Genomic DNA, 72,089 nt, shown 5'->3' with positions numbered 1-72,089 from the left:
AACATCACAGTATATACCCTGTCCATGTACGAAGTACCTTTATAACATCACAGTCTATATCCTGCCATGTACTCTATACCTATATAACATCACAGTCTATATCTTGTCCATGTACTATATACCTATATAACATCACAGTCTATACCTTGTCCATGTACCTTTGTACCCTTTGGCTCCCCGTGTACACATATTTACCTTTATGATCTATGTAATGTTTAGACTTTAGTCAAGCACCCTATTCCATCTCGCCCTACAGGTGTCTACCCGCGGTCCTGCAGTAGGGTCCCGGGTCATGTTCCCGTCAGCGGTTCACCCTTATCTGTGGACCACTAGTATCTCAATAACCCCTTAAACTTACCGGACCGCCTCCGTGATCTAGAGGTAGAGCGTACGCCCGGAGAGCGGAAGGTCCGGGGTTCGATCCCCGGCCGCGTCATACAAAAAGACGTTAAAAGATTGTACTTGTTGTTACCCTGCCTTGTGCTCGGCATTAAGGGGCTAAAACAAGGCCTGGTCGGCTCGGAGTCAGTATACTGTGTCTGAGTGGGGTATTCATGTTAAACTGCGGCATGGTATCCCAGTGAGCTAGCACTATAAATCGGCATCAGTCCGGACAAGTACAAGCAGCCACACATACACGTGCATGCACGTCGCTATATAAGTGCAATAATCTTGGACGCGACGTTAAACCCAATTTCACCTCACCTCACCTTAAACTTACAAGCTCAGTAGAACCAACTTTCTGACCTGTCAATACGTACACGTGTATAACAAATATCTTTCATAACGTAGAAACGATTCCGAATCTGTCATACCTAACTGTTAACTCAGTAACACCTACATGTCCACTGACTGATACCTACATCATTATCCCTGATAGATTTATGAACGTAGTATAAATGCAATTACACTACCACATATCGCCCCCGTGACGATCCTTGTTAGAATTGGTCTTTAGCAACCCTTTCTTGTCGTAAGAGGCGACTAACGTCATCGGGTGGTTGCTGACTTAGTTGATGTTCCAATTGCGTAGATCGATGCTCATGATGTCACTCACTGGGTTTTCTTGTCTAGTAGCTTGAATATTTCTGAGTGGGACGACGTTAAACAACAAACAAGCATACATAGTTACCTCTTTATTATTCCTGTCGCCGTCTACCCATGTAAACGGCGTGCTCACATATACTATGCACCAATGCATCTATAATTGACATTCCTAACATTCGAAATACTTAATTCCTTACCTTAAAATACCTTTTGCTACTACACACACACCAAAGCCATCAACCCACGAACGACTTGGAAATATCCTACCCGATTGTATCTGTCTACCAACCATCCCACCAACCAACCAAGAAGTCACCAACGATTCAACACAGCAATGCACCAAGACACGAAAGAAGCGATTCACCAACGTAATAACGGACCATATCACCCCCACACCAACACACCAACACTAACACACCAACACACCAACACACCAACGCACCAAAAACATCAAAATATCAAAACACCAATACAATGAGTGAGTGAGTGAGTTGGGTTTAACGCCGCTTTTAACAGTATTCCAGTTATATCACAGCGTGTCAGCTTAATGTGGGAGGAAATCCCGAAGTGATGCAGGACTCAGACGTTCACCACTTCGGGGAAACCCACGAGCACGGGTATGGTGCTGACAAACTTAGAAACATAATCGGGGCGAACCCTCACCAAGCCAACCACCATCTCAATTACCAAGCCACAATCTCGCCTAGTCAACAACCATCTCATTTACCAAGCCACAATCTCAACTAGCCAACCACCATCTCACCTAGCAACCACCATCTCATTTACCAAGCCACAATATCACATAGTCAACAACCATCTCACTTACCAAGCCACAATCTCAACTAGTCAACAACCATCTCAACTAGCCAACCACCACCTCACCTTGCCAACCACCATCTCAATTACCAATCCACAATCTCGCCTAGTCAACAACCATCTCACTTACCAAGCCACAATCTCAACTAGCCAACCACCATCTCACCTAGCAACCACCATCTCACCTACCAAGCCACAATCTCATCTAGTCACCACCACCTCACCTAGCCAACCACCACCTCACCTAGTGAACCACCATCTATATTCCCAAGCCACAATCTCACCTAGCCAACCACCATCTCACCTAGCAACCACCATCTCACTTACCAAGCCACAATCTCACCAAGTCAATCACCATCTCACCTAGCCAACCACCACCTCACCTACCAAGGCACAATCTCACCTAGTCAACCACCATCTCACCCAGCCAATCACCATCTCACCTAACCAACCACCATCTCACGTAGTCACCACCACCTCACCTAGCCAACCACCACCTCACCTAGCGAACCACCATCTCAATTTCCAAGCCACAATCTCGCCTAGTCAACAACCATCTCACTTACCAAGCCACAATCTCAACTAGCCAACCAACATCTCACCTAGCAACCACCATCTCACTTACCAAGCCAAAATCTCACATAGTCAACAACCATCTCAGTTACCAAGCCACAATCTCAACCAGTCAACCACCATCTCACCTAGCCAACCGCCACCTCACCTACCAAGCCACAATCTCACCTAGTCAACCACCATTTCACCTAACCATCCACCATCTCCCCTAGCCAACCACCATCTCACTTATCAAGCTATTTCACCTACCACCTCTCACGTACCAACCCAACAATCACCCTTCTACAAGTACCAAACCCTATCCTCTACCTGCATATACCCTTTCACACACCAGGTACACGTGAATGCACCTAGACACCTTCCCATCTACCTACCCAATACCTACCTACTTCCTCCCTCCCTCTGCGCACACCCCCATCCCACACCTGCCCCCACTGTATGTTCCAGGGGCCACAGAGACCCACCACCAGCAGATAGCGGCACATACCAGCATCCCATCCCCGCCGCTATAATACATTCTGACCACGCATGGATGACTTTAACAGACAGCCTTCACCACAAATATGACGATGCAAACTAGTTCAGGGTTGGGGGCAGTTACACAATGCACCGATACGCATGTAAGTAGCAAGTAATATTGCCGTGCGCATGGTGTATGGCTGGAACTTCAAGGATTCAAATTTCACATAAATGGAAATTTGAATATAAAAACATTTGCTTAAGCTGAACTAATGCACAAAGCAATTATATTTTTTTGCGCTGAGACGTTTCCTGCTTCAAGCCAAACCTCTCCCTTTATTTTCTTCCCTTCCCCTGCTCGTCATTAAGCTTCGACATTCCATAGGTCGTGTGTCAGCCACTTTCAAGGAACCTTTTTATAACGCTTATATATCAAAGGTATGAATGAATTATTAATAACTTCATTCACACTGTACGTGGTCCTTTTTTGTTCACAGAAGGGGATCGTCGGCTGCAGAAACCGTCGGTTGACATCAGATTTTTTATGGAGCAGAGACGGTACCGTGAAGTACCAGAAAGACTTCAAACAGTAGATACACTTGACAGGGGTTATTCAGTTATAAATTGTCCTTCCATTTGTTGGTTTACAATTCTTGCAAAAATATGTGACATTAGTTTAGTGTCATTTTGAACCATCACTTCGTGGTATAATCGCGTGACAGATACATATGAGAGGAGGTGATACAGATTTTTAAGGTATACGGACAGTATCGCTTATGGTGATGAGACACCGAGGGTTCTGATCGTGGCGAATCTGGAATTCGAACCAACGACAAACAGTGCAAACCGAATTGCGCCTTAACCACACAAGCCTCTATTTTTGCCACAAGATTAAAAAAGGGATGCAGTGTGTTGAAAAGGACATACGATATGTTTGTTGTTTCTGATTATTATCTCAAAACTTCAAACGACCCTAGACATTTAACATTTCGCATCCCTCAGTTGTATGCTGATAATGCATTGAAGTTTTATCACCAAATGACAAAATCGTTCTCAAAATACTCAAATTAAAAAAATCATATAATCAAATCCGCGGCTCCTGTCTTTTAATAAAACATGGGCAAAATTTGAAAAGAATTCTTTTATGTAACTTGATGAAAAGCTCGCCAGCCTTTATCAGACGCCGCTTTGTAGTCCATGACTCGGAGACGTCCTTGACATGAGCAGAGTAAGTCATTGGTTTACCTGTTCCAGATCTGACCTGCACTAATGTGGACCGGCGTCATGGTCGACGACCGGGTACCCCTCACCCCAATTTGCCCCCATGTGAATCCTGGCCACCGACCACATGTCAAAATACATCTTTGTCATCAACTTTACCCGATTGTTTATGGTGTATGTTTAGGCCAACAAACCTATTTCACGCGCTGCTTTGGGACAAACCAATGATGGCTCGCTCGTTCATAACATCCAAGGTCTCCAACCACTCATGAAGGCACTTAAAATCTCCCTCCCCACGTCTTTGAGCAATGAAACGGCATCCCGCTGATCGGAGCCATTATATCTGATTTAATGTCGTTTTTCCACAGACCCTGGTAAAAACGTCTGATGTTCAGCCCAGGGCGATCAAGTCATTCGTAGATACGTGTTATAACGCCGCGCAATATGGCACTATATCGCCATTCCCGCGTGGTAATGTTCATATTTACATATACATTAGATCTACTTACACATCAGAGAGCGATAAATAACAATATCACTATCCGTTGATAAGTTATCACAGCACAGATAATATCATTTTAACTTGAAACAGAAATGTACTGTTATGAGAAGATAGAATGTGCTGACTGGGAGGTTTTTACAATTTTAGAATAATTTATTTAAGATTAAGTTTAATAGTTTGTATAGTCATACTTTCTTTCAATTATATTATAGTATTCAGTAAAGTTAAAACCGGTACCGCCCAATTCCATTTACATTTGCATTGTACAGTAAACTACGGTTATAACGAACTCAAAGGGACCACAACAGTTCGTGATAACCGTAGTTCGTTATAAGCATAGGTACAGCATATATACAGTAAACTACGGTTATAACGAACTCAAAGGGACCATAACAGTTCGTTATAACCGTAATTCGTTATAAGCATAGGTACAGCATATATACAGTACAATATGGTTATAACGAACTTAAAAGGATCACTAATTTCAGTTCGTTATAACCGTTGTTCGTTATAAGCATATTTGCAGAATATATACAGCACATGGTCAGGACAAAAAAATAAGTTCGTTATGTCCATCAGTTCGTTATAAGCGTGTTCATTATAAACGTAGTTTACTGTATAGCAAAACCAACTATACAATTTGATAACTTCTTTTAATTATGCTTCATCATGCACATTATTAATATTTTATTTTTATTTCTACACACTTTAATATTTAATTGTCAAAATACAACATTAGTCGTAGCACTTGACATTTGTCTGTACTTTACCACATATTTACAGGAGTTGTAGCACAATGACTATTGGGACATCTACACTGAAACATAGACTTACGATAGTCGTCGTGCCTTCTTCTACTTCAGTTTTAACTCTTACACTTTAACATATACTTAAGGTAGTCGTAGCGCACGACAGTTGTAATTTTTATACTTCAACATCGACTTAAGGTAGCCTTAGCGAAACGACAATTATTATTTCTAAGTAGACTTAAGGTAGTTTTAGCACTACGGTAGCTTTGTTGAACATGCTCTTACCCGGACATTGAATCATTAGGCCTATTTCACAAAGCTGTCTCCGCTAAAAGACTGGCCTAAGGCTATGCTCATGCATAACAATAAAGCATACGTAATGCTACGATCGATTTTTAAGCGGGTCTCTGGAAAAAAGGTTTTGTCATCATATACACTTCAAACTAGGAATAATTCCTTCAACAATAAATACAGTAATAAAACTACATATGCACAATAGGAGCGACAAACAATAACTGTTAGGCTCAACATGGCTTGGAGTTAGATAAGATCGTGACAATCCTCCAGGTAAGCAATCTGCTGTTCGGGGTGCACTAAAATTGCTTCTCTCATGAATACTGCTCTTTATGCTAAACACATGGAATATGAAGCACCAGACTGTTGTATGTAGCCATTGGCCTGATTTTCTTAGAAACCTGTCACCACAAACACCCATCCTGCTTTTGTTAATCAGCCCTCCCATTCACAGGTCCATTGTCATATTTCTGCCACAAATATGGTTCTTGCTTTATATGATCATATTATGAACTCCAGAAATATACCGTATCCCAAAGAAAATATCCATACGAATTTCCACAGTCTAGCAAATTCTTGAAATTAAATAGCATCGTCTACGGCGTTGTGACTGACAATAGAGTGTGCCTGGCGACATCGCCTCGTTCTGAAAGGACACCTTGTAATCACTGTCTTCCCAGGTTCAACTCTGAATGGCGTGTAGATTTTATTAAGCCTAACTTCTATCCAAATTGGCTAAATTGTCCGACAAAATGTTCATGTTGAATGAACGCGTAAACATTCGTCAAATATTTTGTTTAACTCAGCAGTTAATTGTGAATGATATTAAATATTAGCTTGTAGGGACATTAGAAATACTTCACATAAAAAGGTTCCCCTTTCTGACGGTGAAGCCACGAGATCTCGGTTGAATCATACCCATTGCGCGATTAGGAGTCGGCGAGGGTGGAGGGCATTGATGTGTAATGTAGCGAAACGTTTCACACAAACTAAAAACATCCACGTTTCGGCGTAACCAGAGTCTGTCTGTTTCACTCTCTGCTGGAATAGTTTCAATGTGGCAATGTAGGCTCTCAACGTATCAGAAACCGGTGGAGCATCAGAGGGGCTCTGGCTGCGGTGGCATGCCTTGGCCAGGTGTCGTGTCTACTGTTGAAATAACGAGACTCGCGATGTCTGTGGCTCTGTTCTCTAGTGGGTGAGTGAGTATGGTTTTACGCCGCTTTTAGCAATATTCCAGCAATATCACGGCGGGGGACAACTGAAATGGGCTTCACACATTGTACCCATGTCGGGAATCGAACCCAGGTCTTCGGCGTTACGAGCGAACGCTTTAACCCCTAGGCTACCCGACCGCCCCCTCTGTTCTCTCGTGAGGGATGTACCGGGTTTACTTATATGGAGAGATGCGGCGTTGGCTCACGTGACTTCGGCAAACTGCTCAGGGAATTTGGTGTGTATGTACAGGCAGACAGTTTCCGCTGTTCGCTGTGGCGTGTTTTTCATTTGTGTTGACGTATTTGGTGACGTTTGCTTTCTTCTTTCAGTAATATGCAAGCTATATGACGTCGACTTTAAAATATTGAAATCAGGATAAGACAAACCAGTGATTGATAATGTGAACAACATACCCCACTGGCGAGGTTTAACGAACACATGCAATCAACCAAGTCACCGAACCTGACCACCTGATGGAATTAGTCGATTACTGCGACAAGCAATAGTAACGGGGAACTATTCTAGTTGGAAAAGAAGGATACAAACAGGGTGTTTATCTTTAGCGAAGTTCAGTCATTATGCATCAGTGACTGAACGATTCATAAATAATGTGTTCACACGTATCGGGATTGTCACTATCGATCTGGAGATTAACATTTGATATTGCACAAGCTGACCCTTTTAATCCGAACCATGTTAATACGGAACCCAATCTTCCGTATGATTACTGTTAGAAAATTCCATATTTACCGACAAAGAGACGTTACAACATAACTGTGATTCGTAAGTCCGGAAATTCGCTAACATCAGTGGGGACGGCATCGTCCGGATAACGGGGCTTTTGTTCATAATTGTTTTAACGACTGCAACGAGAAATAAATATGGCAGTGTTCTCTGGCTCAATAGCTATCTATATACCATGACCCAGGATTTGTGTCTCCTGGTCCGATTGATATATCACCTAGCCTAATAGATGTATATTCCTTGACCCAGTATTTACATCCCATGTCCCTATAGATGTATTCCCTGGCCCAGTATATGCATTCCTTCTTCCTGTATCTGTATTCCCTGTCCCAATATCTTTATTCCTTGTCCCTAAAGCTGTATTCTCTGGCCCCAAAGCAACATTATCTGGCCCAAGGGCCTATATTCCTTGACCCAGTATTTACATCTCATGTCCCAATAGATGTATTCCATGGCCCAATATATGCATTCCTTCTTCCTGTATCTGTAATTTCTGTCCCAATATCTTTATTCCTCGTCCCTATAGATGTATTCTCTCGCCCAATAGCAACATTATCTGGCCCAAGAGCTATATTCCTTGACCCAGTATTTATATCCCATGTCCCAATAGATGTATTCCCTGGCCCAGAATATGCATTCCTTGTTCCTGTACCTGTATTCCCTGACCCAGTATCTTTATTCCTTGTCCCTATAGATGTATTCCCCGGCCCAACAGATGTATCCCCTGGCCCAATAGTTGTATTCCCTGATCAAATATCTGTATTCCCTCGTCCAACAATTGAATTCCCTCTTATTCCAATAGTTGTATTCCCTGATCCAATATCTGTATGCCCTGGTCCAACAATTGTATTCCCTTCCCCAACAATTGTATTCCCTGGCCCAACAATTGTATTCCCTGGTCCAACAATTGTATTCCCTGGCCCAACAATATGTATTCCCTGGTCAAACAATTGTTTTCCCTGGCCCAATAGGTGAATTCGCTGGTCCAATATCTGCATTCCATGGTTCATCTTTATTCTTTATGAATTAAACAATTGGATGTCACGTTTCTTTTAGCCGTGAGTATACATGTGCGGTATGACCAGCTCCCGTGCCAGGTCTTATGAATCACAAGGCGGCACATCTCTGAGTATCGTTTTCAAAAAAAGGCATCTCACACAACTGTGACACACACGGAGAAATGTCAAAATGAAAACTGAGATTTTGATTCGAAATTCTTGAAAGCGTAGACCTTTAAACTCTTCTTCAGTCATCAATGGGTTGGATATCTCCGCAACACACGGCGGTAGCACTGATGTCTGATCACCTTGTTCAGGGGGTACTTCAGACGAATAGCAGCTAAGGTTGCCTATAACCTCATTGAATACTTTACATTTTTTAGCTACGTTTGTCCAAACACACTTGTCATTATTACAGAGGCACTGCGGTAACCAGCGTGTGTCCCCAGCGTTATAACCATTGATACCCGTTGATGTATCCCGTCACAACCCAACTTTCCCCTTCCCCTATAGCTATATGGTGCTCTGTACCCATTATCGCATTAGAGCGCTGGCGGAATCAAGCATATCCATGACAGTCCTCGCCGATGTTGGCGGGGTGTGTTTGATGTGGACCTCAGTGTGTCGTCTGCTTGCACAGCCGAGGGACAAACATATGTTTGAGTGTACAAGCCATCCACTCCCCCATGCTATTCACTATCTGGACTGCATAAAGGCATAGGTTTCACAATCGCTTCAATACGCTGCCACAAAATCTCGGTAATCGGGTTTTAACCAGAAGCGGTCTAGGTGGCTGGGCATTGTGGCTTTCTTGATCCCTCCATGTGCTTCATCTGTGTTAGTGGGAACGATTATCGTCTTTACCCGTGATAACATATCTGCTTCTTAGAGCTTGTGAGAGTTTTATCACCTCCGACTCGCCATTCAACACCTCGCTGACTGAGGAGATCCCCCCAACGCGAGACCCGATCCCCCGGACGCGCGAACCGATCACCCCCGAAGCGAGAAGTGACCACTGAATTCGTCTCCCCTGCCAACTCGGAATGTGTGCTTGGAGACCTGATGCGCATATAGTTGGAAAACATAGCTATTTTATTATCGTTTTTTCGCTTTATTGACCCCTATTGGCTTACGTTGTATCATAAAGGGGGCTTAACTGGACATTTCGAGCCGCCTCATCTCAAGTGAGCCCACTTACGTACGTTTCTATCAGTCCAAAGAATTTGTATTTGCCGAATTGTGACCTTCGGGAGGTCATAGTTATCACTGGCGTATTCACAGTCAGATTTATGGTGTCTTTTCGGGGCATATTCACTAGTCTCGACGGCATCCGTAAATCTTGCGAGATTTACACCCGGTTTAAAATCGTATACATGTATAAGCGACTTTTATCGCCCCAAGTCAAAGGATATTGAATGTACGAGCACACTCCTTCTATACATTAATATATATTTCCTAGACCTGAACAATGTGCCGATTAAAGCCACTTTATTTACTGGCGTTACTTTTCACATTTACACCATCAGAATAAGCCCGAGCGGTCTATCGCTATTATGTAGCGGGATGTCAAACAGAGAAGGCGTTGGTTCTCTCCCTTTGATGTTTTGGGAGGACGTAGAATTGGGCAATGTACATCTCAGTTTTGACAGATTCTTTTCACTGATGTGATCCTATGGGGTGTGTTGTTATCATGGCGCTTAACTGCTCGGTCTATCCTAATACATTTAAGCTGTGTTTTGGTAGTCACAGAGCTTTCCTGTGTCGTCAACAAAATGGTTTACTGTTATGACGTCAATATAACACCCCAGAAGTATTGTTCAAATGAGATCACCTAAGAAGTATTTGTAAAAACTGAAACGATTGTTTATTGAAAGCTTAAATCCGCAATCAGCAATATTTAAGCAATATGAATGCAGGCTGTAGATATTCGCGTCTGGGCCAGACAAACCAGTGATTAAAATATTGAACAATGCCCCCCCCCCCCCCCCCCCCCATCAGTGTATGTAGCCACGCAAGATCAAGTTCACCGAGCGTGACCATCCCCCCGGGGGGGGGGGGGGGGGTGTATGAGCCGTAGTCCACACGGGGATGACAATGAAATGCAAATGAAGTAAGTGTTTGATGAAAAGTCACAAGTAATGTTGTGCAAACAACAAGATAGAATCATTATTGCAAACAAAACTTTAAAACATTGTGACAAACACAACAATTAAGAAGTATTGCCTTAAACATATTTTAGTGATATTAAAAGGCCAAATGGATTGGGCAAACGTTTTCGCACTTACAAGGCCCATACCATAGACATATGTACAGAAGTATTCTGACAAACAAAACAATTACAAAGCACCGTGACAAACATAACAGCCAAAAAGAACGTATCTGTACTGTGACAACGGAACTGGCAACATAGGGATTATTTTGATATAGAGTAAGCTAATACTATTATTAAAACAGTGTAACTGAACAAGTTAATAATTTGGACACCTACAGATCGGTTCAGCTGTATGATGGAAAGCTGTTCTGAATGTAACAATGATACAATAGAGAACGATAATACAGTTGTGAAAATAGACAGAGAAGGTTAATAATTTGGACGCCTACAGAACGATTTAGCATGATGGAAAGCTGTTATGAATGTAACAATGATACAATAGAGAACGATAATACTCTTGTTAAAATAGAGACAGAACAAGTTAATAATTTGGACACATACAAATCGGTTTAGCAGTATGATGGAAAGCTGTTCTGAATGTAAGAATGATACTCCAGTACTCCTCATGGAAAAAAGTGTCCGTTAAACATTATACCGTGATGTGAAGATCCTGCTCTCCGAGGAGGTCCGTCATGGCGGTCCTGGAACTCCAAGCACAATAACCGCCAACTCGGGGGCATTTGGCTGGACACATGCTCAATCGGCCAGATGGAAACATGTCATTTTTTAAAATTTGATTTAAAGTGACCTAGCGATGCGAACAGTCACTTCTCCGTTTGCTTACAGGGGACATTGAAAGCAGTGTTGAACGCGCCGTGCTTCTCAGAAATTACCAACACATATGTACGACTGTTCACAAAACTATCTTGTTTCATTCAAGGTAAAAACCTGACCTTTATTATAAGAGCGAAGGTAAGAGTGACGCCTATTCATACTGTATCGTATAGCACAGGTTGGAGAAAAAGGGGAGGGGAGGAGGGGGGGAGGGGGGTCGGGCCAGCTGCAGTGTATATTCACGAGCGCACCTGGGCTTTCCTCGACTCTCGTGAGTTACACCTAAGTTTACCTGTATAACACTTACCTGTAGCGTTGGCCTTGCCTTTGCCTGACAGACTACAGCGTGACGGCGCGCTTGACAGATGCTAATTTATGTTACTCTTTCGCTTATTGTACAACGTGTAATTAATTCATGGTGATAATACACTACCTTAGAGCGACACAATGCATACGACGTTTTCGTTGTGATACTCTACATGCACATGCATATGTAAGTTTTCTGTGAGGCAGAATTGTTTTCTTATCATTCTTTCTGACGGGGGATTAGCTGTACTTGTCTTAGACATACCTTGCATTTAACGAAACAGGTTAATGTTGTGATGTCACTGAACAATTCCAAACATCTTTTAGGGTATTTTTAGCGATAACTTGTCCAATCTTGAGGCACGCATTATGATCTTTACAAGGGGTGATCGTTAATTACTGTCATCAGATAACAACGAAGAGTGAGTGAGTGAGTATGGTTTTACGCCGCTTGAAGCAGTATTCCAGGGGGGGACACCAGAATGGGCTTCACACATTGTACCCATGTGGGGAATCGAACCCGGGTCTTTGGCGTGACGAGCGAACGCTTTAATCTCTATGTTACCCCACCGCCCAAACAACGAAGTTGAAATAGACATTGTTGGTCTCCATCTTCGATTAACTAGTCACAGTGTATTATATGTCCATTCTATTATGATAAGTAATATCCATAAAATATTATCAATAATATCGTGGAGCTGTTTAGCACTGGATAATCGGAGATTATTGAAATTGTTTGCCCGTCATATTTCCAGGTACGCCCTTTCATATAACGTTAATGCGATGCTGCGAAAAAAGTGTAAACAATTAATTAATACATAATCCGACTCACTCACTCACTCACTCACATCCCCTACTCAAGGACAGCTAATATACCCGCTCCACTCACTTATGTAGTCATGCTCTGGGGGTTACTAAGACTGACACGCCTGAATTATGAGCAAACGTGCTCAACAAAGACAGCCTAACCGTTTACACTCAAGTAATCAATGTTTACTTTATTTGGGGCTTTAAGTGTGCAGTTACATTGGTGTGTCTAGATCCATTAAACAAGGCATAAATATTTTATGTAAACTTTTAACAATGCCATTTCTGAAGGAGCACGGGAATGTTTCATATTAATGTTTCGAGGAAAATTAGGATTGCCAGCGGTTTTAGGAATTTCATTCATCGCTGTAGCTCACATGTCTTCTGGGGCTTGTTACCCGGTGAGAGCTGCGGAAACACTGATGCTTTACAGCTAAAGCTTAATCCAACACGTGTATAAAGCCCAATAGGTGTACTGTTAGTCCGCAATTATCATGCAAATAACAAACATCTATGATAAATATCTAATAAATTCAAACAATCTTAATTCTGGTTTCATGATTTGCACAATATGCCAGAAATGTGTGGCGCCGTCGAGAAGCAATAATTGTGCAAGAAGAGCCCGTCTGTCATCATTAAACAGACTTGCAAGTACACGTTTATGAAGCCTGTTATTTGCTTCATGTGGTCGAGTTACTCCAGCACCGTCTTACCTTCAAGGATTGTGCAGCGAGGCATGCTAAGTGCACGTTTTCTGTCCCGATCGTCATAAAACACCCGATGATACAGCGGTTGTCGTTCTGAATGTTTAAGAGGGGATTGGAAATATTTGAAGTAGCTTTTTTTTTCAGGTTGGGAGACGTGGAAAGTAAATGATAACACCACGGGCGATAGGTACGAGAGTCAAGATAGTTAAACTTGAAGTATTTGCCCATAGTGATATATCAATCTACAACTTTGTATAGGATGTATTGATGTCAACGGCAGCCCCGGCACTGCAATCTTCTCGTGAAATTGGATCTTAATAGTTCTCAATATACATATTGAAAAATTCTGCATAAATATACCTGATGTTATCGAAAAGGTAGAATCCCGTCACGTCAGCAGTCAAGGTCTCGTGTTTGTCAGTGCGATCGGTAGAAAGGTTACATGCAGGGTGGGCGTGGTTAGACGGGTGTATACAGGGCGGACGTGGTTGTATGCAGGGTGGGAGCGGTTAGAGGGGTGTATGTAACGTGGGCGTGGTTTAAGGGATGTACGCAAGGTGAACATGGTTAAAGGGATGTATACAGGGTGGGAGCGGTTACAGGGGTGTATGCAGGGTGGGAGCGGTTACAGGGGTGGAAACGGGGTGGGCGTGGTTAGAGGGCTGTATGTAACGTGGGCGTGGTTTAAGGGATGTACGCAAGGTGAACATGGTTAAAGGGATGTATACAGGGTGGGAGCGGTTACAGGGGTGTATGCAGGGTGGGAGCGGTTACAGGGGTGGAAACGGGGTGGGCGTGGTTAGAGGGGTGTATGTAACGTGGGCGTGGTTTAAGGGATGTACGCAAGGTGAACATGGTTAAAGGGATGTATGCAGGGTGGAAGCGGTTACAGGGGAGTATACATGGTGGGAGCGGTGAGAGGGGTGTAAACGGGGTGGGCGTGGTTAGAGGTGTGTATGTAACGTGGGCGTGGTTTAAGGGATGTACGCAAGGTGGAGATGGTTAAAGGGATGTATGCGGGATGGGAGCGGTTAGAGGGGAGTATACAGGGTGGGAGCGGTGAGAGGGGTGTATGTAGGGGGGGTCCAGGGGTGTATGCAGGGTGGAAGCGGCGGTTCCAGGGGTGTATGCAGGGTGGGAGCGGTTAGAGGGGTGTAAACAGGGTGGGAGCAGTTTCAGGAGTGCATGCAGGGTGGGAGGGGCGGTTGCAGGGGTGTATACAGGGTGGGAGCGGTTAGAGGGGTGTAAACAAGGTGGGAGCGGTTAGAAGGGTGCATGCAGGGTGGGAGCGGTTAGAGGGGTGTATACGGGGTGGGAGCGGTTAGAAGGGTGCATGCAGGGTGGGAGCGGTTAGAGGGGTGTATACGGGGTGGGCGTGGTTAGAGGGGTGTATGTAACGTGGACGTGGTAAGAGGGGAGTTTGAAAGGTGGACGTGGTTAGAAGGGTGTATACAGGGTGGGCGTGGTTAGAGGGATGTATGCATGGTTGGAGCGGTTACAGGGGTGTATACAGGGTGGGAGCGGGTAGAGGGGTGTATACAGGGTGGGAGCGGTTAGAGAGTGTATACAGGGTGGGAGCGGTTCCAGGGGTGTATGCAGGTTGGGAGGGGCGGTTCCAGGGGTGTATACAGGGTGGGAGCGGTTAGAGGGGTGTATACAGGATGGGAGCGGTTACAGGGGTGTTTACAGGGTGGGAGCGGTTAGAGGGGTGTATACAGGGTGGGAGCGGTTACAGGGGTGTATACAGGGTGGGAGCGGTTGGAGGGGAGTATACAGGGCGGGAGCGGTTACAGGGCTGTACACAGGATGGACGAGGTAAGAAGGGTGTACGCAGAGTGTCCTTGGTTAAAGGGTTGTACGTGGCAAGTGATGCTCACTGTGCAATAGAACTATCAGCAGCTATTCATCAACAAACTGGCAGGTTATACTATCCCGTTCACATGCACAACATTTACTCACGTAAGTAATTCAACATATATTTAACTATTCATAAATGTACATGAGTATATTTACAATGCTTTCACATTAAATTAACTAAGGTTGGTAAATAAAGTATATAAATGGTGTGATGAACACATATTCATCAGACTCGTCACGACTTTGCAATCAAAGTCGAGTTGCCATACAAAACATCTTCGCATTAACCAACAGTGTTTGATTTAATCTGTAAACAACTTTTTGACTCCTTGAAACCCAAGGAAAACACTCTCCGCCCATGCCGGTATGTGCGCATGAAAGTTGGTATTGATGTCTACTGAATAGCGTCAACTTCAGATTACAGAACTGTTGCCAATGTGTGTGGTGTTGGCAAATCAACATATTATATATTAATTAGATGATCCTCTGGCCTCGGCATGAACGTTCCCGTGACAACATATACACACAGTGCAAATTTGCACAAGTGTAGAGGTGCACGCCGCTGGGAGCACTTCAAAATATATATGTTTGTGTATGTGTGGCCGTCTGTGTCCATGTGCGTCTGTGTGTATGTCGTTCTGTCTGTCTGTATGTATGTGTGTGTGTTTGTGTCTGTGTCCTAGGACAATGTGCTACCCAGGACGTGTGTGTGTGTGTGTGTGAGTGTGTGTGTGTGTGTGTGTGTGTGTGTGTGCGTGCGTGCGTGCGTGCGTGCGTGCGTGCGTGTGTGTGTGTGTGTGTGTGTGTGTGTGTGTGTGTGTGTGTGTGTGTGTGTGTGTGTGTGTGCGTATGTGTCTGTGTGTCTGTCTATCTGTGCGTTATAGCGCCCAGATCTTCCTAGACAAATGTTGACGTTATAACCAGGGTAGGTATATCTGCATGTGTGTCTGGATGAGTGCCTGTCTGTATGTATGTATCTATGTGCGAAAATTCAACACTTAAGAAAAACAATGGTGAGCGCAGAACATTATTTTGCCTTCGGTAATTTCAAATTTTACTCTTTTCGCAATGCTTTTGCAATTTGAGATAAGTTGTATTTGGGATTCGGGGGAGCATTGAGACGTTAGATAGTATTCGGGATTCAATCGAAGAATGGTTTGGCACACCGAAACATTTGGCACCGAGGTCCTATTCTGACCTGGAATCTTCATGCATGGAGTTCCTTCTGAAACTGCATGCATGAGTAGGAATACCTCTGCATGGTGACTGAGATCTAGGAAGACCTAAGGTTCCCTCCAGGTCGTGTGCAGAGGCAATGAAGGATGACGTACAACTCATCTCCTATCACAACTGCTTGTCATTTCACAGTTATCGCCTTACGTCAGCCGCGACTCACGAAGAAAGTGCTTGAATAATGAGAATGCATTGTATAATCCCCCTGAATGGGCGATATGGCGTCTTTATTGCCGAGCCGTTTCCTTATGGATTGTGTACAGTGGTTTAATGACCCTCTCCTCCCAGGATTTCAGAACGGACATGCACATCAGAAGCTTTCGCGAGTGATTCTTGAAGCTATCAAGTACAAATAAAAATTTACAATCCATTTTCTCAATGCATATATATATATATATATGGGAAGTATTTAAGTGAGGAAATGCATTTAAGGCACTTACTGCAGTCGTCATGAAACAGATAAATATTTTTATGATCGAATGAATGACTTGATATGAACAACTGCAAATGGTCTTTTATCCACATTATAGACATCGTATTGTTTAAATGACGGCGTCGGGCGATGTATGATGCACATGGTGACAAGCATGTGGCGATGGATGCACCGTAATTCCTGCGTCCCAAAGCGTCCCAAAGCGTCCCAAAGCCATATCGAGATTCACAAGTTGTGGGGTCGGGATTGCTTCGTGGTCTAGTGGATAGAGCGTCTGTCCGTAGAGCGGAAGTTCGATGTTTCGATCCAAGCTTCATAGCAAAAGACGTTGAAATGTGGTACTTGTTGTTACGCTGCCTGGCGCTCTGCATTAAGGGGGTAATGCAAGGACGGCCCGGCGCCATTATACTATACGTGCGTGCGTACGTGCGTGCGTCCGTCCGTGTATTCGCCCTGACTAATGCCAGATGTAAGTGCTAGCTTACTGAGAAACCATACCACAGTTTTGCATGGATACCCCACTCAGAGACAGTACACTGAGGGAAACGAATGATGCCACTCTCCAGGCAGACGCTCGACGCGTAGGCGGTCACATTTACGACAAGTTATATATAGCAAAATAATGCCTTTTTAGTTTTTTACCTTTATTTAGAACCCTAAGTTCCAATATAGCCACAACACAGTGTCTTACAGATAACACATCATATTTCAGTGAAGTGGTCTCTCACGCGTGTTTGGGGGAATTGCTCAATGACTTGTGAGCCTGGGAAAGGTGGCGGTGGTCAACTCGAACTACTTCACAGCTGATCCCTCATTCAGTGTCAATATCAATCTATCAGCCCCGACGTTTCATGGCCAATATATAATTCAGTTATGGGTAAGCTATCACTTGCCCCAGTTTTGTCCGAACATAATGCAACACCTGGTTGGGACAGACTCTGTAGAGAAAGTCACAAAGCACATATTACTGAAAGAGCTCTTTTGTCAACATGCACGCTCAAACGTAAACACATTCAACCATTCCCATGTACCGATTTGCTAGCCTTACCAGACACGGTCAATCCAAGCACTTAAATATCAATGTACTCTACGTTCGCTGTGTCGACGTTGTCTATGTCGTTAGTTCCATGTAAGGATGCGTAGTGTGTGCGTGTTTGCGTGTGCGTATGTGGATTCGCATGCGGTCTGTTCGTAATTGTCCCGTTAGTACTGACCCCACGAACTAGTTAATTGTATTATTTTATTATATATGTAAGACTTACATAATGATTGATATACCGCACTTATCCAGATACAAGTATCTGCTCAAATTTTGGTCCCGAAAAGAGGATCCGTATGCATTCCAGTTACCATTCTCAACTCCCTTGGGAGTATACAACACAAGTTGGCTACAGTACCCATCCCTTGATGGGTGAATAGAGGCACATTTGAAGTCACTTGGCCAGGATGACTCCACAGAGAGACAGCGAGAGAGAGAGAGAGAGAGAGAGAGAGAGAGAGAGCGACTGAATATGCCTTAAGTGAGTGAGTGAGTGAGTATGGTTTTACGCCGCTTTTAGCAATATTCCAGCAATATCACGGCGGGGGACACCAGAAATGGGCTTCACACATTGTACCCATGTCGAGAATCGAACCCGGGTCTTCGGCGTGACGAGCGAACGCTTTAACCGCTAGGCTACCCGACCGCCCCGAATATGCCTTAAGACGAAAGCAGACGGCGTAAAACAAGATTCACCCACCCAGCTGTCAATATGCACACTTTCTACAGCAAGTTCAAGATGTGAACACAGGGGCGCTTCTGTTCATTCCCAACATCATACAAGCCCATGACATCACTTATGCATGTACAGTTTGTAAATTTTATATACCATGTTTAGCCGTGTAGAATAGTTTGGCCTTGGTGACCCATTTCATTCACCCCTTGTCAATATGATAACCGAATGTGAGGAATGGCCCCCTTTAATGCTGTGCCCTAGTATATGAACAGAGAAGATAAACACAAGAATACGACGTCTTGTTAGATGTAGTAGGAGTATATCACAGACCGTGAATTCAAACTTGGCATATATCTAGGACTACGTATGTTATAAAGTACTGCACTAATGTAGGGGGTACAACAAACACGATGACAGTGATGAATCGTTATCCCGAAGGCTGACCGCGTTATGCCTATGTACCAACAATGAAAGACTCCATATACCCAGTTGTTGTTGCTTAGTCTGAAAACAATAAAGATCTTACAGCGGATATAGTGTTCCATAAAGTAATACGAACTAGCATTTCAATGGTAGCAGCCGGTGTTTTCTGTTTTCCTACTGTGACTATGAATAATACAAATCTACGCACATCTTACTTTATGGTCCCGACAGAACCCTTATTGATACGAAGGTATATTGTCTATGGTATATATCTGTGGTATATTATCTATGGTATATTATCTATCATGGTATATATCTATGATATATCTATGGTATATTATCTATGGTATATCATCTATGCTATATATCTATGGTATTTACCCATTGAACATTATCTATGGCATATTATCTATCATGACATATTATCTATGGCATATTATCTATCATGGCATATTATCTATCGTATATTTTCTATGACATTATCTATCATGGCATTTTATCTATGATATATTATCTGTGGCATATTATCTATCATATATGATCTATGACATTATCTATAGTGGCACATTATCTATCATGGAATTTTATCAATGGCATATTATCTATCATGGCATATTGTCTATGGCATATCATCTAGTACCATGGTATATTATCTATCATAGCATATTATCTATCATGGTATATTATTTATAGTATATTATCTATAGGATATTATCTATCGTATATTTTCTATGATATTATCTATAACGGCATATTATCTATCATGGCATTTTATCTATTTTATATTACCTATGGCATATTATCTATCGTATATTATCTATGACATTATATATAGTGGCTTAATATCTATCATGGCATTTTATCTATGGTAATTTTCAATCATGACATATTGTCTATGACATATTATCTAGTACCATGGTATATAATCTATAATGGCATTTTATCTATGGTTCATTATCTATGGCATATTATCTATCATGGCATATTATCTATGGTATATTACCTATGGCATATTATCTATCGTATATTATCTATGGCATTATCTATCATGGCATTGTTTCCATGGAATATTATCTATCATGGCATTTTGTCCATGGCATATTATCTAGTACCATGGTATATTATCTATGGTATATCTATCATGGCATACTATCTAGGTATATTATCGCGAACAACGGATAACTCGATAAATCCACAGGACTTCGAGTAAGGAGGTTTCACTCAACGTCCATAGATCATAACTGCATTAGGCGAGGCTCGTTTAAGTATACCAATTCCGCTTAAAGCTGGAAAAAATCTTAAAATCAGTAATTTTTCATTCGAATGCACAACTTAATGTTCAAAATGCATACAAAGTTAACAAACACAACACACAAGACAACATATCAGATAAGGTTGCCAAGGACTGAAAAATATTCTGAAATGTCTTTTTTATTTTGTTTTCTCACTGCGCATCAGGATGCCCCACACAGCCATTAGTAAACCCCCCAGATAATATAGTATGGCCTTGATAAGAAACACAATCAACTACAAGTGACAAAGCTTGATGGGGATACTGTGTGACACGAGTTAAACCAGGTGTAAACGGAGAGTGTACTTGAGCCTGCCAGGTTGTATCACTTGCAGATGTTCTGTGGGACAAAAAACTTATAAAGACAAAAGGGGGAAAAGTAGCACGGAACAAATCAAGTGCTGTGTTGTTGTGACAAGAGATGAGTGTCGACTACCCATTTAGAAAGCATTCTATTATTTGTTTGTTCTTTCGTTCGTTCGTTCGTTCGTTCGTTCTTTCGTTCGTTCGTTCGTTCGTTCGTTCGTTCGTTCGTTCGTTCGTTCGTTCTTTCTTTCTTTCTTTCTTTCGTTCGTTCGTTTGTTCGTTCGTTCGTTCGTTCGTTCGTTCGTTCGTTCGTTTAACATCGCACAATATTCAAGCTGTATGACGGCGGTCTGTAAATAACCTAATCTGGACCAGACAATCCAGCGATCTATGAAATTGGGATACGATGCCTTGCGTCAACCAATCCCGCTAGCCCACCGACCCCGTATGTTACCTTAGAAGACGGTTCTTCATGGGAAGGAATAACATGCATTTTTCTTCATGAGTGAGTGAGTGAACACATGTTTTACGCCGCTTTTAGCAATATTCCAGCAAAAACACGGCGGGCGACACCAGAATGACAAGATGTAGTGCACTGATACTTCCCCGCTTCGATGCGATACTTTTGAGATGTTATATAAGTACATATAAGTATAAGAAAGCAAACAACATGTACATACGTAAGCCATATCCCAGCTATTTGGCGGCGGTCTATAGATAATCGAGTCTGGACCAGACAATCCAGTGATTGACATCATGATCATCGATCAACGCAATTGGGATACGATGACATGCATCAACCAAGTCAGCGAGCCTGACCACCCGATACCGTTATGGATCGCTATGGATCGAACGTAAGTATCAGACGTTTACGTAAGTTTACGGAATTGAACTTTTTATCAATTGTAAGTACCATCTTGATGTAGAATAACACGTGGTAACACGCCCTGAAACAATTATCCACAATTATCCACAGGGTGGTGGCCAGCCACAATGATGGCCGGAAGCTAACATAATATCCATGAAATTGGGTAGCCTAGTAGTTAAAGCGTTGGCTCGTCACACCGAAGACACGCGTTCGCTTTCAACATTGATATAGTTTTATGACGCCCTTTCATGTCGGTATCGCTGGTATATTGCCAAATGCGGCGTTCAACCTCACTCACGGAACATATACAGGACCAATGTTAACAGTGTCATGCTCCAAATGCATGTGAAATCAATACCGGGTGATTGACACATTGGATGTGTAGTACATAGCTGTATGGTGTATATAGCTGTCACAGACTCCACCCCAATAGCCAGTCACGTGAGGGGTTTGGTTCTTGACCCGTAGAGGACAATATGGCCTTTTTATTGTTTCAACATCTGTAAAACCTTTGACAAGTGTACATGTGATGAATCAGATTGGTGTCAAAGTGGGGACCCCACGTGTTGCTACAATGCCCCCTGCTGCTGTACCCGTCCAAGTGGATGATATAATGAAATATATCACATTCCTTGCCCCCCTCCCACTAGGTGATGTGCTATACATGCCGCATTGCCACCCGAGTTGTAGAAATACACAAAGGCCCCATTGAGCCCCGGCGCTTCAAAATAGAAATACCTCGGGTCCCTAACACCAAAGCTTTGTTTTGAAGTTATTTGAATACTTTTCCTATTTTATGGGGTTCTAATCACAAAATATCTCGCCGTGCAACCTTTGTTAAAAATAAAAAATAAGAATGAAGTTATAAAACCCCTGAATCATCAACATCAGATACATTTATTTGTGACGCATTTTTCCTGAATGTAAGTAGCAAATAATTGAAACCGGAAAGTACTCCTCGCGTCTGGTCTACCCTGGTCTATCTGGGAAGGGTTATCCTTCTGTAGGTTGCCATAAATCGTTCTATGTAGGTGGCTTGTATATATAGCCAATATTACCCGGGTATATTTACTCAGCATTTTATGTTCGTCTTTATTGAAGGACAGAACACGTTCCTGTATATTGACCATGGCATTACCTAAAACATACACTTCTTTCACATGAAAGAAGCTCAATCCCCCAACAAATTATGGACTTGGATTTGATACGTTTGTCTTTGATTTTGATCGGAATAGATTCAAACATCAACTGTGTCAATGACATCAAGAACACGAGCACGGTCAAGTTTTTAACTGTAAGGCATCATTGGTTACAACGGAAACGTGTCACAGGTCCAATCCTACATAGATTGGACTACATGTTAATAAAAGTGAACGCGGCGCCTATTCCGGTGGAATCTAGGGATAAACGCAGAGGAGAAGGTTCGGCATCTGTAACGTCAGTTAACGTCATCTTGCATTGATATATGTAAACGAGTCACGTTGTTCTGTGTTTTATTATAAGAACAACTTCATGCTAATGGTCCAGTCATCCATAGATGTCGTACACAACCGATATGGATGACCTTGCATCAACCATCGTTGTGGTATTCCTTTCAGATGTTGGTGTTTATATCTCCTTCGCTCCCCACTCCCCCCGCCCCCCACCCCCACCCCCACCCCCTCCTCCCTTCATACCAACATGACATTACATGAGCCCCGCGTATAAATATGTCACAACATCTGAAGGGAAAGGTGGTATCAAAGAGGTATACAGTACTATGGAAAGTAGGTACCCCCTTTTAATTGCTCTCATAAACACGTTGCAATCTCCAGCGACATAAAGGCGATGACACGAGAGTCGACAATTATCACTGACAGTAACATTGTCAATTTGAGACGCTGGCGATGTCAGGGAACAGGACGAACCACGTGGCCGTGGCGACACGCTTCACTTAGTAAATTCCTTATCGGCTTTTTCCAACATATGACATTCACGACTTTTGTGAGTCACTTCGGTGCAATCTGACCCGATCGTTTCATCCGATAAACGAAAACGTCAATACAACAGAAGGCAATGGAAACTCCATTGATAGAACAATGTAGGAGACATAGCTTCAATTTTTCACATTTTTTAAACAATTCACTTTGAATTTGTAACGGGAGGAAGGCCCGCGTTAAATATGTCACAGTCCTATGAACTAAATGTCCTCGGAACACGGTTTCCCAGGACGATGAGTATCTAGTGTCCGCGCAACACGGTTTAACAGGACGATGAGGACCTAGTGTCCGCGGATCACGGTTTCCTAAGACAATGAAGACCTTGTGTCCCCGCAACACGTTTTCCTAGGACGATGAGGATCTAGTATTTCCGGAACACGGTTTCCTAGGACGATGAAGACCTAGTATCCTCGGAACACGGTTTCCTAGGACAATGAAGACCTTGAGTCCCCGGAACACGGTTTCCTATGACAATGAAGACCTAGTGTCCTCGAAACAAGGTTTCCTAGGACAAAAAAGACCTAGTGTCCCCGGGACACGGTTTCTAGGACAATGAAGACCTTGAGTCCCCGGAATACGGTTTCCTATGACAATGAAGACCTAGTGTCCTCGAAACAAGGTTTCCTGGGACAAAGATGACCTAGTGTCCTCGGATCACGGTTTAATAGGACGATGAGGATCCAGTGTCCCCGGAACAAGGTTTTCTAGGACAATGAGGACCTAGGATCCTCGGAACACGGTTTCCTAGGACGATGAGGACCTAGTGTCCTCGAAACAAGGTTTCTAGGACAATGAAGACCTAGTGTCCTCGAAACAAGGTTTCTAGGACAATGAAGACCTAGTGTCCTCGAAACAAGGTTTCCTGGGACAAAGAGGACCTAGTGTCCTCGGATCACGGTTTCCTAGGACGATGAGGATCCAGTGTCCCCGGAACAAGGTTTCCTAGGACAATGAGGACCTAGGATCCTCGGAACACGGTTTCCTAGGACGATGAGGACCTAGTGTCCTCGAAACAAGGTTTCCTAGGACGATGAGGATCCAGTGTCCCCGGAACAAGGTTTCCTCACTCGCTAACTTAAGCACGCACTCTGTAGCAGTAGATCGGAATTGACCTTACTTGACCCGCGCATATTGTACCTTTATTCTTAATATTGAAAGTACAAACAAAAATAAGACCAGTCCACTCAAACTGACTCAATGGCACATTCTACCTCATGGGGAACGAATTTGTCGGACAGGTGAATGCAAACTGATATTGATTGATGTGTGTCGTTCTCGACCATTACCTGTGTGATTGTCCGGCCCTAGCGTTAGGCTGACCATCCCAGTGGCCTCCCATCGGGACGGCTACAAAGAGAACTGGACACTTCGACGCTGGACATCCCAAGGCCGTCTCTGAAGACACACCGACATATGCAAATATCTGTTTGTCTGATATGCTCCGATACTCTGCGCTTCCCTTGTCCTTGGTAATCTGATCTAACATTAATCTGTCATGCTGGAAGGACCTACTAACAAAGTCTTATTGGTATATATGCTGCAAATGCGAGATGATAGAGTACATATTAATGTCATATAAGGCAAAGATTAATGAATGGTAAATCTATCCTGTTTCTGTGAATGCTAGTTTGGCTTTCAGTGACAATGTGATAACACACACTTTAGATAAATCTGTTTGCAGAAACCATGCCGCGCATGCCATACTATATAGACCCGATATTGCCACAGTACACCGCACACAAGAGCGCAACCCACAGTACTCCACCCACCCCCCACAGTACTCCCCACACAGTGCCCCACCCACCAACTACAGTGTACTACCCACAGAGCACAATCCACAGTACTCCACCCACTCTAGCCCCACACAGTACCCCCGTACACACACACACACACACACACACACACACACACACACACACACACGCACGCACGCACGCACGCACACACACACACACACACACACACACACGCACACACACAATACCCCACCCACCAACAACAGTGTATTACCCACAGAGCACAAGGCACAGTTCTAACCCACCACCGACAGTACCCCAAACATCACCCACAGTACCCGACACACAATACCCCACCAACCAACTACAGTGTACTACCCACAGAGCACAGCCCACAGTAATCCACCTACCACCCACAGTACCCCACCCACAGTATCCCCCACACAGTACCCGACACACAATACCCCACCAACCAACTACAGTGTACTTCCCACAGAGCACAACCCACAGTACTCCACCTACCACCCACAGTACTCCACCCACAGTATCCCCCACACAGTACCCGACACACAATACCCCACCAACCAACTACAGTGTACTACCCACAGAGCACAGCCCACAGTACTCCACCTACCACCCACAGTACCCCACCCACAGTATCCCCCACACAGTACCCGACACACAATACCCCATCAACAAACTACAGTGTACTTCCCACAGAGTACAATTCACAGTACACCACTCGCCCTACACAGTTCACCTTCCACAATTCACCACCAACAGTTCACCTTCGACATTTCATATTCCAAGTTCACCTTCCACAGTTCAACACATACCACTCACATTTCACCTTCCACAGTTCACCCTCCACAGTTCGCCCTCCACAGTTCACCCTCCACAGTTCACCTTCCACAGTTTACCCTCCACAGTTCACCTTCCACAGTTCACCCTCCATGGCTCACCTTCCACAGTTCACCTCCACATCTCACCCTCCACAGTTCACCTTCCACAGTTCACCACATGCCTTCCACAGTTCACCTTCCATAGTTCACCTTTCACAGTTCACCCTCCACATCTCACCTTCCACAGTTCACCTTCCACAGTTCACCACATACCTTCCACAGTTCACCTTCCATAGTTCACCTTTCACAGTTCACCTTCCACAGTTCACTTTCCACAGTTCACCTTCCATAGTTCACCTTTCACAGTTCACCTTCCATAGTTCACCTCTCACAGTTCACCCACAACAGTTCACCTTCCACCGTTCATTCTCCACAGTTCACCCAATACCTTTCACAGTTCACCTTCCACAGTTCACGCTCCACAGTTCACCTTCCACAGTTCACCACCCACTGTTTACCACTCACCATCCACAGTTCACCATCCACAGTTCACCTTTCACAGTTCACCATCCACTGTTCACCACAAACCGTCCACAGTTCCCCTACCACAGTTCACCATCAACTGTTCATATTCACAGTTCACCTTCCACAGTTCACCGCACACCATCCACATTCATGCGACTACCCGCACCGCACCGCAACGCAGCACACTATATACAACCGACAGTCCACCAGCCTTAACCCACAGTACCCCAATCATAAGACCACATCCACATCACACCACCCACAGTATACCATCCACAATTCACAGTACACCATCTACCCCACACATGCACAGCACCTAAACCCCAGAGTACCCCCCCCCCCCCCAACCTCCTCCCCCATCCCCACCCATTACCCATGAGCAAACCCACCACCCCCAGCTCTCAACAAGCGTAAGTTGGATCCCGACAGCCCCGAGTAGGACTGAGATATGAGAAAGCCGGACATTCAAGTAGATCTTGTACACAGGTGCGCGTCCCCCAAGCCTCTCCCTCCGACACGGAGACCACCAGGAAGCAAGCAGATATGTATTATGTAGGTAATAGATCAATAATACGTTGTAGATGTATAGCTCTCAAAGCCTCTCCGATCTGTCAGCCGGCTTGTCAGTGAACAAACTCAATTTAAATGTTCCAGTGACCTACATTAGCAAATATGTATGTATATACCAATGTAAGTAAACAACCGCAGCTCTTAGGTTTTAAAGAACCCCCGTTGTTCCGACTTGAATACAGACACGTGACTGTAAAGAATTGCATCCACTTGGTCCAGCCAATTACCACAGGACATAGACGGAGTCACTTGCTATGACACAAGCGCAACTTCAAAGACGCTAAAATAAACTTGCTATTTGTTTTTTCTACGAATGTGGTTGCACTCCATTGGGTACCTCATTCAAGACGACGGGCGCAGTTACAACGACTGCCAAAAGTCAACATTAACGGCCCCTTCTAAATAATCAGTTTCTATATCACTGTACAGGATTGGTTAGCACAGGGTTAGGAGATGTGCTAATTTTGCGAAATTTCATTTCGTTTTAAGCCGTCGAAATATTTGCCAGGACTGTGACCTAACCTCATACTGTAGTTCCGCTACCACTCGGGTATTGTTGACGGACAGTTTACCTGCAACTTGGAGTAGTCGTGAGAAACAATTAACATGTCGAGAAACCTATTCATTAAGTGACGCAACGCGGCAACTGGAAAGTTGGATTGTTGAGACAAGATGATTGAATGTTTCTCGTGATCGAGAGACAGACAGAGGAAGATGGAGAAGAAGTGCGGAGAGAGACAAGAAAGCCACTGAGAGAAGAAGAGATATATTGGGCAGGAATACAGGTAGAGGTTGAGAATGAAAGAGTGAGTGAGTATGGTGGTATTACGCCGCTTTTAGCAATATTCCGACAATTTCACTGCGAGGGACACTAGACATGGCTTGACACATTGTACACATGTAAAGAATCGAAACCGGGTCTTCGGCGTGACGAGTGGGTGCTTTGACCATTAGTCTACCCGACCGCCCCGAGAATGATAGACAGGGTGGTAGTTCAGGAGAGAGATAGGGGAGAGAGAGAAGGAAAGCGAGAGAAGAAGGAGAAGACGAAGAAGGAGACTAGGAAAAGAAGGAGAAGAGGAAGAAGGAGAGGGAGTAGAAGATGAATGATAAGAAGAAGGAGAAGAGGAAGAAGGAGAGGGAGTAGAAGATGAATGATAAGAAGAAGAAGGAGAAGAGGAAGAAGGAGAGGGAGTAGAAGATGAATGATAAGAAGAAGAAGGAGAAGAGGAAGAATGAGGAGTAGAAGATGAATGAGAAGAAGAAGCAGAAGATGAAGACGAAAAAGAAGGACAAGAAGGATAAGAGGAAGAAGGAGAAGGAGAGAGGGAGTTTAAGATGAATGAGAAGAGGAAGAAGGGGAAGAAGAAGGAGAAGAGGAAGAAGGAGGAGTAAAAGATGAATGAGAAGAGGAAGAAGGAGAAAATGAAGACGAAAAAGAAGCACAAGAAGGATAAGAGGAAGAAGGAGAAGGAGAGAGGGAGTTTAAGATGAATGAGAAGAGGAAGGAGAAGAAGAAGGAGAAGAAGAAGAGGAAATAAGAGGAATGGAGACAGTAGTTTTCACAAATGTTGTTATTGGAGTGCAAAGCTGTGTGATACGTCTCATGCTGTGAGGTTTACATTGGTTATCTTCCTTACGTCACAGATGTAACTGTAGCATCTCTCCGCTCAAAGCCTGTAACTGTTTCAACGCGTATATTGTTGACAGCAAATATGTAGTAGAAAATTAAATGATAGGTCGAATGTGTTCTTGTCATTCGGGATACGTGTATACATTTGTCACTGATGGTAAGTGTATAATACTGATGGTATCTGTGTATATCAGATATATCAAAGCGGGTCAGCTGTTTTCGATGGTAGCTTTATTTGACGCCGTGAGAAAGCTTCACATCAAATTTAGTTCGAGTCCAGATATCTCATGAAGGAGTACACCAGGAATTGGTTTCGAATAATGTACCAGTTGTCGGATCTTCGGTGTGACGAACCACCACTTACCCACTTGGCCACATCACTGCCTTATATTTTGTGTGATATTGGATAGTTTTTATGTCCAAACATACACAGCCAGGAAATACAGCTCATAAATCAGGTGGCAGTAACAGGTGAGGTGAGAGAAATAGGGTTTAACGTCGTATTCAAGATTATTGCACTTATATAGCAACGTGCATACATGTGTCTGTGTGTAAGGTGAGGTGAGGTGAAATGGGGTTTAACGTCGCGTCCAACATTATTGCACTTATATAGCGACGTGCATGCACGTGTATGTGTGGCTGCTTGTACTAGTCCGGACTGATACCGATTTATAGTGCTAGCTCACTGAGATACCATGCCGCAGTTTAATATGAATAACCCACTCAGACACTTATTCCCACTTATTCACTCAATGCCGAGCGCCAGGCAGAGCAACAACAATCACCATTATTAGCGTCTTTTAGTATGACGCGGCCGGGGATCTAACCACCGACCGCCGGCGGCAGACGACGGGATCCACTACACCACGGAGGCGGTCGGTGGCAGTAGGACTAGGACATATAACCAGTATCAGTACATGGTGGAAGAAAACTTTCAATTCATGTTTCACCAAAGAGTTTCAACCATCTTCTCAAAGCCATAAACCACAATGTAAAGCATTAAGCCCCTAGGCCTGAGACCAAGATCATTTAAATTCCTATTTTACATTAATCAGTATTTCACCGCGGTTTTACATCAATATTTAACAGTAAATACCGATCGAACATTCAGGATAGTTTACGCTAGTCAGTAATACCCATTAGGACCCTCAATAAACTAATGACAATTATAGGGCTAAGGCTTATCATGTGATCATGAGGCAAACGGAACATATACAACAACGTATTTAACAGCACCGCCACTGTTGCAATATAGATATGTTTGCGAGTGCTCCGAATCTTATTTCTTCATCATGTATAATTGCCACATAACTGATGGTAGGAAATCAGCACGCCTGGCAACCACAGATAAGCATGTGAATGACCACACAACTGCAAGCTCGTAAACAGCCATCAGACAAAATTACATAGTGTTCGACCTCGGTTCCCGTGAGACTTTGTTAGTGAATTTACTGTTATTGGGTTTTTAATGTGTCATCACACTTGTAAATATATATACATTATAACCATTATTTTAATCTGAAGATTGCTTGTAATATCTGGTAGACCCGTCTCATGCTGTTTCTTTGACGAATATAGCTTTTGCAGAAGATTCTATGTATAAGTGAAAATATAAAATGTCAAAGCCAGCTTATCTGCCGAAACTCAAAAAGATACTCCAGTCTTGCGGGTATGATTACATTTGGAGAGAGCAACATGTAACAGTACCAGATCGTTTCGTATATAATTTAAGACAAAGGCTAAAAGATATGTATTTTCAAAAGTTGTACTCTTCACTATGTTTACACAATAGGTTAAATCATTACACCTGTTTTAAATCATTCATTCTTACTGAAAAATATCTTATGGATATAAATGTTAAGAAATTTTGAACAGCACTATCCCGTTTCAGATGTAGTACTCATGACCTTCTAATAGAAAAAGGTAGACATTTATCGATATCAAGGGAAAACAGATTGTGTAAATATTGTACTTGCCAAGAGATAGAAGATAAATACCATTTTTAGTAAGTCTGTCCATTGTATGCAAATATCAGATCAGAAAAGAATAGTATTACATACATACATATTTTTATCTGAATCCTAGAATAGACAAATGTTATATCCTCGTGTCACCTCAAAATGAAAGAGTCACAAAATATCTTTCAATGTATATATACCATGCAATGAACATCAGATCCTCTGCATTATAGATGTGATATTTAGTTACGATATATGTAATTCATATTGCACCCATTGCTACTGTATGTGTATATGCACTATAGGCCTGTGACCTTTTCAGTACTTGAAATAAAGATTGATCTGCCGAAACATATTCCATTGGGCGTGAAAGGCAAAATAGTGGTGAACATTACATGAATGGATTTATGAACATCAGTGATGACACCAGGTGTTCGAGAACAGAGTAACCATGTCCCACTTTACAGGTAGCACCCGACACGCTCAATAAAAAGTAAGTGTTTGCTGCCTAACGCCACAAAGAAGTAATCCTGCCATACGTCGGCTACCTGTAAACAATCGAGTCTTGACCAGACAAGTGATGGCTGAAACCCCGTTATTACGTATACAGGCTTCTCGTTAATAATGAACATTTTAATGATGTCCGAAACGATTCCCTATTTTGATTTGTTCCCCGTGTTTGTTTAGCCGAACATTTGACTTGCCTTTGCATGTGTTTATGACGGGTGCCGGGGGAACGGGTGGCCCAGTCGTCTTAGGCGCCGCGATTCGCTGTGCAGAGTTGCGTCCCTTTGGCATGACAGAAACCTATGATTGTGGGTTCGAATCCCGGTTCGCCCCGATTATGTTTCTAGGTTTGTCAGCACCATACCCGTGCTCGTGGGTTTCACCGAAGTGGTAAACGTCTGAGACCTGCATCACTTCGGGCTTTCCTCCCACATTAAGCTGTCACGCCGCGATATAACTGGAATAATGTTAAAAGCGGCGTTAAAACAAACTCAATCACTCACTCAATCACTCACTCACTATGACGGGTGGAACAATCATTTTTGTTGTTGTTGTTGTTGTTTTTATTATATACTTATTTATTGGTAGTAGTGGTAGTGGTAGTGGTAGGTATAAGTAGTTACCTTACTTCAGTGATTTTGTACCAGTAGAACCAGAGCATACCACACGGCAGTCCAACAGAATGCCCTCGTCCTGTCTCAACAAGTGAAGCTGGGGATCAAAGAAAACTCTTTCAAAGCAGAACGAAACAGTGATTAAATGTTAGATACATCCTTTATAAAGGTTAATGTAAAATCAATGTTCTCGGGTGTTTCCAAATAGGCCCTATCAGGTTGCGATGGATCACAGAGCCTGTGAAAACGACTGGCTGTAGCAATAGACTTCACCACAGACGCTGCCAGAAACGGCCCCATACCCTTGGTCCTATAGAGTCCATCCATCAGGGTGACACCGGGTGCTAAAGTGGTGTCCAATGTACCTTTATAGATGTGACGAATCATTGAGGTTATCACTGCCACCAAGATGTATCAAGCGGCCCAAGCACTTAATCGCATGACCAATATTGTGAGAAGGTCATAGTAAAATCTGTTTCCGAGCTGGGGTTTGTCTTTTGCTCTTTCATCCTCCATGGACAATGGTGACAGCTAAAGTGACATCGTTGTTGAAACCTTGAAAAAAGGCCGGTTTATTTGCCAGCGCTTAACAAACCCAACAACTATTTATCATGGGGTAAAGGTTGTGGTTTTCAATTTGTCACTGTCAAAAATCCTAGCGTAGTCTTAACAAAGGACTTGCTGGTGTATACAGCGCGGCGGCTAGAGGTTGGAGTAGGGTGTCGTCACGGAGGGGGGTGCGGCCAAGACACGGGGCAGCTGCAGGGAGGGGCAAGGATGAGGTTGGGGAGGAACAGAACGCGTGGGTGGAGGTCAGTTGGCTCTCCACTTTGAAAATGCATATAAAGAACAGATCTGAGTAAGAAGAAGGTATGAGTGAGTATGGTTTTACGCCGCTTTTGACAATATTAATTCAAGTAGTATCTCGACTGGGGACACCAGAAATGGATTTCACATATTGTACCCACGTGGGGAATCGGAACGCTACCCTGTGAGAGGAACGAACTGTTGGGGGAAAAGGGCACTTGGATTTGTACACCACGAAGGGAATAAATCAGACTGGATAATGATATTGTTGTTGACGGAGAATACCCCATGCGATGAGAAACGGGTCAGATGTTGCCGTTGACGGAGAATACCACGTACGATGAGAACGGGTCAGATGTTGTTGACGGAGAATCCCACATACGATAAGAACGGGTCAGTTGTTGTTGTTGACGGAGAGTACCACGTACGATAAGAACGGGTCAGTTGTTGTTGACGGAGAGTACCACGCACGATAAGAACGGGTCAGTTGTTGTTGTTGACGGAGAGTACCACGTACGAAAAGAACGGGTCAATTGTTGTTGACGGAGAATACCACGTACGATAAGAACGGGTCCGTTTTTGTTGTTAACGGAGAGTACCACATACGATAAGAACGGGTCAGTTGTTTCTGTTAACGGAGAATTCCACGTACGATGAGAACGGGCAAGATGTTGCTGGTGAACGGTGTACAGTAAGTAACGTGTAATGAGAAGAGGGCAAGCAGACTAAAGTGAGTGAGTATGGTTTTACGCCGCTTTTAGCAATATTCAAGCAATATCACGGCGGGGGACACCAGAAATGGGCTTCACACATTGTACCCATGTCGGGAATCGAACCCGGGTCTTGGGCGTGACGAGAGAACGCTTTAACCACTAGGCTACCCAACCGCCCCGGCATACTAAAGGGAGGGAAATTAAAGTGTACGATGTGTCTGATAGCAGAAGCGGCCAAACTGTATTCGTTACCTGCTGGCAGAGGGAAACAGAAGGATGATATGCAGGTGGTATGCAGGTGGTATGCAGGTGATATGCAGTTGGTATGCAGGAGAAGGCTTACAATGCCAACGTCGTATGTACATTTAGGAACATATACAAATATGAGTGCTTATGAGTATAAATATTCTCGAATATACGAGGTATTTTTGTATAGAATGTTTTGTTACACCGATGCCTCATTTGAAGGACAGATAGACGTACATGCTGACATTTTATTAGATTATAATAAGCTTTCTGACGTCATCTGACTTCAGTGCGTTGTTGACATTCAAGACACCTGGACAAACATGCACATTCGTGGGATGCCCTTGGGCAGGGTACCCAGCGTGGACAAGTGCTCATGCTATCAACCACTACTTTTCCTGACCCAGCTCTAGGATGTAATATTGAGATACATGGCGTAGAACAATATCCACTCACTCATTGTCGCAGGTTTCACGATAATCTGGTGTCGTTATTGTTATGTGAGGTGAGGTGAAATGGGGTTTAACGTCGCGTCTAAGATTATTGCACTTATATAGCGAGGTGCATGTACGTGTGTGTGTTGCTGCTTGTACTAGTCCGGACAGATGCCGATTTATAGTGCTAGCTCACTGAGATACCATGCCGCAGTTTAACATGAATATCCCACTCAGACACAGTATACTGACTCCGAGCCGACCAGTCCTTGTTTTAGCCCCTTAATGCCGAGCGCCAGACAGGGTAACAACAAGTACCATCTTTTAACGTCTTTTGGTATGACGCGGCTGGGGATCGAACCCCGGACCTTTCGCTCGCCGGGCGGACGTTCTACTACTAGACCACGGAGGCGGTCCTATTGTTATGTAACAAAGACACGAGGCTAAGTCATCTTTAACTATTTGTAGCTTCGTTGTTGATTTTCCCCATATTTCTCTTGTATGCCGAGATAAGAATTAGATGTCTGCTTTTTCCCAATGAAACAAAATAACTTAATGATGCTGAACACATTTAATTTGTACATAGCATAGCGGGAACAGTGTCATTATTCAGAAACTCAATAGTCATATCGCTAAAGGATATACAAGTTTATATAGGACATACGCGATAATATAGTATGTACGAGTTTATGCAGGACAAACGACTTGATATAGGAGATACGATCGTATACAGAGGGATAACTCAATCATTCGGCTAAACAAACCAACTTTCAATAATACGATCGATGTCCAAAAGTTACAATAATTATTCATATTTGTTGAGCATAATTTTTTGACATTTATTATAGAAGTAGAAGTGTTCTGCATGAATGTGCTTAAAGACGCTTAATGTTCTAGGGGCGGTCAACAGTTTACAATTTTTGTAGTCCGGGGAAGGGAGTGTCAGAGACAGAATGTATGTCCCGTAAACATTATTTTGTCTAACCCTAAGGCACAATTATTTTTTTCCAGTATTTTCGGGAATTGTTTTTTTAATTCCATACTGGTCGGAAGAATACTTTGAGTTCAGTGGTTAAAAATAAGATATAGGGAACTTAATGTATGTGTTAATATTGAATTATCATGCAACGCTGTAATACATATCTTTTTATACTTATCTGGATATTTATGCAAGATAGGATGAATATTGAGTTTAAAAACAGGATGAAATGGTTGAAAATGTGTTGAAAGGAGTGTGAGAATAGTTCATTGAAGATCAATGAGGTCCTCACGCGCGTCTCCATCTGAGATGGAATGTACCTTAAACCTATGTTGTGTAAAAGTGAAAAGGAATGCCAAAACAGTAGCTTCATGAAAATGACTTAAAATCGGAACAGTTTTCTTTTCAGATTGAAATCATTAATAAATCCCTCCCAGGTCTCCAAAAAAGTTTAGTATTGTATAATATTCCTTTTTGTTTGTTCATGTATTTAATTTGATTATTATAAATGATTTATAAGTCGTGGGAACAAGTAGTTTCTTTTTAATATCGCTGAACGGAAACATAGCTGCACTAACATCCGCCTTCCCAATTACTTGCAATTACTTTGTTGCTGTCCAGACGGAGAATCCTATTAATATTATATCAAAACGCGTGAAGTTAAAAAGTGACAATGAATGATTACACAAACAAATATTGAATTCGATCTTTAAACCTGTCATAACAGTTTTAATTAGGTGGTGCCTGTTTCAACAGTTCGCTCGATAATGAAATATATTTGAATAAAAAACACAGTACACACACAATGTACACCTATCGGGTTATGTTTTTAATAATGCCATCAAAGTATTATTGTTTTAATCGATGGCTTAAATAAAGAACTTTTTTCAGGCACCTCGCGTGAAGCCATACGTAGAATGACTCGATCATTTACACTACATATACAACGGGGTTTAGAACACAGCTTGGTGTGGTTCACAATACTGTGGATACTGGCCAGGGCTTATATCTGGAATTCCTGAAGGAGACACCATCTGTCAATGAACTTCAGATATCTGTTAGATGTCTGTCCGTTGTCTGTCTGTCACAGTGTTGTCCAAGCTGTCCGATCTCCACTCGACACCCGAGTTGAACAAATATACCGACCAATTACTCCAATTTGGTACAACTTGCTCGTGTTTAGATTTGACAGAATGTGCTACAACGAGTTTTCTCTCTTTGACATCGAAGCACGAAATCCTTTATGTCCACAAAAACTGCCCATTCACAGGTTCTATGAAAACGCGGTTGTTCCCCGCGCTTAATTCATTCGCGGACGTTTAAAGCGATTGAAGGCGTGATTTGGCCTAAATTAAAAGCATCGTTGAATGCAGGTACACCGTGTATGCCTCCGCGAAGAGGCAAGGGTGAGGCTCTGGTCGACTGGATGTTATGTGTGAGGAGGTCAGAGCATGTTGGAAGTCGTACTCCATTTACTCGTGGAATGTCGAGCTAGTCTGTGACAAATAGCACCAAACACACACGCGCTTCTAGGAATGAAACATAGTGTTCTATACCCCGTGCTCAGTAGCTACATTCCGCCCAACCACCGTATCTTAATCCTAACCCACCTATTTTGTTTTTTATTTCCACGTGTTATGATTTGTGCAGTATGTAAACACTCCCTTCTATGTACATGAAGGTGAAAACTTGTCGGCACAATACCAACCAGCTCAGAGAGGATCTACTCTTCCTGTTAAATGTATATGTTTTAATTAAATCCTTTCTACATGTGGAATTTTACTTTGAGACGATATTAGGCATGTTCAGTCTTGTATGTAGATGGGAATTATATCTGATAATGGAAGTAAATGCATCTCGTCTACTACTGGTCGAAAACAGTATTCCCCTCACATAGCACATACATGGGGATATCACTTAGTATCATTGTACCCGCGCTACACAGATAGATATCACAATACCCCGCGCTACACAGATAGACATCACAATACCCCGCTACACAGACAGTCATCACAATACACCACGCTACACAGACAGACATCACAATACACCACGCTACACAGACAGACATCACAATTCCCCGCGCTACACAGATAGACATCACAATACCCCGCGCTACACAGATAGACATCACAATACCCCGCGCTACACAGATAGATATCACAATACCCCGCGCTACACAGACAGACATCACAATACCCCGCGCTAAACAGATAGATATCACAATACCCCGCGCTACACAGATAGACATCACAATACCCCGCGGTATACAGATAGATATCACAATACCCCGCGCTACACAGATAGATATCACAATACCCCGCGCTACACAGATAGACATCACAATACCCCGCGCTACACAGACAGACATCACAATACCCCGCGCTACACAGCAGACATCACAATACCCCGCGCTACACAGACAGACATCACAATACCCCGCGCTACACAGACAGACATCACAATACCCCGCGTTACACAGACAGACATCGCAATACCTCGCGCTACACAGACAGACATCACAATACCTCGCGCTACGCAGACAGATATCACAATACCCCGCGCTACACAGACAGACATCGCAATACCCCGCGCTACACAGCAGACATCACAATACCTCGCGCTACACAGACAGATATCACAATACCCCGCTACACAGACAGACATCGCAATACCTCGCGCTACACAGCAGACATCACAATACCCCGCGCTACACAGACAGACATCACAATACCCCCACTACACAGACAGATATCACAATACCTCGCGCTACACAGACAGACATCACAATACCCCGCGCTACGCAGACAGACATCACAATACCTCGCGCTACACAGATAGACATCACAATACCCCGCGCTACACAAACAGACATCACAATACCCCGCGCTACACAGACAGACATCACAATACCCCGCGCTTCACAGACAGACATCACAATACCCCGCGCTACACAGGAATATATCACAGTACAACGTTGACTTTCTCAGTACCACATTGACTCTCTCAGTACCATTTTGACTCTTTCACATCCACGATGACTCTCAGTACCACGTTGACTTTCTCTGTACCACGATGGCTCTCTCAGTACCACGTTGACTCTCTCAGTACTACGTTGACTCTCCAAGGAACACGTTGACTATCTCAGTACCACGTTGACTCTCCAAGTACCACGCTGACACTATCAGTACCCCATTGATTCTCTCGGTGCCACGTTGACTCTCTCAGTACCACGTTGATTTTCTCAGTACCACATTTACTTTCCCAGTATCATATTGACTCTCTCAGTACCACGTGGACTATCTTAGTACCACGATGACTCTCTCAGTATCACATTACTCTCTCAGTACCACCTTGACTCTCCGAGTAACACACTGACTCTCTCGGTACCACGATGACTCTTTCAGAACCACATTGACTCTCATAGTTCCTTGCTGACTCTCTCGGTATCATATTGATTCTCCCAGTACATTGTTGACTCTCATAGATCCTTGCTGACTCTCTCGGTATCATATTGACTCTCCCAGTACCACATTGACTCTCATAGTTCCTTGCTGACTCTCTCGGTATCATATTGACTCTCCCAGTACCACATTGACTCTCATAGTTCCTTGCTGACTTCCTCAGTATCATATTGACTCTCCCAGTACCACATTGACTCTCATAGTTCCTTGCTGACTCTCTCGGTATCATATTGATTCTCCCAGTACCTTGTTGACTCTCATAGTTCCTTGCTGACTTCCTCAGTATCATATTGACTCTCCCAGTACCTTGTTGACTCTCATAGTTCCTTGCTGACTCTCTCGGTATCATATTGATTCTCCCAGTACCACATTGACTCTCATATTTCCTTGCTGACTCTCTCGGTATCATATTGACTCTCCCAGTACCTTGTTGACTCTCATAGTTCCTTGCTGACTTCCTCAGTATCATATTGATTCTCCCAGTACCACATTGACTCTCATAGTTCCTTGCTGACTCTCTCGGTATCATATTGATTCTCCCAGTACCTTGTTGACTCTCATAGTTCCTTGCTGACTTCCTCAGTATCATATTGATTCTCCCAGTACCACATTGACTCTCATAGTTCCTTGCTGACTCTCTCGGTATCATAATGATTCTCCCAGTACCTTGTTGACTCTCATAGTTCCTTGCTGACTCTCTCGGTATCATATTGATTCTTCCAGTACCTTGTTGACTCTCATAGTTCCTTGCTGACTCTCTCGGTATCATATTGATTCTCCCAGTACCACATTGACTCTCATAGTTCCTTGCTGACTCTCTCGGTATCATATTGACTCTCCCAGTACCTTGTTGACTCTCATAGTTCCTTGCTGACTCTCTCGGTATCATATTGATTCTCCCAGCACCACATTGACTCTCATAGTTCCTTGCTGACTTCCTCGGTATCATATTGACTCTCCCAGTACCTTGTTGACTCTCCAAGTATCACCTTGGCTCCTTTAGTACCACGTTGACTCTCTCAGTTCCACATTGACTCTACCAGTACCGCATTGACTCCCCCAGTGCCACGTTGACTCTTCCAGTACAACGTTGACTCTCTCAGTACCTCGTTGACTCTCTCAGTACCACGTTGACTCTCTAAGTACAACATTGACAATCCCAATAGCACGTTGACTATCTCAACAATTTATCGGCTACATGTATCTCAGTACCACGTTGAATTTATGGTTGAGAGTCTTCTCTTTCAGAACTCACCCAGGACATACACAAGTTCCTACATTCTTTGCCGCATGCTCACCTACAATGATAGCCACTGCCACTGAAACAGCGACTCCAAGAGGACATAACTGTCACTGTCGCAGTGTGGTAGGGAGAAAAATTAGGAAATTCAAGCCACACTTAATACGGCTAATTTGCACTTCAAAATATTGTCCACAACAGCTTCGGCCCATGTCTGCGGTATGTGCCCTTCTTTATTCTGAAACTTTTTCAAGGTCAAAGACAAAGTCGTTTGGGGTTTTTTCACAGCTATAAAACCCGAAGCCATAAACCATCTCAGTGTTTCACAGGTGATAGAGACATTTGTGCAAGACAGTTTGAAGAAAGCCCACGTGACTGTTTGCAACAAAACTAGCTGACGGCAACAGCAGCGTCTTCAGTTGACACCATCCTCGTCCCCGTTCCCACGTTGGGCAGACACGGTGAGAGGTATTAGTATCAGGCGTTTAAAATATTGCCTCAATGGAAACTGATTACAAGCAGAGAATGTAATCCTTTTAAACATGTTCTTTAGTCAAAGGCAGTGTACACATTCTCATGTCCGCTTTCATCCTGTATCGTGTTTCTTGAGCGTCTGAGTGGAATATTAATGCATCATTCTCCGCAACACTGCCTGTGCGATGGAACAGGCATCCTGCTATGTGTGGGTGATGCGGTACTCCTTCACAAGCTCCCTGCAGGGTAGGTGTAGAGTTACAGCGAGTCCCACCCTGCACTGGCATCTGGGTCGATGGGGATATTGCTACGACTCGTGTTGCTGTGCTGATTATGAAAAAGAAAGATACACACTTGAAAGTTGGATTAGACAAAAATATACAAACGTTATTGAAAGGTTACTTGGCTGAAAACAGTCGCCAAAATACTGCAAACTTAAGGTCCAAAACACATCTATGATCATGATACCCTTATCACGTCGCATTTGTTTCAGTTTTCGCCATCATTACACATGGGTGAATGTATGCTTTCTTCTACCCGGCAGTTTAGGGTGATAGGAATCATGTTGGTATACTACAGCTAGGTCGTCTTATGCGGCGCTGGAGATCTTGGTATACTACAGCTAGGTCGTCTTATGCTGCCCTGGAGATCTTGGTATACTGCAGCTAGGTTGTCTTATGCTGCCCTGGAGATCTTGGTATACTACAGCTAGGTCGTCTTATGCCGCCCTGGAGATCTTGGTATACTACAGCTAGGTCGTCTTATGCTGCCCTGGAGATCTTGGTATACTACAGCTAGGTCGTCTTATGCTGCCCTGGAGATCTTGGTATACTACAGCTAGGTCGTCTTATGCTGCCCTGGAGATCTTGGTATACTGCAGCTAGGTCGTCTTATGCCGCCCTGGTGGTCTTGGTATACTACAGCTAGGTCGTCTTATGCCGCCCTGGAGGTCTTGGTATACTACAGCTAGGTCGTCTTATGCCGCCCTGGAGATCTTGGTATACTACAGCTAGGTCGTCTAATGCCGCCCTGGAGATCTTGGTATACTACAGCTAGGTCGTCTAATGCTGCCATGGAGATCTTGGTATACTACAGCTAGATCGTCTTATGCTGCCCTTGAGATTTTGGTATACTACAGCTAGATCGTCTTATGCTGAACTGGAGATCTTGGTATACTACAGCTAGATCGTCTTATGCTGCCCTGGAGATCTTGGTATACTACAGCTAGGTCGTCTAATGCTGCCATGGAGATCTTGGTATACTACAGCTAGATTGTCTTATGCTGCCCCGGAGACCTTGATAGCCTACAGCTAGATCGCCTCCTACAATCAGCATAGGTTGTTGGGGACCATTTCTAACAATTTTGCTGACACGAGCATGGATATGGAAGGTCAAAGATAAAGCGAATCTAGGGTTCGAACCCATGATCAGTAGATCATTGTGTGTCTAAAGGGCGCAGCCCAGCACAACAGAGTGTGGCGTGTGTAACCGCTTGGTGATCCGTTCCTACTTTATACTTAGCTTCACGATACTGAATTACAAATTCCTCCCTCCTTAATAAATCATTTTCTTTTCAGTCATGACAGAGGAAATTAAATAAATTTAAAAACAGACCTATTTTCTGCTGACACCAAGCTTTGTTCTGACTGAGACTGCGATATCTCGGAAACGCTCGAAGCGTTCTGCATGGCGTGAATGATACCATCCCTTAATACGCATGCCTTGTCTGCAAATACACCCAAACTACACGCGAAACACAATGGACGTATGAATGAACCAGCCCTTCAATGCTAGATGACACAATAGTGCCAAGTATCGACATCGCGCTAACTCTCTGTGTTACTAAAATACATACTACTGGATATAATTGGACGAGTTGATCATCCTGCAACTAAATAATCAAAGTTAATGTTCCATTACCGAGCTTCAAAACGGACACCAAGGTGCAATGAAGACTTGAGGATGGTGACGGCAGTATTGACTATGGAATCCCAGAAGGGATATTATCGCGTTGTCGCGCTTTGGTTAATTTTGACACTTTTTGGCGACAATGCGACAACGCGACAGTGTTCCTTCTAATAAACAGAGTGACAGAGAAAACATAATATACTGTGTGACGCCGGTAGAGCGAACACCTTCCTAACGTCTACATGCAAGGAGTGCTATAATTTGGCACTGATAATATTTTTCATATTCTTATTGAAATGTTGTGAGTCGAGCCCATCCTTTCGGTCGGAAGAGAGATCATCTGATCTACACAATAGAGTATATTGTTTTTTAATACCATTGTTGTGTAGATATTTTTGTAATTTTTAACAGTTTTTAATCAAAAATTCATTTTTTTTAAAATAAGACGCTGTAGAAGTATTCTTTGAGTGCTGACTAAGCTCAGTAAACTTTATTTTTGAGATATAATATCGCTAACTTAAACTATTTTCAATTGACAATAAAACATATCATAAAATAAACTGAGAGGTATAGTTTCTTTTGCCCCTCAGTATATTTGAACAGAAATGTTCCCATGCCAGCAGTGGAAGTTTAAACAAGGGCAAAATATTAGTTGGTTGGCTGGTTGGTTGGTTTGTTGTTTAACGCCGCACTCATCAATATTCCAGCTATATGACGGCGGTCTGTAAATAATCGAGTCTGGACCAGACAATCCAGTGATTGACATCATGAGCATCGATCCACGCAATTGGGATCGATGACATGCATCAACCAAGTCAGCGAGCCTGACCACCCGATCCCGTTAGTCGCCTTTTACGACAAGCATAGTCGCCTTTTATGGCAAGCATGGGCTGCTGAAGACCTATTCTACCCCGGATCTTCGCGGGTCGCAAAATATTAGTAGTTCTGTTAATGTTAAAACATCTTGTCTTAATCGCCGGCGAAGGCGTAAAGGTTGTAGATACGTTCAGCACGTGAATTTCAGTTTCGAGTTTGTGCCCAGATAATTATACTCATTAACATTACTTTAACTCTCGGCAATATTCCAGCTACATGACGGCGGTCTGAAAATAATTGAGTCTGGATCAGACAATCTGCAATGAGTATAAAAGTTGAATCATTCTACTTCCGGAATTATCTTCTTTTTTTTCGACTTAAACCATGTTAGGTTTGATATATAGTTTCTCTAAAATTTCGCATAATGACCTGTGGTTGCATCAGTTTTATTTGTTTGACATGCCAGGGTTCAGAGTGGCCAGTGAATTCCTCGATCAGAATGAACTGAACCAACAATAGCGTGACATCATCATAATTGTTGAAAGTGATTAACATCATGAGCATCAATCTACTCAATTAGGATACGATGACATGCATCAACAAAGCCAGCGAGATTGACCACCCGATCCCGTGGGTCGCCTCTCACGGCCATAAATGTCCCCTTCCCCTACTGATTTGGTTGATAACGTGTTAACGTTCCCCGACGGTTTGGAGAGTTGTTGATAATATCAATCACTGGATTGATTAGTTACAGGCACACACACATACCACACACACATCACATACACACACCACAACCACATACACACCAAACACACACACCACACCATACCACCACACACACACCACACACAAACACCACACACCACATAGACCATACACACCACACGCCACAGACACACCACCGCACACCTCTCAAACGCGCACACACACACACACACACACACACACACACACACACACACACACACACACAAACACATACACAAATAAACACACACACAGAGTTACAGCGGCATCAGCTGCATAATTAGCCGTAAAACAAATGTCTACATTGCATATACAATCATTTCTTATTCAATATATACAATAATATATTCTAATATAAACAGAACTGGTGAGATAGCACAACCTTGCGGAACCCCAGTGTGCAAAAAAGACCATTCACAGTAACAAACTAAGGTCTAGTCACAATAAAGATTCTTTCAATTTCATACTTTTTCAGTTAATAATAATAATACCCATTACTGAAAAGAAGTCCGAATTAACGATGCTACGGTGTTGCTGAGGCTAATGATAGACAGCGTTCCCTTCCCTGTCGCAGCGCCACCTGTTAACCAGTCGTGAGGTAGTCTTGTCGGGGGTTGGGTGATTGTTATTCCGGACCGCGGCTGTCCCCTACATGTTAGTCGACACAGGACCATCGTGCTCTGACTCACAGTATGTGCCAGAGCAGGTTAATGATACCGGAGAGCCAACTGCACCTTGTCGTCAATGGCAGCTACTCGGGCTCTGTACAAGCCGGAGTAGGCTTGACCGGTCGATGCCAGACTCGGGGAGGGTTCTGACGTCACGTGATGGGCAAAGCGGGTGCCACGAAGCGGTGCGACGAGCAACCAGGTACACTCAACAAGCTGCAAGAAAACAAGAAAATAATTAAGCTGACTAATGTCGACTTTGAAGCTAACCATGAGCTCAGTTCACAGTTGCCTGTTATCTTGTAGTAGTGTCCCCTTGAAACATGGCCATTTTAACACCCGTCGGTGAGAATGCATGGGACTTACGTAGTACAACACTACTACAGACCAACCACGGAGGCCTGTACTTGGGTCGAATCTGGAACAGACAAACCAGCACCGATGTAGGATGACCTACTACTAGCTACATGTAGGTCATTTATCTGAATGTTAGTACTCACTTAGTCATCAATGTCCGTACTTTTTGCACGCCATTTTAACCAATCATAATATAGTGCACTGAGGGTAAAAGGAGGGCGTGTTATTTGCGTTTACAGCGTTTAACAATATCAAAACTACATTATATTGAGGACGATGCTAGTGTACAGTACCTAGTTTCTACAGACACATTAACCCTTGGGGCGGGAGGGTAGCCTGGTGGTTAAATGTTCGCTCGTCACGCCGAAGGCCCCGGGTTCGATACACATGAGTACAATGTACAATATTGCTGGGATATTGCTAAAAGCGGCGTGAAACGATACTCACTTATTCAACCTATAGAGAGAATAATTGTATTAATAATTATTGTATTAGGTGGTCAGACTTAGTGACATGGCTGATTGCGTGTCTTTGAATCCGGATGACGTGGATCGTTGTTCATGTTAGTCAAGCCGCTTAAATACTGCTGGCGCTAGCGGCGTTAACCAACATTCACTCACTCCATCGCATGTATTGAAACCTGTATGGAAAATAAGAGTGTGAAAACACTCGAGATGGAAGGTTTTAACAATCTAGATATCAACGATGGATTAACAAGTTAAATAATGTAAATTGCTTTCTGCCTAAATCAAAAGTAATCGTCTTATTTATTTAGTCTCTAATTGATTTGAGTGTGTTTCGGAATTAAGTCAAATCTCAACTCTCTTTTTTCATGATTGAAAATGTACTATTTTTTTATTCTGATGACCGCGATATAACTGGAATACTGTTGAAAGCGGCGTTAACCCCAACTCACTCACTCACTCACTCACTCACTATTCTCATGAAAATAGATAAAAAAAGGCTATAGATATATTTTAATGACAATTTGAACGCGTTTAAATCGTATCTTTTTATACAAGTTATGGTGATATAAATTTCCACTCTTCTTCGTTCAGATAAAAACGAAGGTAATTTGGGCTTGACTTTCCTTTGGGTCCTAGCGCAGATCCAAACGTCATGAAGCTCACCTAGGCCGCCAAGACAAGAAGTTCCTTGTGTTCACAGATGGAGACTTCATCAACTTGTCAAGCAAACATAATTTATTATTTCTCTTTCGTTATCACAATAATGTATGTGTTTACAGTTGCTTCTGCCTTGTAATGTATTCAAATAAGGTAACTGTGTCGACAGTTTCGTGTTCTGGGTGTTAATAAGGGATGTCCACAATACCTAGAATACGAGGACTAATGCGAAAAATACTCAGTATGTTACGCGCAGTCAGCATTATGACTAGAGTACTACTCCACTTTTGATAGGGGTATTTATTATCTTTCTACGATGCACAAAACGGATTCTCACAATATCTCAAGTGTATATTTATATAGAATGGCATATCTGATTATCCCTATCAAAAGTTGAGTGATATTTTTCTCAGCGGCCTGTACATGAGCATGTCTATGATTACACTCAATTAGCCAGGCCACATATTGACACCAATCGACATTCACGTAAGTCGTCTCTTAAGACAAGCAGGGCGGTCGGGTAGCCTAGTGGTTAAAGCGTTCGCTCGTCACGCCGAAGACCCGGGTTCGATTCCCGACATGGGTATGATGTGTGAAGCCCATTTCTGGTGTCCCCCGCCGTGATATTGCTGGAATATTGCTAAAAGCGGCGTAAAAACCATACTCACTCACTCACTCTTAAGACAAGCATGTGGTACTAGGGACGTAGAGAATTTATCCGTAAATTGTTGCTTTCCGTTGTGACACACGCGCTGTTTGTTTAAGATTTTCTTTCATAGATATTGTATAAATTTGGAATTGATCAAAGCAAACTAATTGCATTTTCACATGCAAAAGATTGATATTAGCGGTTTTATGGGCAACGCTAGATTTGTATAATAGTTATTTTAAGGCAGTGAGTGAGTTAGTGTGGTTTGAGGTCGCTTTTAGCAATATTTCTGCAATATCATGTCGTGAGCACATGAAATGGGCTTCAAATATTGTACTCATATTAGTAGTCGAACCCGGGTCCTTGGTGTGACGAGCGAACGCTTTAACTACTAGGCTACCCCACCACTCTTTAAGGCAAAAGAATTCGCAATATGTTATGTTGTAACAAGTATGTTTTATTTCGTTCGAAGTCATTGAATGATGGAATTTGTTTTTTTAATCATTATTTATATTTGTTTAACTATGATAGTCACGAGCAGGAGTATGTGGCAAACCATGAATCATAGTCATGGAGAATCTCGGATTCGAACATACAATTATAAAATTCTGGCATGTCAAAGGGACGCAACTCTCCACAACAAATCGCGGAGCCTTCGAAGATTGGACCACCTGTGACCCCTGAAGGCGACTATGATTATTAAGACAAACAGCATTATTTACGATTCCATACATGTTAATGACTTCACATATCAACGATGAGTTCAGCTGTTTCAATTCTGAAGCAAGTTATTTGCTTGATTAGCATGTATTAAAACCGGACAAGCAAATAATGATATATCTTTGACTTGGTAAATTGTACAACGGTGATAATAGCAGATACTAACTTGGCATACTATGTTAACACGCGTTGCACATCAACATTTCCACGAATTAAAAGGACAAATAAATAAATGAATGAATAAATGAATGAATGAATGAATGAATGAATGAATGAATGAATGAATGAACGAATGAATGAATGAATGAATGAATGAATGAATGAATGAATGAATGAATGAATGAATGAATGAAAGCGACAAATCCGTTCCATCATCATAAGCCATATCCATTGTATATTGTGCTATTCCGACAAGACCAGAAGCTGACCTTGTGATAAGGTCATTTTCTGGCACACGAGAAACGTTCACTGACCGTTATCATCTTTCTACTTTACATTTCAAGTTTTAGACTAAAAATACAAAATGTCTTTGAGAGCATTAGTAGGTTGGGTTTCTTCCACACACCAGACCTTGTTCCAGGCTGATGTGTTAAGAGATGTAGCTGACAAATGGCGGGTCACATACTGAAAATAACATCTTTGCTAAACGGTGTTGGTCAGAGTTTATCCATAGATATGTATTTGATATTGTCGATTTGAAATTTTATCATGGAGCATAAGCCAGGCAGTTCGACATTTGAATATTTGAAATGCATTACATATACTACGTAAACGGCCACCCGATTATTTAATTTTACTATAGTAAATCTGTCATGGCATGATACATTACAAATGTAATAAGAAATAATCAGGTGTTCTTTAATTAATTTTATTTCTTTTGAGTAGTATATTTAAAGTTGAAAAAGGTTTCCTTAACTTTGGTATTTGTCACTGTTATCGTCCCAAAGACCCTTTATACACGCCCTTTGATCTTTAGATACAGCAGCTGACAGATCTAACTGATGCTTTACAGTCCTTTTATACTCACCACGTGTCGCTGAGTGTTGGTCTTTCTGGTATGTATGATTATAATGTTGTGAGACACGGGACCGCTACGCTGGGAATCTGTACAATGCGTCAGATATGTCATCGCAGGCCGTCCCCGAAGTGACGTGATGGAGCGGGGTAGTCACGGCCGCTGACGCCTGCTAATGTCGCTAAACACAAGTAATTCCAAACCGTGGTTGTTTTGATATCTTACATGATACGCGCGGCCGCCATGACACATCCACTCTTCGCAACTGCCTCACAGCGCATGACCGTTCCGAATGATGGATAACTATTGGCCTTTATCAACGTATATTTGGAGGATACCCCAATGTATTTTGTCAGACGATGTTCCTCCTTCCATTTGTCAAGCAAGGTTGGTACAGACAGGTAAGTTACAGAAAATATCACTTTTTATTGTTTGTGACATTTAACTATTAGCAAACGCCCTAATAGGCCCGAACCATCCTTCCTGGTATAAAGTTCGTTGAGGCATATACCGGAAAGTGACAGGAATATCTAATACAAGGCTTCTAAATCCAGAAGTCATGGCTTTTCCCAAGTTAGTTGTTACCATGCGCCAACTGCATCTGTATCTTGTGCAGTCAACTGATGGCAGCACTCTGGCTCAGTGCGCCTGTATGTTAGGCTTGTTTGTAGGGACAAGCTGGAACAATAATCTAAGTTATTTTAATTTGTGTTGCAATGTTAAGTGTCCGTAGAAATACACTTCACACAAATATCCACATATGCCACATGCGCTATTGTCCTAATACTAACTGTTGTGCATGCATAATGCATATACCAATACGCATATGCAAACGCACGAAATTGCCCAAACGTCACAACATGCTGACTTGCGCTTCTTTCAAATTATTTCCGTTCATGAACTTTACACAAGCAAATACACATGTCATACAATTACGTATGTATAGATATAAGCGTACAACCACGCACAGACTCCGTGTTTGTTTTGTTTGTTTATTTGTTGTTTAACAAAGCACTCAGCAATATTCCATCTGTATGATGATTGACATCATAAGCATCGGTCTACACAATTGGGATCGATGACATGCATCAACCAAGTTAGCGAGCCTGACCACCCGACCACGGTATTCGCCTCTCACGACAAGCATAGTCGCCTTTTACGGCAAGCATGGGTTGCTGAAGACCTATTCTACCCAGGTTCTTCACGGCACAGACCCCATGACGCACAAATATCTAGAATTACCTGTCTCGAATATCCGCCAAGACAAATTCCACTGGGCGTTAAAGACCAGAGAGCGTTGAAACATATGAATGGATCACTGAAAATCAGTGATGAGTGAGTATAGTTTTACGCCGCTTTTAGCAATATTCCAGCAATATCACGGCGGGGGACACCAGAAATTGGCTTCACACATTGTACCCAAGTCGGGAATCGAACCCGGGTCTTCGGCGTGACGAGCGAACGCTTTAACCACTAGGCTACCCGACCGCCCCTAAATCAGTGATGAAATCTGGTGTTCTCAAAAGGGGTAAGCATGTCCTGCCCTACCAGAACAACCGCCACTCACACTATTTGCATTGACTGTTCAAGTGTATCATTCAGCTTGCATTCCAACTTATCATTATCAAATGTCAATGGCCCACCATCATTTAGTATGGACACGGATACTGAAGGTCCCAAGCTAAGCGTTATACGCCATGGCACTGGACCAGGGAATATTGAGGCATCAGGTAAGGGTGCGATTGCTTGTTCATGTTCAGGGGTTTTAGTGGAATTCAAAATTCTGAATAGAAACGATAATTTTGTATTTACTATAGTGATGAGTGAGTGAGTGAGTGAGTGTGGTTGTACGCCGCTTTCAGCAATATTTCAGCAATATCACGGCAGTTGACACCAGTTGACACCAGTAATGGGCTTCACACATTGTACCCATGTCGGGAATCGAACCCGAGTCTTCGGCGTGACGAGCGAACGTTTTAACCACTAGGCTACCCGACCGCCCCGTATTTACTTATAACTAATGCATACAGTAAAATATAGTTTATATACAAATTGTGTGAATGACGGGTGCTTCCGGTAGAGCAGCGCATGCGCATGTTTGCTTCCGCAAACATCCTGATGTCATGACAGATGTTTAGTGATCCATTCCCATACTTTTCATCTCTATATCCCCTTTTAAGCCCAATGGAAACTGTCTTGGCAGATGATCTAAACTGACTCTTCTCTGGTGTTGACGTTTTATGTTGAGAAGCTCCGAACATCTTTCAACTTTATGTAAATTTCGCTGCCTACCTCATCAACTGATTTTTTTTTAAAACAAACGGTTAATACAACTATAGGTCCATCACTTATAACGTACAAAATTTAACCTTTTCAGAAATTAAAATGTTAATTTGGCAATTTTACACAAAAAATAGCAATGAAAAATTGATCCCAAACATTATCATGTAGATCAATCCTTTTATTAATATATCAATGTTATATCTAACTCTAAAGAATCTATTATCAAAAATATGTCCATCTATTTGAAAAGAAATCTACCCATGAAATTATGAATGTAAAGATATGACTTTATTATTCTTTAGTGCATGTGCACACTACGTGTATATGTATGTAAACGAACTCTGGGTCATATGGCCTTTATTCATGAATACATTTCTTCTACCTCCCCTTCTTCAATATATCATACCTGACTCGACAGATATAATAACTCCGTGTTACTTTGCCATCAGAAGTTCAAATCGAAGCATATACGCGTATATTCAGTTTAAGCAAATCGCACTCCGTGGTAAAATTTATTAGTCTGGGGTTTGATGAAATTTAAATAACTGTAGGGTATAATTTCACATCGGGGTTAAATATGCCATATAAAAACATTTCTTCAAAACACCCTTTGTGGAATGAAAGTAGACTCAAATGCCATAAACATCGTGGCATTAAGCCCCTCACGCCAAGGCGTGTAGATCCAGGACACACTCAAGTTCATAGAGTCTGTTACAGCCAAGTCTCGCAAGCCAACCATGCAGTATTACACAAAACGTGACGGATCCGAATGTGAAGATTGCATGACAATGTGTTACATTCAGTATACATTGAAAACCCGTTAGGACGGACCCTGTTAATCCAGATTCCCCGACATTCGGACGTTACTAAACTGCCGGACAAAACAAAGTATACAACCCTGTTTGATGGTGGCTAAAAATGAAACAAACAAGATTTGGTTATTCAATGGCGATATATTTTATACGGGTATCTTATTCGATATTACATGCATCGTATCAATGAGTATCTCACTGGCTCTGGGGATACAGAGGACATCAGCTTTCTAACGTGTTAATAACGTTTGTAATTTCTTTCATCAAATCAATTTTTTAGTGTATACTTCCTTAGCCCGGCAGTCTAATTCGAGCGTCTATATATAATTAAAGGAATACTACCAGTAAAATGTTTTGGTGATCCAGATATTTATTCGTTGATACGGACCCCCTTAATCCGGAATCTCTGCAATCCGGACATTACTTTTTCCAATCTGGATTCCACTGGGACTAACAGTGTTATTATCATAATCGTTGTTATTATTCAATTCAGACTAACAATATAACTGTAGTTTCTTCGGAAACATTCATACCGAAACAATTGTTGTTTGATACTTTTTTTAAATTTTGTTCTTTCAAGCTGTGCGTATTAATGAAGGTGCGATGTATTTATTAACCGGTAGGTACATGAGTCGTAGATATATTCATCATATAAATTTAGTTTAGCCGAAAATGAATCACAGTTAGCTGTGTAATATGGTACGTTTAACATGTGCGCTAAACAATACTTTGTCTCCTTCCCAAAGACCTTACATCAATTCAAACTAGGCCGATGGGGTACCACGGGGGATACAGCTCAATTTGGGGGCGCTTGTGTATTGCGCGAAGAACCACGATATTCCTACAGTTCATTCGAAACGTCAATTTTATGGCGACGGGATTCAGGTACAAGTACGTGAGAGTTATTTCCCAGACAGGTAAAATATAACACATTGATGTTCTAGTATATACCAATATACGCTTTTCGTATTGCACGGACTGAAAGTTTGTTTGTTTGTTGTTTAACGCCGCACTCAGCAATATTCCAGCTAAATGACGGTGGTCTGTAAATAATCGAGTCAGGTACAAGTACGTGAGAGTTATTTCTCAGACAGGTAAAATATAACACATTGATGTACTAGTATATACCAATATACGCTTTTCGTATTGCACGGACTGAACGTTTGTTTGTTTGTTGTTTAACGCCGCACTCAGAAGTATTCCAGCTTTATGACGGTGGTCTGTAAATGATCGAGTCTGGACCAGACAATCCAGTGATTGACATCATGAGCATCGATCCACGCAATTGGGATACGATGACATGCATCAATCAAGTCAAGCGAGCCTGACCACCCAATCCCGTTAGTCGCCTCTTACGACAAGCATAGTCACATGTTTCGGCAAGCATGACTTGCTGAAGACCTCTTCTACCCCGGATCTTCACGGGTCGCATCGCAAGCATTGACCAGACAATCCAGTGACTGACATCATGAGTATCGATCTATGCAATTAGTATACTACGTCATGCATCAACCAAGTCAGCGAGTCTGTCATCCCGATCCCTTTAGTCGCCTCTTACGAGAAACATGAGCTGCTTAACAGGTGTACATAAGTTAGTTTCAAGAAAGAAACTAACAGAACTTTGCTGAGGCCTATGAACATTTGGGCTTAAAAATGACCATCTGACAAAACCATCGCCCAGGGCAAATGTCTTTTGGAAACTTTAACTCAACTACTATAATGTGGAAATCATAAAATGACATGTTAAACAACAAGTCTGGCGTCAGAGTCAGTGATCTCCCTTGTAGTGAACGCATGGTAGTTTCAAAACCGCGAGCCGCCCGTTAACAGTGACCAGCTCTGCTTGTGTCGCCAAGTGTACTCTAGCATGGCTTTGTTAACCATAATATTCATTCAGAACGAATTTGCACAAATAATACCGGCGTTTTTTAACCATCGGGATCAAACGATGAGCGACCATGCTTCAAATATCGCAGTTCCGTGGAATCTCGCACAGTGGTGTGAACCGCCCTCCCGGCCGCTGGTAAATGGATGCCTATTTAACACTGAGCGGATGGCTTACTTTGTCCTGGAGAGGGGACTTAGCGAGAACGTCACTCATGAGACCAGGACAGCTTCAGAACCACCCCGTGAACAGTCGGGCGAGGATGGGCGGGGCGTCGGTGACCTCAGGGTGGGGAGGCGACACGGGGAGGCGCAAGGAGGATGGGGACATCAGTGACCGAGAGGGAGGTGCAAGCGCTTGGAGACGGGCCACGAATAAGTGGTAGGTGGTTACACTTGAAGTTATGTGTATCTATACTGTCAGGTATCAATGGTCGGAGGTAGATGGTTATATTTGGAAGTAACGAGTATCTGTACTGTGAGGGTATCAAGGGAGAGAGGTAGGTGGTTATATTTCGAAGTAACGAGTATCTGTACTGTGAGGGTATCAGTGGTAAGAGGTAGGTGGTTATATTAGGAAGTAATGGGTATCTGTACTGTGAGGGTATCAGTGGAGAGAGGTAGGTGGTTATATTTGGACGTAACAGGTATCTGTACTGTGAGGGTATCAACGGACAGAGGTAGGTGGTTATATTTGGAAGTAATGGGTATCTGTCCTGTGAGGGTATCAGTGGAGAGATGTAGGTGGTTATATTTGGAAGTAATGGGTATCTGTGCTGTGAGGGTATCAATGGAGAGATGTAGGTGGTTATATTTGGAAGTAACGGGTATCTGTACTGTGAGGGTATCAATGGTAAGAGGTAGGTGGTTATATTTGGAAGTAATGGGTATCTGTACTGTGAGGGTATCAATGGAGAGAGGTAGGCGGTAATATTTGGAAGTAATGGGTATCTGTACTGTGAGGGTATCAATGGTAAGAGGTAGGTGGATATATTTGGAATTAATGGGTATCTGTCCTGTGAGGGTATCAATGGTAAGAGGTAGGTGGTTATATTTGGAAGTTACAGGTATCTGTACTGTGAGGGTATCAATGGAGAGAGGTAGGTGGTTATATTTGGAAGTAACGGGTATCTGTACTGTGAAGGTATCAATGGTAAGAGGTAGGTGGTTATATTTGGAAGTAATGGGTATCTGTCCTGTGAGGGTATCAAGGGAGAGAGGTAGGTGGTTATATTTGGAAGTAATGGGTATCTGTACTGTGAGGGTATCAATGGTAAGAGGTAGGTGGTTATATTTGGAAGTAATGGGTATCTGTACTGTGAGGGTATCAATGGAGAGAGGTAGGTGGTTATATTTGGAAGTAATGGGTATCTGTACTGTGAGGGTATCAGTGGAGAGAGGTAGGTGGTTATATTTGGAAGTAATGGGTATCTGTCCTGTGAGGATATCAATGGTAAGAGGTAGGTGGTTATATTTGGAAGTTACAGGTATCTGTACTGTGAGGGTATCAATGGAGAGAGGTAGGTGGTTATATTTGGAAGTAACGGGTATCTGTACTGTGAGGGTATCAATGGAGAGAGGTAGGTGGTTATATTTGGAAGTAATGGGTATCTGTGCTGTGAGGGTATCAATGGAGAGAGGTAGGTGGTTATATTTGGAAATAAAAGATATCTGTACTGTGAGGGTATCAGTGGAGAGAGGTAGGTGGTTATATTTGGAAGTAATGGGTATCTGTACTGTGAGGGTATCAGTGGTAAGAGGTAGGTGGTTATATTTGGAAGTAATGGGTATCTGTACTGTGAGGGTATCAGTGGAGAGAGGTAGGTGGTTATATTTGGAAGTAATGGGTATCTGTGCTGTGAGGGTATCGGTGGAGAGAGGTAGGTTGATATATTTGGAAGTAACGAGTATCTGTGCTGTGAGGGTATCAATGGAGAGAGAGGTAGGTGGTTATATTTGGAAGTAATAGGTATCTGTACAGTGAGGGTATCAATGGAGAGAGGAAGGTGGTTATATTTGGAACTTATGGGTATCTGTGCTGTGAGGGTATCAATGGTAAGAGGTAGGTGGTTATATTTGGAAGTAATGGGTATCTGTACTGTGAGGGTATCAATGGAGAGAGGTAGGCGGTAATATTTGGAAGTAATGGGTATCTGTACTGTGAGGGTATCAATGGTAAGAGGTAGGTGGATATATTTGGAATTAATGGGTATCTGTCCTGTGAGGGTATCAATGGTAAGAGGTAGGTGGTTATATTTGGAAGTTACAGGTATCTGTACTGTGAGGGTATCAATGGAGAGAGGTAGGTGGTTATATTTGGAAGTAACGGGTATCTGTACTGTGAAGGTATCAATGGTAAGAGGTAGGTGGATATATTTGGAATTAATGGGTATCTGTCCTGTGAGGGTATCAATGGTAAGAGGTAGGTGGTTATATTTGGAAGTTACAGGTATCTGTACTGTGAGGGTATCAATGGAGAGAGGTAGGTGGTTATATTTGGAAGTAACGGGTATCTGTACTGTGAAGGTATCAATGGTAAGAGGTAGGTGGTTATATTTGGAAGTAATGGGTATCTGTCCTGTGAGGGTATCAAGGGAGAGAGGTAGGTGGTTATATTTGGAAGTAATGGGTATCTGTACTGTGAGGGTATCAATGGTAAGAGGTAGGTGGTTATATTTGGAAGTAATGGGTATCTGTACTGTGAGGGTATCAATGGAGAGAGGTAGGTGGTTATATTTGGAAGTAATGGGTATCTGTACTGTGAGGGTATCAGTGGAGAGAGGTAGGTGGTTATATTTGGAAGTAATGGGTATCTGTCCTGTGAGGATATCAATGGTAAGAGGTAGGTGGTTATATTTGGAAGTTACAGGTATCTGTACTGTGAGGGTATCAATGGAGAGAGGTAGGTGGTTATATTTGGAAGTAACGGGTATCTGTACTGTGAGGGTATCAATGGAGAGAGGTAGGTGGTTATATTTGGAAGTAATGGGTATCTGTGCTGTGAGGGTATCAATGGAGAGAGGTAGGTGGTTATATTTGGAAATAAAAGATATCTGTACTGTGAGGGTATCAGTGGAGAGAGGTAGGTGGTTATATTTGGAAGTAATGGGTATCTGTACTGTGAGGGTATCAGTGGTAAGAGGTAGGTGGTTATATTTGGAAGTAATGGGTATCTGTACTGTGAGGGTATCAGTGGAGAGAGGTAGGTGGTTATATTTGGAAGTAATGGGTATCTGTGCTGTGAGGGTATCGGTGGAGAGAGGTAGGTTGATATATTTGGAAGTAACGAGTATCTGTGCTGTGAGGGTATCAATGGAGAGAGAGGTAGGTGGTTATATTTGGAAGTAATAGGTATCTGTACAGTGAGGGTATCAATGGAGAGAGGAAGGTGGTTATATTTGGAACTTATGGGTATCTGTGCTGTGAGGATATCAGTGGAGAGAGGTAGGTGGTTATATTTAGATGTTAGATGTCTTTATACTTGGAGGTATCAAAACACCGAGGTAGGTTGACTCACACTCAGAGAATTGTGTCAAGCTCTCGCTGTCATCATAGCGTCGTATCAAGCTCCCCCTGTCATCATAGCGTCGTATCAAGCTCCCCCTGTCATCATAGCGTCGTATCAAGCTCTCCCTGCCATCATAGCGTCGTATCAAGCTCCCCCTGCCATCATAGCGTCGTATCAAGCTCTCCCTGTCATCATAGCGTCGTATCAAGCTCTCCCTGTCATCATAGCGTCGTATCAAGCTCTCCCTGTCATCATAGCGTCGTATCAAGCTCTCCCTGTCATCATAGCGTCGTATCAAGCTCTCCCTGTCACCATAGTGTCGTATCAAGCTCTCCCTGCCATCATAGCGTCGTATCAAGCTCTCCCTGCCATCATAGCGTCGTATCAAGCTCTCCCTACCAACCGGGCGTCGTATCAAACTCTCCCTACCATCAGGGCGTCGTATCAAGCTCTCCCTACCATCGGAACGTCGTTTTATGCTCCCCCTACCACCAGAGCGTCGTGTTATGCTCTCCTTATCACAACGTGGTGACAAGTTCTACCTACCATCGGAGCGTCGTTTTATTCTCTCCCTATCATCGAAGCGTCGTTTTATGCTCTCCCTACCGTAAGAACGTCGTGTAAAACTTCTCTACTATAAGGGCATCGTGTCAAGCTCTCCTTATTATCTGGGCATCTTCTCACTGCCACTAGAACGTCGTATTAAGCTGCCCCTACCATCAGGCCGTCGTGTTAAGCTGTCCCTACCATCAGAACCTAGTGTTAAGCTGTCCCTACCATCAGAACCTAGTGTTAAGCTCTCACTGTCACCAGAACCTAGTGTTAAGCTGTCCCTACCATCAGAACCTAGTGTTAAGCTGTCCCTACCATCAGAAACTAGTGTTAAGCTGTCCCTACCATCAGAACCTAGTGTTAAGCTGTCCCTACCATCAGAACCTAGTGTGAAGCTCTCACTGTCACCAGAACCTAGTGTTAAGCTGTCACTACCATCAGAACCTAGTGTTAAGCTGCCCCTACCATCAGAACCTAGTGTTAAGCTCTCCCTACCATCAGAACCTAGTGTTAAGCTGTCCCTACCATCAGAACCTAGTGTGAAGCTCTCACTGTCACCAGAACCTAGTGTGAAGCTGTCCCTACCATCAGAACCTAGTGTTAAGCTGTCCCTACCATCAGAACCTAGTGTTTAGCTGTCCCTACCATCAGAACCTAGTGTGAAGCTCTCACTGTCACCAGATCCTAGTGTTAACCTGTCCCTACCATCAGAACCTAGTGTTAAGCTGCCCCTACCATCAGAACCTAGTGTTAAGCTGTCCCTACCATCAGAACCTAGTGTTAAGCTGTCCCTACCATCAGAACCTAGTGTGAAGCTCTCACTGTCACCAGAACCTAGTGTTAAGCTGTCCCTACCATCAGAACCTAGTGTTAAGCTGTCCCTACCATCAGAACCTAGTGTTAAGCTGTCCCTACCATCAGAAACTAGTGTAAAGCTCTCACTGTCACCAGAACGTCGTGTTGATCTATTCCTACCACTAGAACGTCGTGTTAAGCTATTCCGACCATCAGACCGTCGTGTCAAGCTGCCCCTACCATCAGAACCTAGTGTTAAGCTCTCACTGTCACCAGAACGTCGTGTTAATCTTTTCCTACCATCAGGTCGTTGTATTAAAGCGTCGTCTCAAGCTTCTCTACCATAAGGGCGTGGCGTCACGCTATCTCTTCCATCGGGGCGTTGTCAAGCATCCTAGGATCAGGGCAAAATAGCCCTTTTCGTCTTGAAAGAAAAAACTTAATTGCACCCAAAACTCGAATTTATTTTACAATATAATTATACGCTCAACTGACGCCCACTTTATACATGGAAGTAGCAGCTATTTCTTTTCAGAGAATTATATGAATGCTAAAATCTAAACTCCCGACCACTCTGAGAAGAAACCGTGAGAGCACTGATTTACATCCTGCGATAAAGATCTCATCCAGGGTGAGATATATTGAAACATAAAGATCACAAAATACAAGAAGTATATCCCTGTACAAAATTTGTAAAACGTAATTCTATTTTTCTGTTACGAAACACGCAAAATGTTGCAGAGATGACACATTACGTGTGATTTGGGCGCCTGTCACACCTGAGTGTCACTCCACGCTCAACTTCCCGCCTTCGACATGAGCTCCGAACATGACATTTGTCCAGACAAAGGTGTCAAACTGATCATGTTATACGGCTCTCGGTGTCATCGGAGGGTTCGCTTGCCTATCTCACACCGGTATTGTAATTCTGACAGCTGATTACCTATGCACCAGTTTGTTTATTATATAGTCTAATAAACACACTGGCAACACCTAAACTGTCTACAGCGTGGAAATCGGTCAATATGTTTGGACTCGGTTACGGCTACATTCATGAACCTGGTTAATCTGGACATTACCGTTCAATTGAAATCGACCGTCTCCGTGATGGATAAAGCGTGTGTCCGGAGGTAGGAAGGACTGTGGTTGAGATCCCCGGCTGCGTCAAAATCTGCCTGACGCTCGGCATTACCTGGGATGAGTCCGGACTAGTACACGCACGCAGGCATGCACGCACGCACGCCGCTATATAAGTGCAATAATCTTGGACCTGACGTTTAACCCCATTTCACTCCACATCCCAATTTAAATCGTCCGGTTTAATCAATTTCCTCTCTGTCCTTACTGTACATGTCCGGAATAGCGAGTGTCCGGACTATCGGGATCCGGCTTCACGGTTTTATACAAGAGGTATTTTCGTGACATCTTCATTAGCGATGAAATTTGTAAATGGCGCAGTTGAGTTCAGGTGAGTCATCTTCACAATCAAAATTCCGTTAAAAAATACGGCTCACACAATCGTCTTCCCATTTACCTAACTATATGTTGAGTAATTCGTAAGGTAATGTACATAAGTTCATCTGTAAGTGACAAGAAATAATTCACCTTAATCGACTTCTAAAGTACAAGATGACTGATTAATGCCAAGACTATTGCTAAAATATGTAGATAGGCTTTTCCGTGACGTGCAAAGGAATGTCTGTTGACAAGTTCGTGTGACCCCCATACCGCCGCTCACATTCCCAGCTGACATGAATGGCATAGGGAAAGTGGCATATGCCAATCATTGTGTGGGCATCACTTAGTCGCCGATCTCCAGGTAAGAAAACCGGCGGACATTGGGCGCAGGTTAAACGATACCGGTTCCTTGTTTGCCTGCCAGACTTGTACCTCTTCCTCGGAGAAGTCACAGTGGATTTAATGATGGAATTTGACATCAGCATAATGAGACGACATAAATCATCACATCAGCGATATCGCGCATGGGATCCCACTAGGTAATATAGTGTGACAAACGTATGTTATAATATGTCTATTCTCAGTGCTGTATTAATGGCTGGACAGACATACCGAGCATTGCTTGTTTTCATATTTCTTTGATTCATAGGAAATGAATTTGGTTTGTAGAAAGGTCACAGCTATTTCGGTTAAGACAGACAGTGCATGTTACAATGAGTCCTTTCAGGCAGAGTCACCCGTTAATTCTATACAGTAAACTACGGTTATAACGAACACGCTTATAACGAACTGACGGATATAACGAACTTACATTTTGGTCCCGACTACTTGCAGTAATCATGCTGTATATGTACTTATAACGAACTACGGTAATAACGAACTAAAATTAGTGGTCCCTTTGAGTTCGTTATAACCGTAGTTTACTGTATATGGTATAAGTAATAGGTCATTATGAAAAAGTTTGTTATAAACCAAATCTGCTTTACCTCTTATGTGGGTGAGTGCATGATGTGTTATGCCGCAGTAAGCTATATTGCAGCTATTTCACAGCGGCCTGTAACTACATGTAGCCTGGATCCCCCCAAACCTTCGCCAGTAAACATGAGAGGGCATGGTCCGGCTGTAATCGTGAGACAACGCGTGCATATTGTTTATATATAAGCTCCGGGGCAAAAGAAAGTCATGCTATACGTTTGAAAATTGGATTTGTCCAAAGCATTACAAATTTTATTCAAACGTTATTGGGAAAACATTTTAGCCATCGTCAAATATGGGTGTATACTTTCTTTTGCAAGGCAGTTTGTTTTGTAAATTCAAAAAGCTTTCAGAACCTTTCCGTGTTGACAGATATGTCTTCATTTCGGAGTGTATGACATCAGCACTACTGGATCCTATTCTTCTGTATACAGAGAAATCTAATGCGAAGTCGTACTGATAAAAATAAAGATAACGTGTATGCAGAAAGTATACGGTAGACTGTCGTCATGCCGAATGCGATGGGTTTTTTTTCATTTTGTGATTGAGAACAATAAATGATATTGAAAAGTATCCATACGCCCTAGTATTCATGTTAGGGCTTGGCATCCTGTGTGTTTCAACAATCAAATCGCGGCACATGTTCCCATTCGTTTTTCAATAACACTTAATTCTACGACAGTACCCCGGAACTATCCCTTTTCTAACACAGATCAGATGTTATCTGACGAGAGTAGACATAACCATTATGTGTGGCGGTGGCGATAAAACGGGGTCTAACTTCGCGTTCAAGATTATTACACTTACATAGCGACGTGCGTGCGCGTGAGTGTGTGTGTCTGCTTGTGCTAGTCTGGGACCGATGTCATAGTGTTTCTCCTCTGAAATACCATGCAGCAGTTTAAGATGAATACCCCTCTCATGCACCGACTCTGAGCCGACCATTCCTTGTTTCATTCCCTTAATGACAACCGGTAACGTATTTTCGAATGGCGCGGCCGGCGATAGAACCACAGACCTCCCGCTCTCCGAGCAGACGTTCTATCAACTAGACCGAGAAGCCGTGTCACGGTGGGTAAGCTTAACAAGAGAGGAAAGCCCAGTGTCACAGGTTAAAGAGTATGGGTACAGGTATGGCACAATGTACTATAGTCGGGCGGATCTGGAATGTCATCAGCGGATCCGGGCACGACGAAGGGTGAGGTAAGGTGAGGTGAGGTGAGGTGAGGTGAGGTGAAATTGGGTTTAACGTCGCGTCCAAGATTATTGCACTTATATAGCGACGTGCACGTACGTGTGTGTGTTTGTGTGGCTGCTTGTACTAGTCCGGACTGATGCCGATTTATAGTGCTAGCTCACTGAGATACCATGCCGCAGTTTAACATGGATACCCCACTCAGACACAGTATACTGACTCCGAGCCGACCAGTCCTTGTTTTAGCCCCTTGATGCCGAGCGCCAGGCAGGGTAACAACAAGTACCATCTTTTAACGTCTTTTGGTATGACGCGGCCGGGGATCGAACCCCGGACCTTCTGATCTCCGGGCGGACGCTCTACCGCTAGACCACGGAGGCGGTCCGCACGACGAAGGGAACAGCTCTGCTTTATACAAATGAGCCAGCCCAGTGTCACAGGTCGAAGAGTATGGGTACAGGTATGGCACAATGTATTATAGTCGGGCGGATCTGATATGTGATTAGCGGATCCTGGCACGACGAAGGGAACAACTCTGCTTTATACAAATGAGCCACCCCTGTCTCCGACGTGTCTAATAACGCCGTATGGCTTTCTATTATTTGTTTACTAGTATTTGGGGAGCGACTGTAACGTTCATCGTAGTCACCCAGCGTCAATTTCTCAGCACTGACTTATGGCGCCCGCCAAGGAGAAGATTTGGATCAGACAAATCATGACCACCTCTAAACATCGATCTACGACTTCGGAGTTCGATGCTACACAAACAGACAGCAAAGAAGTGTTAAACAATGACGCCACCCATCCATCATCAACTGACAGCAGCCATTGTAGACATCCAATCGCCATTTAACTCAAGCTATATAATGGGATACACGTAAGATAAAGGTTTAAATTGCAATCTGTGTATTTAAAAAAAAAAATAATAATTAAAAAGAGCGACATGTAGATAGTGATTATGATAATACCCTGGGGCTAATTCCATCCCATAAACTCCCAGTTATAAACAATGACGGAAATATGACACATAATTTCCAAAACCTGCGAGTGAGTATCATGAAAGGGGACACCAGAAATGGACTTCACGCATTGTACCTATGTGGGGAATCGAAGCCGGGCGTACGAGCGAACGTTTTAAGCACAAGGCACAAGCTCCCCCCCAAAAAAACCGAAATATGGTCTGAATAAGAATTTTATTAAATAATCGTGCTCCATTTCCGTACCGGGGGAAAATCATTTTTCGGGTACAAATAGCCTTACTGTCGCCGACTTTAAGCAGCGAGGAGAGAGATTGGGACGTTCCGAATAAAACTGTTAGTCAGTTTATTGTCTGTCGTAAATTATAATCATACTTGTTCTTATAGTAAGAAAATACGGTAAGGAAACAATTCCACAGAAAGCATTCACCACGTGGGACTCTCCCGCCATTAATGCCCGCCATCCTTGCACGCTTAACGTAACATTTAATCACGTGACCGTGTTTCCCTCCTCCCATCCAGCGTGATATATGTGAAAGTAACTCTTCAAAGATAAAATCTGTTCTCATGCCGTAAATGTAGGTAGATTTATCTGAAAGAAAATCTCACTTCTTGCACCTAATAACCCAGAAAGATGCTCTGTGCACGTTGCATGTCCCTTCAACAAATAGCCACCCTCCCCTAGGGGCATGAATATCTTACCGTAATTACTGTAATACAGTCTATAAATAACATCATATCTTTAGTACTTTTAGATAATTGTTGAATTGATGTTTTTCTGTTCCGCAAGTGGTTGCCCCATTTTACTTTCAATCTCTCTGGGTCTTCCTGTAAGTGGGCCCGCGTCGTCAATTACATGGCCAGTATTTCAAATTTTCAAAATTTCATTTATCTCAAATCAGTGGTTGCGTCCTAGTGTGATGGCATTCTATATAATTTACGCTGTTTAATTAAGTTACTGTACAATCTCATGGAAAAACGTTAAATAATTTAGATTCTTAAGTACAATTATTGCTTTAACGTATTACTTGTATTAATAACCTCGCTATCATGTTTGCAAATTATAAAAAAAGTGTTTATTTTGTCGGTAGAAGTATGTACATTACTCCTATACTTGATTTCAAAGAAGGATCGTGTTTAACTGAACTTACGCAGGCTACGGTAAAAGTCAGTGACGTATTGCGGCACCTTGCAGTACACAACGCCGCACTAGACAGACAAAGCTTAGCAAGAAGCGCTGAAACACGCCAACAGCAGGATATACTTAATATCACACACATATTTCATTACAGAAACGCCCAAACAGCACCTGTTTACTTCCATACTGGCAAGATTCCTTCTCGACGGCGTAGAGAATTGATACTTATTTCCTTCATACCACTGCACTGGAGCGATAGTCATGTCAAGGTGTGTTTGTTACCCATGTACCCGAAAAATGGAAACCATCCATTAGAATGTCTAGGGGATATGTGTGGTGCACAGGTAGGGATATGTCCAATGCTGAGACCGGCAAGTAAACGTGACAAAACCTATCCATCATTATGTGTTCGCCTCGGGCTATCAATGATACTATATTAGGTTGAAATACCACATCGGGAGGATTCTCAGGTATTAAGCTGGGTGACGTTCATGTGATTTCAACTATGTCCCGTTAGAGATTTTTGATTTATGAGATAGACAGTGGAAAGTAAAAAAAGTATGTGTGTGACTTTTTAAGGGGAGGAGAAATAGGGGTTAACGTCGCTTTTGTACTTGTACAGCTACGTGCATCCATGATCTTATACACTGCTTTTACTGGTCCGGACTAACTCCAGTTTTAGAAAGCTGGCACACTGAGATACCATGACGCAGTTTTAACATGCATACCCAACTCAGACACAGTTTACTGACTCTGCGCCGAACAGTCCTTGTACTATCTCCTTATATGCCGAGCGTCGACAGGGTAACAACAAGTACCGTCTTTTAACGTCTTTTGGTATGACGCGGCCATGGATAGATTTACATGTACAGTACTGAATGTGTAGTTTGAGAGTACTGAATGTGTATCTTGACAGTACTAAATGTGTAGCTTGACATTACTAAATGTATAGCTTGACAGTACTTAATCTGTGGCTTGACAGTACTTAATCTGTGGCTTGACAGTACTGAATGAGTATCTTGACAGTACTGAATGTTTAGCTCGACAGTACTGAATTTGTAGCTTGACAGTATTAAATTGTAGCTTGACAGTACTAAATGTGTAGCTTGACAGTACTAAAAGTATAGCTTGATAGTACTAAATCTGTCGCTTGACAGTACTAATGTGTAGCTTGACCGCACTGAATGTGTAGCTTGACTGTAGTGAATGTGTAGCTCGAAAGCACTGAATGTGTAGCTCGACAGTACTAAATGGGTATCTTGACAGTACTGAATGCGTAGCTCGACAGTATTGAATGTGTAGCTTTACAGTACTAAGTGAGTGGCTTGACTGTAGTGATGTGTAGCTCGACATTATTGAATGTGTAGCTTGACATTACTAAATGTGTATCTTGCCATGTACAGTACTGAATGTGTAGCACAGAAGCTGGCTACGCAGTCATAAATGCCAACGTGCTTCCAGGTGACGCACGTGACCACACGTGACCTCTTTGTTGCCAAATGGATAAGGTTTAGTATTTTAGTAATTCCTTATTGCATGTTTGCCATGGACGGTGTACTACTAATACTACTAATACTAATACTACTAATACTAATACTACTGTGGCCGAGAAATGGCGAAAACGCACTCCCATAATGATCACACACATACACGCACGCACGCGGGCACGCACACACGCACGCACGCACGCAGACACACACACAAACACACAGTTGTCAAAAACATAAACGTGATATGTACTGAAATACAGTTCCGCCGTTCACAAGCCGTTTAAAAACCTCTTTTGATATCATCAACCTTGCATCGTCATCATTACACCCGAGTTATATCTTTCAATGACCGAGAAAAGAAGCGCTCAAAAATGCTGAAATAATATAAAGTTCACTCCGCACAGGTGTAAGTCGAGTTTTTTAAACAAAGGATATTTACACAAAGAACGAAACAATCCAACATGTTAGACTTTGTGCAACTGTCACACTGGAACAGTCCCTTCACGGTTGAGGAAATATTCAGCCGCCAAGAAGTGCTCATTTGTATACAAGCTATATATCTTAGTCTGTGTAATGGATGCTCGACTTAATCTTGTCGATTGTGCACAGGACCAAAAGCCTGCTAATTGTTGTAATTTCACTCCGAACGAATCCGAGCAGGTCAGAGAGCATGCTCAGTGTGATCGTGTAGACCGATATCTATAAACACGCCCTGCCGTACTGGGCGCACAGCGGACACGGCAGCCAATAAACACGAGTGGCATAAACACGCACCTGATGTAAAGGACTCTCACAGGCAGTGGGTGCCATCATACACTTTAGTGGCATAAAGGCCCCCATCGGTCCGTGTGACAAAGCACACTTGTGATATAAAGGACTTTCACAGGCAGTGGGGCCAATACACACTTTAGTGGCATAAAGGCCCCTATCGGTCCGTGTGGCATAGTACACATGTGATATAAAGGACTCTCACAGGCAGTGGGTGCCAAAATACACTTTAGTGGCATAAAGGCCCCTATCGGTCCGTGTGGCAAAACACACATGTGATATAAAGGACTCTCACAGGCAGTGGGGCCAAAATACACTTTAGTGGCATAAAGGCCCCTATCGGTCCGTGTGGCAAAACACTCATATGATATAAAGGACTCTCACAGGCAGTGGGGCAACAATACACTTTAGTAGCATAAAGGCCCCTATCGGTCCGTGTGACAAAACACACATGTGATATAAAGGACTCTCACAGGCAGTGGGGCCAAAATACACTTTAGTGGCATAAAGGCCCCTATCGGTCCGTGTGGCAAAACACTCATATGATATAAAGGACTCTCACGGGCAGTGGGGCCAAAATACACTTTAGTGGCATAAAGGCCCCTATCGGTCCGTGTGGCAAAACACACATGTGATATAAAGGACTCTCACAGGCAGTGGGGCCAAAATACACTTTAGTGGCATAAAGGCCCCTATCGGTCCGTGTGGCAAAACACTCATATGATATAAAGGACTCTCACGGGCAGTGGGGCCAAAATACACTTTAGTGGCATAAAGGCCCCTATCGGTCCGTGTGGCAAAACACACATGTGATATAAAGGACTCTCACAGGCAGTGGGGCCAAAATACACTTTAGTGGCATAAAGGCCCCTATCGGTCCGTGTGGCAAAACACACATGTGATATAAAGGACTCTCACAGGCAGTGGGTGCCAATATACACTTTGGTAGCATAAAGGCCCCTATCGGTCCGTGAGGCAAAACACACATGTGATATAAAGGACTCTCACAGGCAGTGGGTGCCAATATACACTTTAGTGGCATAAAGGCCCCTATCGGTCCGTGTGGCAAAACACACATGTGATATAAAGGACTCTCACAGGCTGCTGGGCCAAAATACACTTAAGTGACACAATTGTTCAGTGGGAGTAAACAAGGAAGTCTCCCCTGGCTTAACAATAAGAACACACACATTTGGTACACAAGAAGTATATAAGGAAGTCTCCCCTGAATTAACAATCAATAAACACACAATTGGTACACTGAGTGTATGTATACACGGAAGTCTCCCGTGGCTTAACAATAAAATAAAAAAACCTTAGAAATTCCTGAAAGTAGGGATGTTTTTGGCTTTGGCCATGAAGACCTAGTGGATACATTACTAGAGAGGCCAGTAAACAGTAATCTTTGAGGAATGTATGCACACACATTTCTTTCTTTCATTCAGAAATATAGTCTGCATCCAATGAAAGAAACGCACAATGTGAGAACATGTACGGTGATAGTTCAGACAATGCCGGGGAGTTCGAATCCCGGTTCGCCCCGATTATGTTTCTAGGTTTGTCGGCACCATCCCCGTGCTCGTGGGTTTCACCGAAGTGGTAAACGTCTGAGACCCGCATCACTTTGGGCTTTCCTCCCACATTAAGCTGACACGCCGCCATATAACTGGAATACTGTTAAAAGCGGCGTTAAACCAAACTCACTCACTCACTCAATGCCGGGGACGTAGTAAACGTTTCATAACTGTCATTTTCCACTCGGTAAAGAGTCGCCAATATCGGGAGGTCGGTCTATTTGACTTGGCCGGTGCTTGGTATCGTAAAGCGATTGTGTGAATCGTTGTTCGTTCTGTCAACACAGATATTTTTTTTATCCATATATACTAGCGGGGAAAAGTAACTGTGCTTCATATCTAGTGGTGTAAATGTTATGTTATTGAAAATAACAACATAATATTTGGTCTGATCAATGTTTTATCATAACAAATTCATTGACAAAAACCATTCCTGGTAACAGAAGAAAGATCGACACGCCCTAAAAGAGGGGTGGTGTAACAACTCAATTAACAATGTCAATATCGGGTGTGGCCACCGTTTGTGTTGATACAGGCGAGGCAGCCACAGTGCATTGAAGACACCAAATGATCGAAAACTGCCAGAGGTATGATCTTCGAAATGTCAATCAAAGACAAAGAATGGCTCAACTGAGCTCGCGTTACGGGTTGGTTCCGGTCCTGTCGTAGGCGTCGGTCCATCTCATCCCACGCATGTTAGATGGGGGAGGTCAAGAGATACAGTCGGCCATGGCAGTACAGCAATGTAATGATGTTTCAAAAAACACGTGCAACATGTGGGCGGGTTTTATCCTGCTGCAGCGTGACGTAACGTCCCTGCATATATACAAAAAAGGGTAGAACAGCATCTCGAACGATGTAGTCCCGGTAGTGTACGCAATTCAAATTGCCATTACCAATGATTGCGTTCTCCCATGAGTTGTGATGGCACCCTATACCATTTTTCTTCCACTCCAAAATTGACGATGTTGAGTAACGGAAGTGTCGTTAAAACGTTCGCGTGGACGCCTGTAGAACCTTGCACGTTTACCAGAGCTGTTTAGACATAACCCGGACCCATGTATGATCACATCTTCCCGAGGCAAGGGAGTTAACTGACTATAAAAGTCCAGTTTCCACCCTTGCCGAACTAGGCTGGTATTATGGAGTTACATTTTGGCTGGACTAACGAGTCTATGCATAGTACAATCAAAATCGCGCACCGAAATCGAAATCCGTTTCGTAAAGTGTCATGCAGATTTCGGTCGACTGCCGCATTTGCAAAACATGTGCACCGCTAACTCGTTGTCAACAGATATTTTCTAAATCTTTTCATGTTTTTAATCAAGGTGCTCACGTGATTTGATGCACTTCGCGATGTAAGACTCGTTTTGTCACAATATAGATCTTGATTATCGATCGATCGTCTTGACTGGGCGCCACCGTTTTGTTTGAAGCAAATGCAAGTGATACGAGAGTTTGAATCTGATTGGTCAGTAGGAGAGGTATAGAAAGGACATAACTCGCAATAGCCACTGGTGACGCTACGATCGAGCCCAGGAATTCCTGCCTAGTTCGGCAAGGGTGGAAACTTGACTTTTAAAGTCAGTTAACTCTCTTGCCTCGGGAAGATGGTATGATCAGTATACTGTCCCACTGATCCTCAAATCCTGTGTACACCAAACTAGGGGTGCCTGACGGTGGCGTGGAAGCAAAACTTGGCGTAGAGCTGGACGTTAAGGCCTGATGTTGTGCTACCTTAACCGGTTGCGTTTTGTTCTGCAACTAATTGGTCTCAATCAAGCATTGTCAAAGCTATTAATGTGTCAGTTGTGCGATCGATTCCGTAAGTGCACCAACCGAATATGGTTGTCTTAACGTGACGTCACACGTGGCAAACCAGGAGTGTTGACCCGCTGTTAATGAACCTGAAAATATCTGGCAACTTCGCTTTGCGCCATTCCTGTTTACAGCATACCCGCGGCACGTTGATTTGCAGCAGGCCGTGACATTTTCGATAAAACAAAAGTGTTTTTTATGAGCACACGATAGCTAAACAATCACTGTGTGCCGTGCACATTACAAAACACATGTATGAGTACCATGCTCCCAACAAACACGCAAACATCCAAATTGTGTTCCGATCATTAACATGGCGATTTCAGCCTGGAGAGGTGGCTTTGTGAATATGTATACAATTTGAAAGATGCATTATTAAATTTTGATTTCAGAATAAATTTATTTTCATTGAATTTTGCATGAAGCTCAGTTACTTTTTCCGTCAGTGCATTACAGGTAGCTGTTATATAGCTGGAATATTACTCTCTGCGGTGTTAAAGAACATTCACTTGGAAATAATCATAATTCTGAATACTTACGATAAACTCTGGGGGTTTCCGGGTTAGTGTAGATCCCCATGCTGGTCGTAAGAGGCGACCAAATGGATCAGGGGGTCGGGGTATCGGGGGATCGAGGGGTCGGGGGGTCCGGACCGATTGCGTGGCATCCTTCCCCGACGGTGTGGATCGTTACTCACAATATCGATCACTGGATAATCTGAGCAGGATGCGGTAATTTACCGTCATATACCGTCACACCGAAGACCCAGGTTCCATTCCCCACGTGGGAATAATGTGTGAAGCCCATTTTTCTGGTGTTCCCTGCCATGACATTGATGGCATTAAGTACATTACGTACTCGTTCACTGTGTAGCTCACTGCGATCACATAGAGAAGACGTCAGCGTGATTCGGTCTACGTCGCTCTACTGACGTACAGTTAGCTTCAAACATGGCAGGAGCGGTAGGGTAGCCTCGTGATTAAAGCGTTCGCCCGTCACGCTTGAAGCCCGGGTTCGATTCCCCACTTAGGTACAATGATGTGAAGCCCATTTCTGGTGATATTTTTTTGGAATGTCGTTAAAATTTGAGTAAAACCATAACCACTCACTCACTCACTCACTCACTCACTCACTCACTCACTCACTCACTCGATCACTCACTCACTCACAACATGCATGTTACGCAGGATAGTCACAACGGAGGGCATATGGTGCGATTAATGTTTAAAGTACTATTATAGGTAAATGAACTCTCTTACACCTCTGTTCACCCTAGAGATGCCTTACATTCTTTGTGGCTGTGACCCAAGGAGACTGGATCAAGACGAGGGATATGGGGCCAGTTACGTAACCTTTCCCGCCCGCCAAGTCGCGCTGAGATCACGCAGCATCTGACGTCAGTGAGATTTCGAGAGCAGTGTGTATAATTGTCGCAAGGTAAGGCGAGATGTGAGGGGCGACGACAAGAGGTAAAGGCATTTAGTTTAGGGTTTGGCACTGTGTACATGCAACGTCGCAATGGCGTCATATTCGGCGTGGATGCAGCTCAGCAACGTCATGTACGGCGAACATCTCAGACAAAAAAACAACTCGTTTTAATCCCCTGTGAATTCCATGATGTGTGTTGTAGCGTCTCTGATCCACACATTCGTGTGTCGACTTCATTCGAGGTGATTCAAGCGAACACCTTTGAACTAGTCCGCGTTACTGTAGACGCCGCCGCCGCTGCCAACGTGCCTGGACAGATAAAAGGGACACAGCGTCTGTGAAATAAAATACAAGCGACAAAACCATTTCCATACTCATAAGACATTTCCGCCAAAAGCAGAGCCCATTGTACGATCCCGAGTAAATCCTGAGCACTTATGAATCACAATCCAATTGTGATGATACCAGGTGTTCGCGAAAAGGTGAGCGTATCCTGCTCCACGGGTGGCACCCATCACAAAACACATGCAAAGGCAAGGCAATTGTTCACCAGAAAAACACGGGTGTTCAGGGTACAATTCGAAGTAAGTAATTTCATCAAACATCCTTTTTTGGTCACTGATGCGTCAAATTTGGAAATGTTCTTCCCATGTCTACCATAAAACAGTTTGAAATAAAAATGAATTTGGCAAACGCTACCATTCCATAGTTCTTTGAGTTCGACAGCCGAAGTATAACCCAACTATTTATATCAGTAAACACAGTAAAATAACCCGTTTTTTTATTTCGGCAAACAGACAAATAACCCGGTTCTTGAATTCGGCAAAAACTAAGGCAATCCGATTCTTAATTTTGGCAACCACAAAAATAACCCGTTTTTTTATTTTAGTAACCAAACAAATAACCCCGTTCTTGATTTCGGCGCTTACCGAAGGAAACGAATAAGTGAACAATGAAAATTATAAGGAAAGTTATTTGAAGTTTTAGTGACATTACATTTGAAATAGTGTGCTTACAAAACATGTCAGATTAGTTGAGATATTGTGTTTGTTTCCAACGCGTATATGGTAGACATTGCTGGGAGCCATTGATATCATATCACTTAACTGTGTCTAAAACTTAGTGTTCCCTTATACATTTCCATCAGTATATA

General features: G+C 43.1%; 2 protein-coding genes across 2 annotated transcripts; both read left to right on the top strand.

The window, feature by feature from the left end:
* Window positions 1-26,221: 26,221 nt before the first annotated feature.
* On the top strand, window positions 26,222-26,851 carry LOC125378402 (putative proline-rich protein 21). The gene has a single exon (XM_048393878.1). The coding sequence runs from the start codon at window positions 26,222-26,224 to the stop codon at window positions 26,849-26,851; it is 630 nt and encodes a 209-aa protein (XP_048249835.1).
* Window positions 26,852-53,523: 26,672 nt separating this feature from the next.
* LOC125378401 (adhesive plaque matrix protein-like) lies at window positions 53,524-57,300 on the top strand. Its single transcript, XM_048393877.1, has 2 exons — window positions 53,524-53,608; window positions 56,798-57,300. The coding sequence occupies exons 1-2, from the start codon at window positions 53,524-53,526 to the stop codon at window positions 57,298-57,300; spliced, it is 588 nt and encodes a 195-aa protein (XP_048249834.1).
* The last annotated feature ends 14,789 nt before the right edge of the window (window positions 57,301-72,089 follow it).

This window comes from Haliotis rufescens, unplaced genomic scaffold (assembly GCF_023055435.1).
Source record: "Haliotis rufescens isolate VD_foot unplaced genomic scaffold, xgHalRufe1.0.p SCAF_12, whole genome shotgun sequence".
In the NCBI taxonomy this organism is placed as follows: domain Eukaryota; kingdom Metazoa; phylum Mollusca; class Gastropoda; order Lepetellida; family Haliotidae; genus Haliotis; species Haliotis rufescens.
The sequence above is the reverse complement of the archived record's forward strand: the minus strand, read 5'-3'. Positions and strand labels throughout refer to the sequence as shown.

Excerpts from the sequence above, each read along its gene's own strand:
- LOC125378402 (XM_048393878.1), top strand. The coding sequence starts at position 26,222 with ATGGCTCACCTTCCACAGTTCACCTCCACATCTCACCCTCCACAGTTC.
- LOC125378401 (XM_048393877.1), top strand. The coding sequence starts at position 53,524 with ATGGGCGGGGCGTCGGTGACCTCAGGGTGGGGAGGCGACACGGGGAGG. Across the intron at positions 53,609-56,797 it reads CATCAGTGACCGAGAGGGAG|CTCTCGCTGTCATCATAGCG; the intron begins GTGCAAGCGCTT and ends AATTGTGTCAAG.